Source organism: Triticum aestivum, chromosome 2D, assembly GCF_018294505.1.
Source record: "Triticum aestivum cultivar Chinese Spring chromosome 2D, IWGSC CS RefSeq v2.1, whole genome shotgun sequence".
NCBI classification, from domain to species: Eukaryota; Viridiplantae; Streptophyta; class Magnoliopsida; order Poales; family Poaceae; genus Triticum; species Triticum aestivum.
In genome coordinates this window covers 533,771,115-533,842,786 of record NC_057799.1, presented here as the reverse complement: position 1 = coordinate 533,842,786, position 71,672 = coordinate 533,771,115, and the positions used below count along the sequence as shown (strand labels likewise).

At 46.8% G+C, this 71,672-nt stretch overlaps 3 protein-coding genes and 1 long non-coding RNA gene across 6 annotated transcripts; 3 read left to right on the top strand and 1 right to left on the bottom strand.

Moving 5' to 3' along the window:
• Window positions 1–21,198: 21,198 nt before the first annotated feature.
• LOC123049815 (uncharacterized) lies at window positions 21,199–22,073 on the bottom strand. Its single transcript, XR_006423657.1, has 2 exons — window positions 21,625–22,073; window positions 21,199–21,501 (listed from the first exon to the last, which is right to left on the bottom strand). It is a non-coding gene; the product is annotated as an uncharacterized lncRNA (long non-coding RNA).
• A 24,094-nt stretch (window positions 22,074–46,167) lies between these two features.
• Window positions 46,168–49,373, top strand: LOC123049814 (uncharacterized). 2 transcript variants are annotated; one of them, XM_044472684.1, is made up of 5 exons: window positions 46,168–46,335; window positions 46,966–47,081; window positions 47,361–48,401; window positions 48,516–48,671; window positions 48,819–49,372. In XM_044472684.1, exons 3-5 carry the CDS (start codon window positions 48,246–48,248, stop codon window positions 49,221–49,223), a joined length of 717 nt encoding a protein of 238 aa, XP_044328619.1. In that variant the 5' UTR covers window positions 46,168–46,335; window positions 46,966–47,081; window positions 47,361–48,245; the 3' UTR covers window positions 49,224–49,372. The 2 variants fall into 2 exon arrangements, with proteins under 2 accessions (XP_044328619.1, XP_044328618.1); XM_044472683.1 differs by lacking the exon at window positions 46,966–47,081 and having other exon boundaries at window positions 48,328–48,401; window positions 48,819–49,373.
• A 4,499-nt stretch (window positions 49,374–53,872) lies between these two features.
• Window positions 53,873–57,188, top strand: LOC123054278 (APO protein 1, chloroplastic). Of its 2 annotated transcripts, XR_006426092.1 has the most exons (5): window positions 53,873–54,213; window positions 54,349–54,404; window positions 55,051–55,412; window positions 55,558–56,608; window positions 56,696–57,188. XR_006426092.1 is itself a non-coding variant. In XM_044478008.1 (4 exons), exons 1-4 carry the CDS (start codon window positions 54,192–54,194, stop codon window positions 56,390–56,392), a joined length of 1,275 nt encoding a protein of 424 aa, XP_044333943.1. In that variant the 5' UTR covers window positions 53,873–54,191; the 3' UTR covers window positions 56,393–57,188. The 2 variants fall into 2 exon arrangements, 1 of the variants encoding a protein (XP_044333943.1); XM_044478008.1 differs by having other exon boundaries at window positions 55,558–57,188.
• Window positions 57,189–57,427: 239 nt separating this feature from the next.
• Window positions 57,428–58,996, top strand: LOC123054279 (uncharacterized). The gene is made up of 2 exons (XM_044478010.1): window positions 57,428–57,968; window positions 58,063–58,996. The coding sequence occupies exons 1-2, from the start codon at window positions 57,945–57,947 to the stop codon at window positions 58,855–58,857; spliced, it is 819 nt and encodes a 272-aa protein (XP_044333945.1). The 5' UTR covers window positions 57,428–57,944; the 3' UTR covers window positions 58,858–58,996.
• The last annotated feature ends 12,676 nt before the right edge of the window (window positions 58,997–71,672 follow it).

The following is a 71,672-nucleotide window of genomic DNA, read 5'->3' as shown; positions in this document are numbered from 1 at the left end:
CTTAGCCACGAGCCGAGCCTTGTACTTTTCAATAGTACCATCAGGCCTAAGCTTCCTCTTGAATACCCATTTGCATCCTATAGGTTTGCACCCATAAGGACAATCAGTTATCTCCCAAGTTTCATTCGCCAAGATGGAATCCATCTCGCTACGAACCGCTTCCTTCCAGTAGTCAGCATCTTCACATGCATAGGCCTCTGAAATAGAACTTGGAGTGTCATCTATGAGATACACAAGAAAATCATCACCAAAGGACTTTGCAATCCTCTGTCTCTTGCTCCTAGTAGGAACTTCATTGTTCTCCTCCACAGGACTTTCAAAGTGTTCCATCGAAATGACAGGTTCGGTAATTGTAACTAGTTCCTAATTCGATGAACTAGGCATCTCCTGATTAGATGAGGTAACCATATCCTTCATGGGAAAGATATCTTCGAAGAAAGTTGCATCATTTGACTCCATGATCGTACCGACATGCATGTCAGGTACCTCAGATTTTACAGCCAAGAATCTATAACCAATGCTATGAAAAGCATATCCCAGGAAATCACAATCCACGGTCTTTGGTCCAAGCTTGCGCTTCTTTGGAATTGGCACATTGACTTTCGCCAAACAACCCCAGGTTCGTAGATAAGAGAGTTTTAATCTTTTCTTGTCCCATTCCTCGAATGGAGTTATCTCTTTATTCTTTATGGGAACTCGGTTTAGGACATGACATGCAGTCAATATCGCCTCCCCCCACCATGCCTTGGAGAGACCCGATGTGTCTAACATGGCGTTAACCAAATCAGTTAGAGTACGCTTCTTTCTTTCGGCCACCCCATTTGACTGAGGTGAATAGGGTGGCGTCCTCTCATGGATTATACCATGTTCCGCACAAAAAGCATCAAATTCATTGGAAAATTACTCTCCACCACGGCCGGACCTAAGCCTCTTGATTTTCCGATCAAGTTGGTTTTCCACTTCAGCTTTATAGATCTTAAAAAACCTCAAAGCCTCATCCTTAGATTTCAGAAGATACACACGGCAGTATCTAGTGGAGTCATCAATTAATGTCATGAAATATTTATTTCCACCTTTTGTCAAAACACCATTCATTTCACATAAATTTGAATGTATGAGCTCTAGTGGTGCAAGATTTCTCATTTCCGCAGTCGTGTGAGACTTACGACGTTGCTTAGCTTGCACACAAACTTGACACTTAGATCCCTTGACAGTGGTGAAACTAGGGATTAAGTTCAACTTCGCTAGTCGCGACATGCAACCAAAGTTAGCATGACAAATACGTGAATGCCACACATTTGATTCACTGTTGTTGCAAACATGATTAACAACTTTATTGCAAACGTCTGATAAGGATAAACGAAATAGGCCTCCTGACTCATAGCCTTTACCGACAAAGGTTCCATACTTGGATATTACAAATTTATTCGACTCAAGGACAAGCTTATAGCCATCTCTACACAGAAGAGATCCGCTAACAAGATTTTTATTGACGGAGGGGACATAATGCATGTTCTTCAGCCGCACGATCTTCCCCGAAGTAAATTTCAGATCGACCGTGCCAACACCACGAACAGAAGCACTTGAACTGTTGCCCATCAGCACGGTTGAAGTCCCTGCGGTCTGATAAGACGAAAACATGGAAATATCACCGCATACATGCACATTAGCACCCGTGTCAATCAACCAATCAGGAGAATGACATATTGAAAGAATAGTGGGAAATATACCATACCCAGCATCCTTCATGTCAGTGTCTCCAATGACAACATTAGCGGTCTTGCCGCCTTTCCCAGCGTGATGCTTGTCCCAATGATCAGGATCCCCACACACATGACAAACACCTTTCTTCTTGTCATTCTTCTTCTTGAAGTTCGTGTGTTGCACAGACTTGTTCTTCCCATCAAACTTTGCTTTACCATCAAACTTGCCCTTGTTCTTGAACTTGTGGGGCTGGAAGTTCTTCTTCTGTACCAGAATGGCACTAGATCCTCCCTCAATACCTCGAGCACGTGTGTCCTTTGCTCTCGCCTTTTCTTCCACATCAAGAGTGCCAATGAGATCCGGGACGGAAAACTCATGTCTCTTATGTTTCAGTAAGGTAGCAAAGTTCCTCCACGAAGGAAGAAGCTTAGTGATGATACCTCCGGCAACAAACTTGTCCGGTAGCATACAACTGAAGTGCTCAAGTTCTCTAGCAAATGACTGTATCTCATGAGCTTGCTCAACCACGGAGCGCTCTTCAGTCATCCTGTAATCATAGAATTGCTCCATGATGTACAGCTCAGTGCCAGCATCCGAGACCCCAAACTTGGCCTCGAGTGCATCCCACATATCTTTTCCATTATCAATTGACGCATAAGCATAAACTATGTTCTCACCAAGAACACTCAAGAGAGCAGCCATAAACAGAGTATCCATTTTCTGAAAAGCTTGTGCCTGTTGAGCATCAAGCTCCCATTCAGGTTTGCCAAGAGTGGCGTCATAGCAACTCATGGTTTGAAACCATAAGACTGCTCTCATGCGCCACCTCTTATAGTGGATACCCTCAAACATAGGAGGTCTCATGGAAGCAGCAAAACCACTTGGGGTAAATTGCCTATAATAAGGTTTTTGGATTGTTGGAAATATGAGCAATTTACCAAATGATTTTATTAATAGAAATATTAGATAAAGCATGACTAATCTAACATGGATAAAAGTAGTCATGTGATCTGACAGAGAGAAGTTAAATAACATCTTCATATATGAACTGCAACCAGACATGATATATGGCGTAGAACCTAACATATGTAGGACAGACACTAGAGCAAAGAACTGCGAGAGGACCTCTAACAGAAATAGCAAGAACACATACGGGACAGCAGCAGCAGTAGCGCTGGACTTGGGGTCGGTGTCCTTGCCAGCCATGTCGTTGAGAAGGTTGTCGATGTTGGGGAAGAAGTCGTCGTCGGGGAAGTAGTCGTCGGAGTCCGGGGCGTCCGTGACAAATTAGTCAGTAGTCGCGCTGAGCGCTCCCCAAAAACCTTATCACCCTTCTCCCATACAGGACTCAAAAGGTGCGGTTCCGGAGGCCTACTGTCCCGACCTGCGGTGCACGCCGCAAGCCGGGATGGGGAAGAACGTAGCAGGAGCGCAGTGCTCAGGAACTTGTGGCGAGAGGAAGAAGAGGTTCTGGTGCGTCTCTCTGAGAGGAGCGGCGTCCCTTTTATAGGCGCAAGAGAAGGAGGCGAGAGGCTGCACCGGGAGCTGAAGAGAATGAGGGAGACGAAACGAACAAGCAGCAGGCGAAGAGGTGCGCCGTTCGTATTCAATCTCCACTACAGCAAAAACGTTTCAGCTTCCGCGTGACCTTTCGTATACCCTTCATGCGTGGCAAAAATTTAGACATCGGCTCGGCTCATTCCCGCAACCCGCGGCGCGGTGCGGCATGACGAGGCAGGTGGCGGAGGAGGAGCGCACGTGGATGTCCCTCTTGTTCTCATCCTCATACATGTGGAGAAAGAGCCTCCCTTATAAAGAGGTCCAACTCCCTCTAAACTAGCAATGTGGGACTAAACTTTAGTTCCACCTCTTGACTTGCACAAATGGGCTGCGTGGGCCTCTAGGATTTATTAGGAATTTCTGAAACAGTTATTGGGCTAGGCCCAAAATAGACAAAATTCCAGCACAAAGTACATGCATTTATGCACACACTTGTTGGGTGCAGCGAGGAACGCAAGCAAGCGGGCACGGCAACAACTCTCTGTATGACTCAAGAGCTAGCGGGGAGAGGTTGCTGATGAGGACATGTACCTAGGGTAGGGTCACAGGTCTGTCCTAAATACCCTCCCCAAGGACATCACCCTAGAACCAGAAGCATTCGAAGAAGAATCATCATCCACTCGACCATGAAGCATCCTACTCGACAGACTTAAAGTCACTCGACCATGGAGACTATCACTCGACCGGCAGAAGATCTAAAGCCACTCCGTGCTGCAACGGTCGGTCATTACGTCATAGCTTTAATGATCATTACACTACTAGGAAAAGGGCTATAGATAATATTGACATTAATGGCGCACCACACATGTGGTGCGCCACTACTATATACTAATGGCGCACCATGTGTTGGTGCGCCATTAGTGTCCAAATACTAATGGCGCACCACATCCACGGTGCGCCACTAGTAACAATTTTTTTTCAAAACTAGTAATGGCGCTCCAGGGGATAGTGCGCCATTACTAGTTAAACTAGTAATGGCGCACCACATCCACGGTGCACCACTAGTAAAAAAAATTCAATTTTTTTCAAAACTAGTAATGGCGCACCGTGTGTGTGGTGCGCCATTACTATTACTAGTTGAACTAGTAATGGCGCACCACTCCCACGGTGCGCCATTACTAACTTGGCCCAAAAAATCCACCGAAAGCACCCCCCCCCCCCCGTGGACCGCCTTTTCAGTTTTAAAAAAATAAAAGAAAATGATGGAAATGTCAAAAAAATAAAAGAAAATAAGTTCCCATGCGATATGTGGTCTACTTGTTGGGAAAATTTACAAATATGAATTTCGACTTTATTTGCAAAATCTCTCTGGAATTTGTAAAATGGGCATAACTTTTGCATATGAACTCGGATTAAAAAGTTTTTTATATGAAAAATCATCTACTCGAAAAGTTACATCCGAATTCAACTGGGGGAACCCGTTAAACCTTTTCAAAATCCTCAAAAACCTAACAGAAAAAAGTTATGGGGCTTTTAAGATCTAGAGGGGAAAAATGGAAAAAAATTCAAACTTACTAGTGGCGCACCATTTGCTAGGTGCTCCACTAGTAACAGAAAAAAAAATTGGTTTCGAACTTTTTTTTGGAATGTTTTTTCAAAAAATGATACGTAATATGACCGGGAAGTTTGAAATATTTTTCAAAATTTCATCATACTCATGAACATGAACAAAGTCCTAGACATCAACAAGGTTTAATAGGATTGATATGATAGATATATCAACAAGTGCCTGTTAAGTGAGGTGGTGCTGGGGTTGGATAGAACTGTGAAGTTAAGCGTGCTCGGGCTGGAGTACTGTGAGGATGGGTGACCTTCCGGGAAGTTTGACCGAGATTAAGAAAAAAATAAAAAAAATTGAAAAAAAAATTCTGAAATTCTTTTGAAAAAAAAATGTTAGTAATGGCGCACTTCTATGTGGTGCGCCATTACTAAGTAAGATAGTAATGGCGCACCATGGGATATACTAATGGCGCACCATGGGATATACTAATGGCGCACCGGGGGTGCGCCATTAGTATTAAATTCTAATGGCGTGATGCTAGTGGCGCACCTGTAGTGCGCCATTAATAGCCAAAACAGGTGCGCCACTAGCAGGCCTTTTCCTAGTAGTGTTATGTCTCTTTATTACTAGCGTTACCAGTAACGCCCTATCTTAATGTACCTTAAACCCTGTGTAATTGAGGGCCAGAGGGGTCTAGCAAACTCTATATAAGCCACCCCCTCCTCATTGACAAGGGTTCGCACCCCCTATAACACACACGCATATAATCCAGTCGACCGCCTCCGGGCTCCGAGACGTAGGGCTGTTACTTCCTCCGAGAAGGGCCTGAACTCGTAAAACTCATGCGTACAGCTTCTCCATAGCTAGGATCTTGCCTCTACATCCCAACCCCCTATTCTACTGTCAGACTTAGAACCATGACAGTTGGCGCCCACCGTGGGGCAGGTGTTTTAGCGACTTGTTGGAGAAGTTGCAATTTTTTCCGATCCCCATCAGCATGGTTTCAGGCGGAGGATTGGCCGAGGGCCGCGAGATCCGTTTCGGCACGCTCGTTTTCGTCACCGACGACTCCGCTTGGCTCCAAGAAGCTCCACTCGACGTCGAGGCGCTCCCAGTCCACGAGGCAACGCACTTTCGCGCATGCGTCCGCGGCGTCCTCCTGCAGCAGTCGTCGACCCAGTATCGGTCGGCTTCGGTGGCGTCTTCACTCCTTGCTGCCCGCCGGCACAAGCGTTCCGGTCGGTCGAGGCTCCAGCGGTGGGTGAGGCACGCGGTGGCTCGCCAGTCGGCCACCCCCCAAGTCGCGGCAATCGAGCCCGACGAAACTCTCTACGGCCTGTTCGACCTATCGACTGGCTCCGTTGAGACCGCATCCGAATGCGATAGCAGTGACCCCGCGACGGAAGTCCTGATGGTCAACGGACCGCGCAGTCCTCCTGGCTTCCCCCGCGACGACGGTGGTGATGGCGGAGGCGATCCGTCGCGCGCCCATGAGGAGTACCGCCCCGAGCCCCTCTCTTCGCAACAGAGGGAAGAGCTTCGCCGCCGTAACATGGATGCACTTCACACTCCTATCGTTGGAGAAACCCCCGAGGCCTGGGTCTTGGAGGAGGTGCGCCTGGCCAACTTGGCTGAGCGCACTCGACTGGAGAATCTCCAGCACGCACTCGACGAGCGTGCTCGGTAGCGAGTTCCTGAATCCAGTCGACGACAACTTTTCCCGCCTCCAACCCAGGTATATCGAACTCCGATCCAGAATCTCACAGCTGCTGCCCGAATAGCAGAGTCGATTCAGCCTTCCTAGTCGGAGGCTGGTAGGGGTTTGATGCAGATCCGGGCTTTGCTCCGGGCGGCAGGGGAGCAGAACACAGCAGTGTCACAGTCTCGGAATAGGATCCATAGCAGATCCGTGGTGGCAGACACAGTCCAGTCGGCTCACAGTCCAAGATCGCCCCCGAGGCATGAGGGACGTGGAGACCGACGAGATCAGTACAGAAACCGTGAGCAGTATGATCACCGACTCGACCACGATGATCGTCATCGAGTGCCCACGCCTCCCCCAAGGAGTGGGTCATACGTGCCTCGGCAGCACGATGACAGACGTCCTCACAGTGGTGGGCGAAGGGTTCCAGTCGACCCCCGAGAGCCGAGCTTTGATGCGAGATCTATTCTTGTTCAAGGTCTAGTTGACAGGAACAGAGCACACAGAGAAGGCCACGACAGAGATTACCCAACTGGCAGCAGAGTGCATGTTTCAGGTCCCGAGTGTTTCAGCACAGCCATCAGGGCTGCAGTGATTCCTCCCAACTTCAGGTTGGCGACTGGAGTCAGCAAGTTCACTGGTGAGTCCAAGCCTGACACTTGGCTTGAGGACTACCGAGTGGCTGTTCAGATTGGTGGTGGCAACGATTAAGTGGCCATGAAGCACCTTCCTTTGATGTTGGAAGGCCCGGCCAGGGCGTGGTTGAATCAGTTAGCACCGGGCAGCATATATAGTTGGGAGGAACTCGCCCGAGTGTTTGTTAGGACCTTTGAAGGTACATGCAAACGGCCGGCAGGGTTAACAGAGTTGCAATCCTGTGTGCAGAAACCGAATGAAACCTTGAGAGACTATATCCAGAGATGGATCACGTTGCACCACACGGTGGAGAATGTGTCTGATCACCAAGCAGTTTGTGCCTCAAGGAAGGCGTCAAGTATCGAGAATTGAATCTGAAGTTCGGTCAGACCGGAGATATGTCTCTGAGTCGAATGATGGAAATTGCCACCAAGTATGCTAATGATGAAGAGGAGGATCGGCTCTGGAGTGGCAAGCACAAAACAGTCGCCCACGAAACCGGAGGAGGGAACTCCAGTCGGAAGCAGAAGCGCAAAGCCGAGCCAGCTGCTCCCGGAGAAGCCTTAGCCGTGACTCAAGGAAAGTTCAAGGGGAAGCCCAAAAGGCCATGGAACCCCAAGAAAGTAAAAGATCAAGATGGAAATGACGTGTTGGATTTACCATGCCACATTCACACTAAAAAAGATGAGGAGGGTAATCTCATTTACATGAAACATTCCGCTCGACAATGTCGGCTCCTAATCCAGCAATTCCGAAGAAACAGCCCAAAGAGAAGGAGAAAGAATCAGACAAGGTTGAGGATAAGGAAGAGGACGATGATGGTTACCCCCACGTCAATTCAACTCTGATGATTTTTGCTGATGTTGAGAGCAAATGTGGACTGAAAGTCATCAACAGAGAAGTGAACATGGTCGCTCCGGCGACGCCCAGTTATTTGAAGTGGTCCCAGACTGCCATTACATTCGACCAGTCTGATCACCCGACACACATAGCCACCCCTGGGAGGCAAGCGTTGGTGGTCGACCCGGTCATCGAAGGCACTCGGTTGACTAAGGTTCTGATGGATGGTGGCAGTGGCCTTAATATACTGTATGCGGAGACCTTGAAGGGAATGGCCATTCCGATGTCCAGACTCAGTGAAAGCAATATGAGTTTCCATGGAGTTATTCCTGGCAAGAAGGCTGAGTCACTCGGCCAGATCGCCCTCGATGTGGTTTTTGGTGATTCCAAGAATTACCGCAAAGAAAAGTTGACGTTTGAAGTCGTCGATTTCCAGAGTGCTTATCATGCTATTCTGGGCAGGCCGGCTTATGCACGTTTCATGGCTCGACCATGTTACGTTTACCTCAAATTGAAGATGCCTGGCCCTAAATGAGTGATCACTATCACTGGTAATCGGAAGAAGGCAGAAGAGTGCTTCCAGAAGGGCTCAAAGATCGCCGATGCGCAAATGGCAGTAGTGGAATTGCAGGAGTATCAAAAAATGCAGATCCGAGTGATTTGTTGCGAGCTAAGAAGCCTGCCACGGATTCAGCATTTCAGTCGTCTGGCGAAACGAAGCCGATTCATATTCACCCGACCGATCCCAATGTTGCTCCGACTCACATTTCGACAACACTCGACTCCAAATAGGAAGAAGCGCTCATCCAGTTCCTCCGTGAGAACTGGGACATCTTTGCATGGAAACCTTCTGACATGCCGGGTGTTCCCAGGGGGCTGGCTGAGCACCGTTTGCGAGTCGACCCAAAAGTGAAACCAGTCAAAGAACATCTTCGACGGTCCGACATGCAGAAGAGAAAAGCAATCGGTGAAGAAGTGGCTCGGCTCCTAGCAGCTGAGTTTAGCCGAGAGATTTACCACTCCGAGTGGTTAGCCAATGTTGTCATGGTCCCCAAGAAGGACGACTCACTTCGCATGTGCATTGACTTCAAGCATATCAATCGGGCCTGCCCGAAAGATCACTTTCCTCTCCCCCGCATCGACCAAATAGTCGACTCGACTGCAGGGTGTGAGCGCTTGTCCTTTTTGGACGCTTATTCCGGGTATCATCAGATCCGATTGTATGGACCCGATGAGATAAAAACAGCTTTCATCACTCCATTTGGGTGCTTCTGTTATGTCACCATGCCGTTCGGCCTGAAGAATGCTGGAGCCACATTCATGAGGATGATTCAGAAGTGTTTACTCACGGAAATCAGTCGGAATGTGGAAGCATACATGGATGACATTGTGGTCAAGTCACGTAAAGGTTCCGACCTGTTGGCTGACCTTGCTGAAACTTTTGCCAACCTCAGAAGGTATGATATCAAGCTTAATCCATCAAAGTGCACATTCGGAGTTCCTGGCGGAAAATTACTCGGTTTCCTCGTTTCCGAACGGGGGATCAACGCTACCGGAGAAAGCTGGTGCCATTCTCCGAATGAAACGCCCTGTGCGTGTGCACGATGTCCAGAAGCTTACAGGTTGTTTGGCCGCCTTAAGTCGATTCATTTCTCATCTCGGTGAAAAGGCATTGCCTCTTTACCGACTGATGAAGAAGTCTGATAAGTTCTAGTGGACTCCTGAAGCTTATGCAGCATTTGCAGAGCTCAAAGCCCTGCTTTCCACCCAGCCGGTGCTTGCTGCCCCAATCAGCAAAGAGCCTTTGCTGCTTTACATTGCAGCCACTGGACAAGTCGTCAGTACAGTACTTACGGTCGAGCGGGAAGAAGAAGGAAAAGCTTATAAAGTTCAGCGCCTAGTATATTATGTTTCTGAAGTTTTGACTCCATCAAAGCAAAGATATCCACATTATCAGAAGCTTGTTTATGGGATTTATATGACCACGAAGAAGGTTGCACATTATTTCTCTGACCACTCCATTATAGTCGTCAGCGATGCTCAATTATCAGAAATTCTGAACAACAGAGATGCAACTGGTCGAGTGGCTAAGTGGGCTATTGAACTTCTTCCCTTGGATATTAAGTTTGAGGCAAAGAAAGCTATCAAGTCCCAAGCAATAGCAGATTTCCTCGCCGAGTGGATCGAACAGCGACTGCCGACTCAAGTCCACTCGGAGCACTGGACCATGTTCTTTGATGGTTCCAAGATGTTGAATGGTTCCAGTGCTGGGGTGGTACTGGTATCCCCCCGAGTAGACAAGCTCAGATATGTTCTCCAGATTCACTTTGATTCCTCCAATAACGAAGCGGAATATGAAGCACTCTTATATGGGTTACGTATGGCCATCTCACTTGGCGTTCGTCACCTCATGGTCTACGGGGACTCAGATTTGGTAGTCAATCAAGTGATGAAGGAGTGGGACGTCAGAAGCCCAGCTATGACTGGTTACTGCAATGCGGTGAGGAAGTTGGAAAAGTAGTTTGAGGGGTTAGAGCTCCATCATATACCCCGACTGAAAAATCAAGCAGCCGATGATTTGGCAAAGATAGGTTCCAAGAGGGAAGCCATTCCCAGCAAAGTGTTTTTGGAACACATTCATATACCTTCAGTTCAAGAAGATCCTTTCACTGAAGAGCCCCCGCAGCCTAAGAGTGCCACAGATCCGACTGAAGTCGAAGTCCCAGCTGTGGTCGACCTCATCATGGAGGTTTTGGTCATCACTCCTGACTGGACAGTGCCATACATTGCGTATATCCTTAGGAAGGAACTCCCAGAGGATGAAGAAGAGGCTCGACAGATCGTCCGTCGATGCAAGGCCTTTACTGTGAGAAGTGGACAACTGTTCAAGGAAAGCGTAACCGGAGTCAGCCAGAAATGCATAACACCAGAAGAAGGTCAAGTGATCCTCAACGACATCCACTCGGGGACCTGTGGTCACCATGCGTCCTCTCGGACCATTGTGGCCAAAGCATACCGAGCCGGATTTTATTGGCCACGAGCAAATGAAATGGCGAAAGATATAGTTGACAAATGTGAAGGTTGCCAGTTTTACTCCAATATGTCCCACACGCCTGCGTCAGCCCTGAAGACTATTCCACTCGTCCCGCCCTTTGCTGTTTGGGGATTGGATATGGTTGGACCCTTGAGGACTGGTAGGAGCGGCTTCACTCATGTACTTGTAGCAGTCGACAAGTTTACCAAATGGATTGAAGCCAAACCTATCAAGACCTTTACAGTCTTCCTAAATGGTTGTTGTTACTTTTGTTTGCGTCTGAAATCCCCCAGTGGGTGACTTTGCCGCGAATCCGTTTCGCCTAAAGTTTGAAAAATCCTACCGAGTGGTGAGCAAGCCTCTCACTCGGGGGCTTAGCCGCGAATCCGTTTCGCCTAAGTTTGTAAAATCCTACCGAGTGGTGAGCAAGCCTCTCACTCAGGGGCTTAGCTGCAGTCCAATACTCGCTTAAGTTTGAAAAATCCTACCGAGTGATGAGCAAGCCTCTCACTCGGGGGCTTAGCTGCAGTCCTGTACTCGCCTAAGTTTGTAAAATCCTACCGAGTGGTGAGCAAGCCTCTCACTCGGGGGCTTAGCTGTAGTCCAGTACTCGCCTAAGTTTGAAAAATCCTACCGAGTGATGAGCAAGCCTCTCACTCGGAGGCTTAGCTGCAGTCCAGTACTCGCCTAAGTTTGTAAAATCCTACCGAGTGGTTAGCAAGCCTCTCACTCGGGGGCTTAGCTGCAGTCCAGTACTCGCCTAAGTTTGAAAAATCCTATCGAGTGGTGAGCAACCCTCTCACTCGGGGCTTAGCTGCAGTCCAGTACTCGCCTAAGTTTGAAAAGTCCTATCGAGTGGTGAGCAACCCTCCCACTCGGAGGCTTAGCTACAGTCCAGTACTCGCCTAAGTTTGAAAAATCCTACCGAGTGGTGAGCAACCCTCCCACTCGGGGGCTTAGCTGCAGTCCAGTACTCGCCTAAGTTTGAAAAATCCTACCGAGTGGTGAGCAACCCTCCCACTCGGAGGCTTAGCTGCAGTCCAGTACTCGCCTAAGTTTGAAAAATCCTACCGAGTGGTGAGCAACCCTCCCACTCGGGGGCTTAGCTGCAGTCCAGTACTCGCCTAAGTTTGAAAAATCCTACCGAGTGGTGAGCAACCCTCCCACTCGGGGGCTTAGCTGCAGTACAATACTCGCCTAAGTTTGAAAAATCCTACCGAGTGGTGAGCAGCCCTCCCACTCAGGGGTTTAGCTGCAGTCCAGTACTCGCCTAAGTTTGAAAAATCCTACCGAGTGGGGAGCAACCCTCCCACTCGGGGGCTTAGCTGCAGCCTAGTACTCGCCTAAGTTCAAAGTCCACCCCATTCGCAAGGACGAAGAGGTGCAGGTCGACTGCAACCTTCTCCTTCGGAGCTGCGCCACAAGTACAATGTGTGCTCCATCCCTATCCACAAGGACGACGAGGTGCAGGTCGACTGCAACCTTCTCCTTCGGAGCTGCGCCACAAGTACAATGTGTGCTCCATCCCTATCCGCAAGGACGATGAGGTACAGATTAGCTGTAACCTTCTCCTTCGGAGCTGCGCCACTAGTACAATGTGTGCTCCATCCCTATCCGCAAGGACGACGAGGTACAGGTCGAATGTAACCTTCTCCTTCGGAGCTGATTCCACACCAGAAATGTGAGGGGCCGAGCCTTTCAAGAGGGAGACTTTGTTCTTTGAGTGGATCAGCAGAAACCACACAAGCTCGCCCCCGCTTGGGAAGGTCCCTTCATTGTCACCAGAGTTCTCCACAATGGAGCATACCATCTTTACAATGTCGAGCATCAAAAAGATGAGCCACGGGCTTGGAACGCGGAGCTGCTCCGCCCCTTTTATACTTAAGTACTCATTCGGATGAGATGTAATAAAAAATACCTTTGTAGTTTGTTCAATCAAAGACAAGACCTTTACAGTCTTCCTAAATGGTTGTTGTTACTTTTGTTTGCGTCTGAAATCCTCCAGTGGGTGACTTTGCCGCGAATCCGTTTCGCCTAAAGTTTGAAAAATCCTACCGAGTGGTGAGCAAGCCTCTCACTCGGGGGCTTAGCCCCGAATCCGTATCGCCTAAGTTTGTAAAATCCTACCGAGTGGTGAGCAAGCCTCTCACTCGGGGGCTTAGCTGCAGTCCAGTACTCGCCTAAGTTTGAAAAATCCTACCGAGTGATGAGCAAGCCTCTCACTCGGGGGCTTAGCTGCAGTCCTGTACTCGCCTAAGTTTGTAAAATCCTACCGAGTGGTGAGCAAGCCTCTCACTCGGGGGCTTAGCTGCAGTCCAGTACTCGCCTAAGTTTGAAAAATCCTACCGAGTGATGAGCAAGCCTCTCACTCGGGGGCTTAGCTGCAGTCCAGTACTCGCCTAAGTTTGTAAAATCCTACCGAGTGGTGAGCAAGCCTCTCACTTGGGGGCTTAGCTGCAGTCCAGTACTCGCCTAAGTTTGAAAAATCCTACCGAGTGGTGAGCAACCCTCTCACTCGGGGGCTTAGCTGCAGTCCAGTACTCGCCTAAGTTTGAAAAATCCTACCGAGTGGTGAGCAACCCTCCCACTCAGAGGCTTAGCTGCAGTCCAGTACTCACCTAGGTTTGAAAAATCCTACCGAGTGGTGAGCAACCCTCCCACTCGGGGGCTTAGCTGCAGTCCAGTACTCGCCTAAGTTCGAAAAATCCTACCGAGTGGTGAGCAACCCTCCCACTCGGAGGCTTAGCTGTAGTCCAGTACTCGCCTAAGTTTGAAAAATCCTACCGAGTGGTGAGCAACCCTCCCACTCGGGGGCTTAGCTGCAGTCCAGTACTCGCCTAAGTTTGAAAAATCCTACCGAGTGGTGAGCAACCCTCCCACTCGGGGGCTTAGCTGCAGTCCAATACTCACCTAAGTTTGAAAAATCCTACCGAGTGGTGAGCAACCCTCCCACTCGGGGGCTTAGCTGCGGTCCAGTACTCGCCTAAGTTTGAAAAATCCTACCGAGTGGTGGCAACCCTCCCACTCGGGGGCTTAGCTGCAGCCTAGTACTCGCCTAAGTTCAAAGTCCACCCCATTCGCAAGGACGACGAGGTGCAGGTCGACTGCAACCTTCTCCTTCGGAGCTGCGCCACAAGTACAATGGGCGCTCCATCCCTATCAGCAAGGACGACGAGGTGCAGGTCGACTGCAACCTTCTCCTTCGGAGCTGCGCCACAAGTACAATGTGCGCTCCATCCCTATCCGCAAGGACGACGAGGTACAGATCGGCTGTAACCTTCTCCTTCGGAGCTGCGCCACAAGTACAATGTGTGCTCCATCCCTATCCGCAAGGACGACGAGGTACAGGTTGACTGTAACCTTCTCCTTCGGAGCTGCGCCACAAGTACAATGTGCTCTCCATCCCTATCCGCAAGGACGACGAGGTACAGGTCGACTGTAACCTTCTCCTTCGGAGCTGCGCCACAAGTACAATGTGCGCTCCATCCCTATCCGCAAGGACGACGAGGTACAGGTCGTCTGTAACCTTCTCCTTCGGAGCTGCGCCACAAGTACAACGTGAGCTCCCTCCCTATCCGCAAGGACGACGAGGTGCAGGTCGACTGCGACCTTCTCCTTCGGAGCTGCGCCACAAGTACAACGTGCGCCCCATCGTCGTCTGCAAGGACGGCGTGGTGCAGGTCGACTGCAACCTTCTCCTCGAAGCTGCGCCATAAGTACAATAGCTGCATCTAAAGTACAAAGATTATTCCAATTGAAGAGCAAATTCCACTCGAAGGCAAACACAAGCATATTCAGAGATAAACCAAATTCAGATAAATCCTAAAGTTCCAAACGACGGATCAAAAGTATTCGAGCATCAAGCCCGAAGAAGTTTAACGATTACACAATCACTCGGTATTCTGAGGCAAATAAAGGTGGAGCGTAATATTTCTCGGTCACGCGTCAGGAGAAGGACTGGCTGGGTCGCAGAAACTGTCGAGGTCTATGTTGTCTGCAATGCGAGTGGCGGCGTCAAGGAAAGTGTCCATGAAGGATTGGAAGGTGTGCCTCTTTGTGTTAGCAACCTTGAGCTCCGCCAGCTTGTCTTCTTTGACGTCTTTGCAGTGCACCCGGACCAAGGACAATGCGACATCAGCGCCACATCAAGCAGATGACTTCTTCCACTCTTGCACTCGGTCAGGTATTTGATTCAGTCGAGCCATCAGAGACTCGAGGTCTTGAGATAGTTCCGCCTGAGGCCAGAGTTCAGTATCAACCCGAGTCATCGCTGCTTTCAGGCGAGCAAGATAAGCAATCGCGCTGTCCATGCGAGATTCCAACCACAGCACATTCGTCGCAACATCATCCTTCACTGGACAGTTTATGGGATCGAGACCCGTCTCGACCCGCCCAGTTTCCGCTTCAAAGTCTTGGAAAAGCTCTACACAGTTGAGTAAAAATGAGTCGACGATATAATCAAACTTGACAGTCGACCGAAATAAGTCAGTCAATCATCAGTACCTTCAAGTTTTAGGACCAGCTTTGCAGCAAGCTGGCCCAGATAAGACTCCAACTAGCCCTTCTTGGCCTTGAGGCTCCCAAGCTCGTCAGTCAGTCTGTCCTTGTCTTTCTTCAGTCGCTCAACCTCCCGATTGGCGTCAGAAACAGCAGTCTTCAGTTTGGAGTTCTCCTCTTCTAACTTGCCGACTGAAGCAAGCTTCTTGTCAGCAAGCGCCGTTTTCTCTCGCGCTTCCTTCTGTGCAGCGGCAAGATCCAGATCCTTCTTCTCCAAAGCTTGCTTCATTTTCTCTAAAGAAATAACATTCTTTAGACGGGCTTGGAGTTGACAGTTCTCACTACATACATCTGCTCGAGTCGAGTCACTCGGTTCAAAAAATGGAAAGGAAAAGTGCCAGCAGTGAGATAGACAGTTGACGATTGGTTACCTCCCATGGTGGATACTTCATCACGAGCAGTCTTGAGATTCTTCTTGGCCAATTCCAGATCAAGGTTGAGACTGATTTGCTGCTTGTTCATTGTAGAAAGCTGAGCCCCAAGATCACAAGATTTCTGCAGTATAAGCCATATCAGTTGACTGAGATAAAAAGACATCACAGTGATAGCTACTCTAAGACTACCACCGAATCAAACATTCAACGGCAGTCTCGGGGACTACACCCAGTGGGTGCACTTAGCGTGCCCCCACTGGTTTGAATAAACACTCGACATGGTTTGCCCAGCGCGAGAGTAAAAAAAAGCAGTTCTCAGACCATAGTCGACTGCCCGCAGTCAACCACGGTCTCGGGGACTACACCCAGTGGGTGCACTTAGCGTGCCCCCACTAGTTCGGTTCCACTCGACCTGGCCCGCCCAGGCCGAGTGAGAAAATTCAGATTCTCAGACCACAGTCGACTGCCCACAGTCAACTATGGTCCCGGGGACTACACCCAGTGGGTGCACTCAGCGTGCCCCCCACTCGTTCAAAGACTCAATCCAAATCGATTCAAATAGACTTGTGCAACTTTAAGACAGTCACACCCAAGTGGGTGATCGGATGAGAAATAAGATCAGTCGAAAATCAACTAACCTGGACATTGGTCTGCAGAGCAGCGCCGGCGTTGAAGGCCACCTGACTGGCCTCGTGCACCACTTTCATCTGCCCCATCACAAGATTCAACTGAAGAAGAGCTTCCTTGGCGGCACTCGGTGGGTCGTCTGGAGTTTGATACGCAGTGAAAAGCGATGATGGCAGAGCAGTCGAAACAGCCGATGGGTCTGATGCGTGGAGTTGTAATGGAGCAGCAGGGGTCTGAGCAGCTGATCCTGATGGGCAATCAGTCGACAGCGGAATAGCAAAAGTGACGTTGGTGCGAGCCGGATCTGTCGATCGCTCGACCGTCGTCCCAGGCATCAGTGTCGACTGAGGAACCTGAACCTCAGGCGCTTTCCCGCTCAGTCCCTTGTCCCTCCTCCTCCTTTCCCTCAGGGGCACTTCTTCTTCATTGTCCGGGAGCACAACAACGTCCCGTGGTGCTGCAACAAACAGAGAAAGTCAAAGAGATAGCTGACAAACAATTCAGTCGTCCAAATAAATTCGAGTCGGGCAGACTTACTGGCTTTGGAGGTAGCTGCGTCGTCGGATTCCTCGTCGTCTGGGGTCTTGTTGATATCCATATCAGTCGCAGCCGAGGCAGGGTTGTAAAGGTTCATCACCCACTCGGTCAGTACAAGAGAATCGGTCAGAACAAGAAAATATGGGGAGAACATTTACCCAGAAGCAACAGGAACGTCCATCTTGATTCTAGGCAAGGTCTTCCGAGTCTTCGGCACTACTACCTTGGACTACTTTGGAGCTTTTTCAGTTGGTGCCGGAGAGGACATCCGAGGACGCTTTGACGATTGCCCGGTCTGAACGGTCACCTTGTCACGGGCGCTCGCCGGGTCGTGAGTAAGTTTGGATCGCCTTTCCCTGCGGGGAGGTGAGTCGACCTCTTCTTCGTCACTCGGGTCATCACTCTCCTCATCCCCCTCTCCGTTGGAGTGCCACTCACCGCTTTCACCTCCGCTTGCCTCCCCCTCCGGGTCCTGCTCCTGCTCTCCATTTGGCATCGAATACATTTCAGTAAAGGCCTAGAAGAAAACAAGCAAGACAAAGTCAGTCAATGAAGCATAAACAGTTGCATGTTAAATCAAGACGACACTCGGTGATTCAGAATCGGACCTTGTGTGGTTCGTAGGATTGGTCGAGTGGAGGGATTCTCCTGGCTCCTCTGGGGTTATCCTTGTTGCCAGTGATACACTTCAACCACTTCTCCAACGTATCCTCGTCGACTTCTTCTGGGTGCACCCGAGTGGAATCGTCAATGCCCGAGTACATCCACATCGGGTGGTCGCGAGCTTGAAGTGGTTGAATGCGTCGTCTGAGCAAGACTTCCAGCAGATCCATTCCAGTTACACCCTCACGGATGAGATACACCACTTGCTCAACCAGCACTTTCACCTCCGCTTTCTCCCCTGGAGTCACTTTCAAGGCGGAGGGCTTCTCTACGCGAGCCATAGAAAAAGGAGGAAGTCCGGTCGACTGACCTGGAGTCGGCTGGTCTTTGCAGTAAAACCAGGTCGACTGCCATCCTCGTACTGACTGGGGAAAAGTTATGGCTGGGAAAGAACTTTTACCCCTATCTGAATCCCAAGACCCCCACACATCTGGATCACCTGAGTCCTCTCGTCACTCGGGTTAGCCTTTTTGACCGACTGGGAGCGACACGTGAAAATGTGCTTGAAGAGACCCCAGTGTGGTCGACAACCCAAGAAGTTTTCGCACAGAGACACAAAAGCAGCAAGATATATGATGGTGTTGGGGGAAAAAGTGATGAAGTTGTGCTCCAAAGAAATTCAAGAAGGCTTGGAAAAAAGGATGCGGAGGCAGAGAAAATCCACGGTCAATGTGAGTGGCAAGGAGAACGCACTCACCCTCCCGCGGGCGAGGTTCGGTCTCATCCTCCGGGAGCCGCGCCGACCTGTGAGGAATCAGCCCCTCCTCCGCCAGATCGTCGAGGTCATCCTGACTGATCGTCGACCGGATCCAGTCGCCCTGGATCCAGCCGCGCGGCAAACCAGACCGCGACAAGGATCCGCCCCGGCTGGACTTTCTTCCCTTCGCCTTCGCCGTCGCCTTCTTTGTGCGCTCCAGAGCCACCGTCTTTTCTTTCCCCATCACCGCGGACGGAGCTCGAGCGGGGCGGCGGCGCTGGAGGAGGAGCAGGCGCAGTGGGGAAAACTGAGAAGAGAGAAGAAGAATGAGGACGCACTGTTCAAAAACCCCGGTCCGACGCCTTATATGGGGTTGCTTTCGAGTGACTGACCTGTAGGCCCGGGCAATCTTATCAAATCCCGCAACAGTCGCGCGCGCGATACGTGGCAAAAAAGACGGCGCAGGAAACGAGACGGCCTTGCCTTATCCAGCCCGATTACTGCGGCCTCCTCCGCCCTGCACGCTTCCCGAAATTTGAATCCCGCGAGATCCGCGGGCAGCAGAACAACTTGTCAGACGGAAGATCTCCTCCACATGAGCACTCGGATCTCTTCCAGCAAAAGTTCACTCAACAAAACCAGGAATGGATCAAGGCGACTGAAAAAGAAGTTGGTGTCACCACCTCGGTTCGTGGATCCAAAACAAGACACACCCGAAGCGCGAAAAATGAATCGGAAGTATTTTCAACTGCTTCTCCACTCAAACCCTGATCCATTCGGGGGCTAATGATGAGGACATGTACCTAGGGTAGGGTCACAGGCCTGGCCTAAATACCCTCCCCATGGACATCACCCTAGAACCAGAAGCATTCGAAGAAGAATCATCATCCACTCGACCATGAAGCATTCTACTCGGCAGACTTAAAGTCACTTGACCATGGAGACTATCACTCGACCGGCAGAAGATCTAAAGCCACTCCATGCTGCAACGGTCGGTCATTACGTCATAGCTTTAATGATCATTATGTCTCTTTATTACTAGCGTTACCGGTAACGCCCTGTCTTAATGTACCTTAAACCCTGTGTAATTGAGGGCCGGAGGGGTCTAGCAAACTCTATATAAGCCACCCTCTCCTCAGTGACAAGGGTTCGCACCCCCTGTAACACACACACATATAATCCAGTCGACCGCCTCCGGGCTCCGAGACGTAGGGCTGTTACTTCCTCCGAGAAGGGCCTGAACTCGTAAAACTCGTGCGTACAGCTTCTCCATAGCTAGGATCTTGCCTCTACATCCCAACCCCCTATTCTACTGTCAGACTTAGAACCACGACAGTTGCACAGTAGCAGGGAGAGAGTTGGGATATCCACAGCTTGGGAAGGAAGCAAGGGCACGCGGGATTGCCGAAGGATCACTGGAGATGACTTCCAGCAGAGGCGACATGTGATACTATGCGGACATTGAGCTAGATGCCACGAGGAGGCTCGGGGAGAGGGAAGAAACAACCAGGGGCTCACCTAGAGCACGTATGTGTGCTTGGACGCGGCACGGAAGCACCAAACCAATGTCGTGCGTGGCGGAGCACGGGTTCGCGGCGGGGTAAGCTTGAGGACGAGGGGCTACTTAGGGAGGACGCACGAGGCTTCAGTAGGACCACATGGATTTTAGGAAGCCTACAAGGAGTACCAGAGCTTGCCAAAGGAGGTGATCAAGGCACGGTGATTATCACTGGAGTCAGGGACGACGTTATGTGCGTCAGCGATTTAGGGCCTCGAACGTAGATTATTTCTCCATAGTTTACTATGACGGCAAGGTGGATCGCCTAGACATGGTGGTTTGTTCAGCGAGGTCGTTGGCCACGTGTACGAGAGTTGACACTTGGGGCGGCGTGAAGCAGGCTCCACCCATGTTCTCTCTATACAAGACAAGAGAGTGGTTGAGTCTCGAGAGAGAAGCCGGGTACGCCAAGGAGGACCAAATGGTGCAAGGAGGAGGAGGTGAGGAGGGCTATGCCGGCAGCAAGGTCCAACGTACGAACGGTCTCAATGTGCTCCGAGGACGATTGCGTCGTACTTGTTGCACAAATCACAACGCTAGGGGTAGGATTGAAATGGGGTGACTTGGCGACCACATGGAGTTGGAGGCAAGCATGAGGGCCTCTTCAACACTGACCCTCAAATCAGATACCGCATCCATCCATGAATCGGTGGGAATCAGTTCACGGACACTGATGCGACAACCGGCCATCCAATCGTAGCTGCATACAATTCAAAGCAGATTTTAACAAGCCAAATTCTTTTTTTTTTGCAAACCGGATGATTTTCATATAATAGAAGCACATTTTGTTACATTTTGATATTTTTTATAAAAAAGGCGACCCGACCTAAACCAAGCCTACGGCAGCGCCCGTCCTCCGCGTCCGTGTTGTTCCCTTCCAGCGATCGTCGGGTGCATCTCACCGCCTCGATGAGCGGCGACGATGAGACGCGTGAAGTAAAGGTGTGGTTGCTGACGAGGAAGAATAGGACATGAGAGACGGACCGGCCCACTTTGGACTTGAGACCCCAGTGACTCCCACGCACTACTCCTTCTCGGTACAAAATATTAATATGTAGCAATAAATGTCCATTCTTTGCAACAAATCACCGAGGAAATGGCAATTTTTGCAACATGCAGATCATCAAAAGTAATGCATGTAACCTCACAAAAACACTTTGGAGCATGAATCAAATCAACTGGAACAGACAATCAAAATCGTCGGTATGTCGTCAAGAATTCTCGCATGCTACCGCTACGTGTTATTCATCACCAACAAACTGAAGAGACTAAGACTCTGCCAATAACAATACCGTGATACAGAATGAAGCCAAAACCCAGATGCAAAATTAACTAGTACAACCCATACAAATCTCCACCCGAACAGCACAAATACTACAATAGAAATAACCATGGTCAACTATGAGCAGCTCTGAGTGAGTAGATCATCGTCGGATTGCCTGCTGCTGGCAGTAGGAACTTGTGATCAGAAGCACATGTCGAGCAGACAGCAGCAGCAAATAGCAGCACAACTGCAAATGAAAACGGGCCACGGATTAGAAGAAATCAAAACACAAAGCAATGGGAAGATGGCGCGTAGTCTCGACGATCTAGTGGCTTATATATCACGGCTCAGAATGTAATGACGTACGTACCATCCTTTCCAGAAGCCGTCGCCGCCGCGGTCCTGCGAGTCCTGCGGCGGGGCCTGCTGCTGGTAGTTAGCGGCGACAGGCGGCGGCGCGCCGTACCCTGGAGGCGGGTAGGCCTCCTGGCCCGGCGGCGGGTACGCGGTGCCCGGTGGTGGGTAGCTCATGGTCGACGCCGCGGTCGAGTTCACAGAGACAGCAGAACAACTGAAGCAGGAACCTGGCAAGGAATACTTGCTGATGCTACGAGGCGCTCTCTGCTCTCGACTTTGTGATGTTCTTCTGTCGGAGCATTGCCCTTTATATAGTGACACGAGGAGCCAACGAGGGAGCATACGATACGCTCGTAGTATAGTCCTATTAGTATTAGGATTACTTAGGCGCGTTATCCAAAGTTTTCAAAGGGAACACACTCGTAGTGCACCTGTGCACGGCGACGGCGGATTATTTTTCTGTTCTTCGTCTTGCAAAAACGCGTTGTTGAAGGCGTCACTGAGAAGGAGAAGCATCAGACATCGGTCCACGTTTGCGGGCACGCAGCGACCGTTGATCTGCATGGTGGTGTACGTACTGCTGCACATTGATCTGATGGCTGCTTCCCGTTTTGGATGTCTGCTGGGCCTCGCTTCCATCGGGTTCGTCGCCGCCCTTTCGAACTGCTCCACCGTTGAGATGCGCCGCGCGGAGAAGTTCCAAGCGAATCGGGTTCCGTAGTTGGTGAGGGTTGATATTGCTACGAGATTGTTTGTTTTTCTAATGTGGTGCTATGGTCGTAGTAGTAGGCACTAGTCTTTTCGGAACTGCTCCAATAATTCGGGCACTCACCACCTTTGATGATCGTTTCCCAGCGTCTTTTCTTCTTGTTGCGCTGGTCAAATTTGATGACCGTTGTCATTCGATAGGTTCGGCTCACCTTGTTTCAAGAGAGAAAAAGGTTCGGCTCACCGTGGACCTACGCATCTACCCTACAGGATATTTCAGCACACGTTTTTTAAGTTGAAATTGTTCTCTCTCTTCAGGAAAAAAGATTACTGTCTATAAATATGACTGTGCATCAATTGATGTAGAGTTCCAAGATACTATCCTCCATTTTAAGGGAAAAGAAAGAGATACTCCCTCGCATCCTATTTAGTCTGCGCATAAGGAGCATCACAGATACCAAGAAGGGCCTGACTGGGTGTTTTTTTTTTACCTTTTTACCCCTGTCCATGCATGGAAAGAAGCCTGTTGTGTTAATTGCTGCATGTAGTTCATTGGCCGGTCCCTTGAATCTCCTCTTCTGTACCCCATGCGCACAACATGGAATCACTGCATGGCGCGACTGATTGGTTGGCGCTTCGCTGCCACTGCCAAAGGCATGCTAATTTACTGCAGCCAAAGCGGGGCACTGCTGGAAAGTAGCGAGAAAAGAGCGAAACACGCAGAGTAATAAGGGAAAAACAGGAGAAACTTATGCGCAGAGTAAAAAGAATCGGAGGGAGTACAAGCTCAACGTCACAGTTTGGTGGATGGCGCAACCAACACACAAGTGGTACCCTATAACAACCATGATACGTAATCAACCTTATATTATTTACATGCTATTTACAGAAGGAAGCTTGCCAAAACCTCTTTCGAAATGGGCTTTCACCTCACTTTATAGATAAAGCAGCCATCAAGGCCATACAACAAGTTCATAAGCAGCAAAAGAAAATATATGTCCATTGGAGCAAAAACACACACGTGCCCAAATGTGAAAAGAGAGAGGAAAAAAGACCACCAAGTGACCAATAGATTAGCGGCTAAGAGGCGGGGCAAGGCGGTGAGTAGCCAGAGTCATCGCATCCATCATGTCGTCAAGCCGATCTCGATCCCACTGCCTAGAGAGCGTCTACCAGACTTGCAAAAACACCAGGAATTTGAAGACATGGTCAGTTGCATGCCGTAAGAAGACCCACTCAATCATCATCGTGTTATGCGTCGTCCATAGGGTCCAAGTCATTGTGGTGAACACTAACCAGAAGAGGCATCTCCTCCGCCCGATTTGGTTGGCCCGAGTTTCGAGAAACTTAGCCAGGTCCAAGGCTTCCCACTATGGCCCCTGAACCTCACCGACAAAGTAGAAAAGAAAGCGAGCCGTGAGGCAGGTGGAGAAGAAGTGGGTTCCCGTCTCCGAGCTATCACAAAGCGGGCATATCCCATCGCTAGGATCATGGAGCTTGGACACCTCCATGCTCGATAGGAGGCGGTCACAAAAAAGCTGCCACACAAAGATCTTGATCTTCAAAGGACAGGGCACTTTTCACAAAGGTTTAGTCCATGCAAGTGACACAATCGGCATAGGTTATAATATGCCGAGCGAACAAAGAAGAACACCGACGGGGTTAGGTGCAATATATGGCGTCCAAATATTCCAGGTGTAAAGGGGGGAAGAGTCGTCTGAAGGATGGCCCAAGCAGTGGTTTCCTCGGGTCCAAATGATTGACGGAATGGGATGTTCCAGACCCCATTGTGTGCGGCCAAGGATACCAATAGGATGGGGTCTACGCAGATAGCAAACAAGTCCGAGAAATCCATGTATAACGCAGACCCATCCACCCAAGGGTGAAGCCAAAAGAGGGTCCCATGTCCAATGCCTATGGAGATAGGGTGCCCCAGGCGAATCTCATTCTTGATCGACCGAATCGACTTCCAGAACTGAGATCCCTCCCTACGCTCACACACTAGTAGCGGGCACCCTCCAAGTATTTCGCTTTAATAAGCTACAGCCACAGGCCGTCGTCCTCACTGAGGATCATCCAAACCCATGTCAACATAAGAGTCTGATAACCCCCAAGTGCAGGGAATCATCGTAGCAATTTCCAAAGGTGGAAGTGATAAGTATGGAGTGTCGAACCCACAAGGAGCTAAAGGTAAGATCAATATTCTCTCAAGCCCTATCTGCCACTGATACGACTCTACGTGCACCGAACGTTTGCTTCCAACTAGAAACGAGAAACAAAACTACGTTGTGGGTATGAAGAGAATAACTTTGTATGATATCGAAGAGCTAAAATATAAAAGTAGGCGTTGTTATCATAAAGTTAGAATATATTACTAAATAATATAAATAGCGAGTGTGGAATAATGATGGATCGGTGTGCGGAATTGTCCTAGGCAATAGTTAACAAGACCGGTAATCACTATTGCAGTTTCATATGAGGGAGAGGCATAAGCTAACATACTTTCTCTACTTGGATCATATGCACTTATGATTGGAACTCTAGCAAGCATCCGCAACTACTAAAGATCATTAAGGTAAAACCCAACCATAGCATTAAAGCATCAAGTCATCTTTATTCCCATACGCAACAATCCCTCTTACTCGGGTTTGTGTTTCAGTCACTCACCAACCCACTATAAGCGAATCATGAACGTATTGCAACACCCTACAGCGGGAGTCCCTCACGCTTGCACGACACGGAGGGCACCATAGGGCAGGACCAAAATAAAACATACAACTCATACCAATCTAGATCATCAATCAACCCAAAGACAAAAGATATCTACTCAAAACATCATAGGATGGCAACACATCATTGGATCATAATATGTGGCATAGAGCACCATGTTCAAGTAGGGATTACAGCGGGGTGCGGGAGAGTGGACCGCGTAAAAGAGGTGAGGATGGTGATGTTGATGAAGACGATCACCGTGGCAATGATTCCCCTCCCGATGGCACTCCGGCGCCACCGGAAGAGAGGAGGAGAGGTTCTCCCCCTTGTGCTTCCTCCTCCATGGCCTCCACCCTCTGGTCCTTGGCCTTCATGGTGATGATGGCCCCTCCGGGATACTTCTCCATGGCCACCGGGGATGATGGCCCCCTCCGGCAGGGTGCCGGAGAGGGCCTAGATTGACTTCTCGTGGCTACAGAGGCTTGCGGCGGCAGAACTTCCGATTTAGGTTTCTTTCTGGAAGTTTGGGTATATATAGAAGAGTTTTGCGTTGATTTCACGTCAGGGGGGTCTCCGGGTTGTCCACGAGGCAGGGGCGCGCCCCCCACCCTCGTGGGCAGCCCGAGACTCTTTTGGCCTGCTTTCGGTACTCCGTGGGCTTCTTCTGGTCCAAAAATAATCTCCGTCGAGTGGCACGTCAATTGGACTCCGTTTGGTTTTCCTTTTCTACAATACTCTAAAACAAGGAGAGAAAACACAAACTGGCACTGGGCTCTAGGTTAATAGGTTAGTCCCAAAAATCATATAAAAGTGTATAATAAAGCCCATTAAACATCCAAGATAGATAATATAACAGCATGAATACTTCATAAATTATAGATACGTTGGAGACGTATCAGCATCCCCAAGCTTAATTCCTGCTCGTCCTCGAGTAGGTAAATGATAAAAGGAATAATTTATGAAGTGTGAATGCTAGCAAGTGCATAAGTTTGATCAATGATAATTCCAATCACTTTTTCTAGCATCATTATATGTCATAACAATAGCTCATCTCATAAAACTTTTCATGATCAAGTAACAAGCAATTCACATGTTAAAGTATAGATCATAAACTTTCTTGAAAACTAACAAACAATATTCTCAGTCGTCAAACAATTGCAATTCATCTTATTTTCAGGAAGAGTCTATGTCAGAGCTTTGATTTAGCAAACTCCACATACTCAACTATCATTTAGTCTTTCACAATTGCTAACACTCACGCGATATTTATGGGTTCAAAGTTTTAATCAGACACAGAGAAAGATAGGGGCTTATAGATTCGCCTCCCAATCTTTTACCTCAAGGGTAATGTCAACAATAATAGTTCATGATGCCTTACATCCAATTGGATATATATATATCAGAATCTTTCCAACACAAGGTGCTTGCCAAAGGATAAAATGTAAAAAGGAAAGGTGAAAATCACCATGACTCTTGCATAAGGTTAAGAGATAAAAGTAAAAGATAGGCCCTTTGCAGAGGGAAGCAGAGGTTGCCATGCGCTTTCAGGGTTGGATGCACAAAATCTTAATGCTAAAGAACGTCACTTTATATTGCCACTTGTGATATGGACCTTTATTATGCAGTCCGTCGCTTTTATTTCTTCCACATCACAAGATCGTATAAAGTTTATTTCCTCCACACTAGTCAATCATACATATTTAGAGGGCAATTTTTATTGCTTGCACCGATGACAACTTACTTGAAGGATCTTACTCAATCCATAGGTAGGTATGGTGGACTCTCATGGCAAAACTTGGTTTAAGGATATTTGGAAGCACAAGTACTATCTCTACTTAGTGCAAAGAATTTGGCTAGCATGAGGGGGAAAGGCAAGCTCAACGTGTTGGGCGATCCATGACAATATACTTTATTTCAGATATAAGAAAACATAACCCATTACGTTGTCTTCCTTGTCCAACATCAACCTTTTAGCATGTCATATTTTAATGAGTGCCCACAACTACAAAAGATGTCCAAGATAGTATATTTATATGTGAAATCCCTCTTCCTTCAATATTCTTTCATGAATTGTTCAAGTGACCAATTCTATGTTTGCTAACTTTCAATAAGTTTACTACCTATACTTATTATGTGTGAAGTCATTACTCCCCATGTTATAAGCATATGAAACATATATAAATTCAGATTTATGACATTCAATTTATTCAACCATTTACTCATAGGATATACATGAAGCACATGAGTAAATGACAAACTACTCCAAAAGATATGAGTGAAGAACACTGAGTAGTCAAATAATTAACTAGACATGGGAGGATTCTTTTTCATTTAATATTTCAGATCCAATGATTTTATTCAAACAGCAAGTAAAATTGAAAATACTCTCCAAGCAAAACACATATCATGTGACGAATAAAAATATAGCTCCGAGTAAGGTATACCGATAGTTTTGAAGACGAAAGAGTGGATGCCTTCCGGGGCATCCCCAAGTTTAGGTACTTGAGTCTTCCTTTAATATTTCCTTGGGGTGCCTTAGGCATCCCCAAGCTTAGGGTATTTCCACTCCTTATTCTCCTCATATCGATATCTCACCCAAAACTTGAAAACTTCAATCACACAAAACTTAACCAAACTTCGTGAAATAGGTTAGTATGATAAAGAGCAAACCATTCACTTTGGTACTTTCAAAGACAAGGTTCATAATTATTCTCACACAATTCCTATTGTACCATATCATTTCTACAATTTATATTGAGTAATATAAGTCATAGAAATTAGAAAACAAGCAAACTATGCAATGAAAACAGAATCTGTCAGAAACAGAACAATCTGTAATGATCTGAACATAAACCAAACTTCTGCTACTACAAAAATTATGAGATAAATTGGTGGACGTGAGGAATTTGTCTATTAATCTTCTGCAAAAAGAATCAACTCAAAAGCACTCTTCTGTAAAAAAAAATGACAGCTAATCTCGTGAGCGCAAAGTTTCTGTTTTTTTCAGCAAGATCCCATTAACTTTCTCCCAAGTCTTCCCAAAGGTCTTACTTGGCACCTTATTGAAAAAAAGCTATAAAACATGATCAATACAGTATCTTAATCATGTAAACACACAAAAACAGTAAGAGTAAATATTGGGTTGTCTCCCAACAAGCGCTTTTCTTTAATGCCTTTTAGCTAGGCATGATGATTTCAATGATGCTCACATAATAGATAGGAATTGAAGCACAAGGAGAGCATCTTGACTAGCACATTTAAATATAAACCACTTCCTATGCCTAGGGATTTTGTGAGCACACAATTTATAAGAACAACAATCAATTAGCATAGGAAGGCAAAACAAGTATAACTTCAAAACTTTAAGCACTGAGAGAGGAAACTTGATATTATTGCAACTCCTACAAGCATGTATTCCTTCCTCATAATAATTTTCAGTAGCATCATGGATAGCAACATTGTTCTCATACTCAATTGGAACCTCTTACGAAATAGTGGAATCATTACTAGCTAAAGTTGACACTCTTCCAAATCCACTTTCATAAATATCACATTAAGATTCAACACCCTCCAAAATAGTGGGATCACTAATTCCTAAAGTTGACACTCTTCCAAACCCACTTTAAATGATAGTATTATTCATACTCCAAAAGATATAAGTGAAGTTCATGGAGAATTCTACAATTAATATAGACTAACCAATATCCAAGATCAAAATGTATAAGTGAAGCACATGAAGCATTCTATAAAACCATACTCAAAAGATTTAAGTGAAGCGCAAAGAACAATTCTATAAGATCATACTTAAAAGATTTAAGTGAAGCACATGAAGTATTCTATAAATTGATGAAGGGACATCCCATACTAGCATGGTTCTTAAAGAAAAAGAAAAACACAAAGGACACAAATCATGTGAACAAAACAAAAACCGAGGTATACCGATAATTGTTGAAGAAGAAAGATGGGATGCCAACTGGGGCATCCCCAAGCTTAGATGCTTGAGTATCCTTTGAAATATTTACTTGGGGGTGACTTGGGCATCCCCAAGCTTGAACTCTTTCTTCTCTTTATTCTTCTCACATCGGCAACTCCTCGTTCTTCGAACACTTCATCCACAAAAACTTAACAAAAACTTTGTGAGATCCGTTAGTATAACACAGCAAATCACTACTATAAGTACTGTTGCAAACCAATTCATTTTTGTTTTTGCATTATAGCTACTGTAATATAACTTTTCCATGGCTTAATCCACTGATAGAGACCGATAGTTTCATCAAAACAAGCAAGCAATGCATCAAAAAACAGAATCTGTCTTAAACAGGACAGTCTGTAGTAATCTGGAAGTTTAGCAAACTTCTGTGACTCCTAAAATTATGAACTAAATTTTACAATTTGAACAATTTGTACAGAATTAATGTGCAAAAAGTTTCAGACCCATTTGACTTTCCAGTAAAAAAATGTAAATTCACGCACTACAGCCAAAGTTTCTGTTTTTGTTCTGCACATAGTAAACAAGCAATCTAATCATCCTAAAACCAAAGCTTGGCACCTTATTTTTATAATACAATGAATATATACAAGGGGATAATTATTTACAGAGAAACTTCCATGAAAAATTCTACATTGTTTCCGTGAGCATGAACACAAGTGCTCAAGGTCGACCCTCACTTCTTCAATGCATAACTTTCCAATCGCTTGTCTTTTTGAAAAACTTTTTAGGCATGAAAGGCAAGTGATTTTTTTGTATTTTCAATCTTTTAAAAAAATGTATGTTTCACCCACAACTAAACAGAAACAAAAGGGAAAAACAAAATCTACTTAGTCAAGAAAGCAAACAAGCACACACGAGAATATCAACCTCACGCTATTGCTCTCCGGCAACGGCGCCAGAAAAGAGCTTGATAATCCCCAAGTGCAGGGAATCATCGTAGCAATTTGCAAAGGTGGAAGTGATAAGTATGGAGTGTCGAACCCACAAGGAGCTAAAGGTAAGATCAATATTCTCTCAAGCCCTATCTGCCACTGATACGACTCTACGTGCACCGAACGTTTGCTTCCAACTAGAAACGAGAAACAAAACTATGTTGTGGGTATGAAGAAGATAACTTTGTATGATATCGGAGAGCTAAAATATAAAAGTAGGTGTTGTTATCATAAAGTTAGAATATATTACTAAATAATATAAATAGCAAGTGTGGAATAATGATGGATCGGTGTGCGGAATTGTCCTAGGCAATAGTTAACAAGACCGGTAATCACTATTGCAGTTTCATATGAGGGAGAGGCATAAGCTAACATAATTTCTCTACTTGGATCATATGCACTTATGATTGGAACTCTAGCAAGCATCCGCAACTACTAAAGATCATTAAGGTAAAACCCAACCATAGCATTAAAGCATCAAGTCCTCTTTATTCCCATACGCAACAATCCCACTTACTCGGGTTTGTGTTTCAGTCACTCACCAACCAACTATAAGCGAATCATGAACGTATTGCAACACCCTACAGCGGGAGTCCCTCACGCTTGCGCGACACGGAGGGCACCATAGGGCAGGACCAAAATAAAACATACAACTCATACCAATCTAGATCATCAATCAACCCAAAGACAAAAGATATCTACTCAAAACATCATAGGATGGCAACACATCATTGGATCATAATATGTGGCATAAAGCACCATGTTCAAGTAGGGATTACAGCGGGGTGCGGGAGAGTGGACCGCGTAAAAGAGGTGAGGATGGTGATGATGATGGTGATGTTGATGAAGACGATCACCGTGGCGATGATTCCCCTCCCGATTGCACTCCGGCGCCACCGGAAGAGAGGAGGAGAGGTTCTCCCCCTTGTGCTTCCTCCTCCATGGCCTCCACCCTCTGGTCCTCGGCCTTCATGGTGATGATGGCCCCTCCGGGATACTCCTCCATGGCCACCGGGGATGATGGCCCCCTCCGGCAGGGTGCCGGAGAGGGCCTAGATTGACTTCTCGTGGCTACAGAGGCTTGCGGCGGCGGAACTTCCGATCTAGGTTTCTTTCTGGAAGTTTGGGTATATATAGAAGAGTTTTGTGTTGATTTCACGTCAAGGGGGTCTCCGGGCTGTCTACGGGGCAGGGGGCGCGTCCTAGGGGGTGGGCGCGCCCCCCACCCTCATGGGCATCCCGGGACTCTTCTGGCCTGCTTTCGGTACTCTGTGGGCTTCTTCTGGTCCAAAAATAATCTCCGTCGAGTGGCACGTCAATTGGACTCCGTTTGGTTTTCCTTTTCTATGATACTCTAAAACAAGGAGAAAACAGAAACTCGCACTGGGCTCTAGGTTAATAGGTTAGTCCCAAAAATCATATAAAAGTGTATAATAAAGCCCATTAAACATCCAAGATAGATAATATAACAGCATGAATACTTCATAAATTATAGATACGTTGGAGACGTATCAGAGTTGCATTCACACATCAAGAAGAAAGAATGCCTAGGCCCCCAGGTCCTTGGGAAAGTAGATATTTGCCCACTTGACCATATGGTATTTATGTCGTCCATCAATCTCCTACCAAAAAAGCATGATAAATCCTTGTCAAAGGAGCTACGCACACCTTCCGGCAAAATATACATTCCCATCATATACATGGGTAGACTAGAAAGGCATGAGTCAATGAGCATAGATTGGATGTAAATCGGCCGCACCACGACTCAGACATAGAAGCCATCTTCCCCACAAGCGGGTCAAAATCCCGAATGTCGATTCTCGAGTCAAATAGTGGCATCTGCGGGTAGGCGATGGGGAAGAAGGACAACTTACAATTAAGGTTGTCCGCAATCTACTGCTGGTCATCGGTAGAGAACTTTAACACCATCGCCTTGCTTTGATGAAAATTGATCTTAAGACCAGACAATGGCCTCAAATCAAAGGAGAAGGAACTTGAGTTTGATGATGTGGAGTTATGATCCATCTAGCATGATCATGGTGTCGTTGGTGATATTTCAGTTCTTCTCTGGTGTCAAGTTTGGTCTACCACGACCTCTCTTGACATTATCAGCACGCTTGAGCCGTTCACTATGCACTGGAGCTTCTGGGTCTGTGCTGCATATGCCTAATGAAGGAAATATGCCCTAGAGGCAATAATAAAGTTATTATTATTTTTCCTTATTTCATGATAAATGTTTATTATTCATGCTAGAATTGTATTAACCGGAAACTTAGTACATGTGTGAATACATAGACAAAACAAAGTGTCCCTAGTATGCCTCTACTTGACTAGCTCGTTTATCAAAGATGGTTATGTTTCCTAACCATAGACATGTGTTGTCATTTGATGAACGGGATCACATCATTAGGAGAATGATGTGATGGACAAGACCCATTCATTAGCTTAGCATTATGATCGTTACAGTTTCATTGCTACTGCTTTCTTCATGACTTATACATGTTCCTCAGACTACAAGATTATGCAACTCCCGAATACCGGAGGAACACTCTGTGTGCTATCAAACGTCACAATGTAACTGGGTGATTATAAAGATGCTCTACAGGTGTCTCCAATGGTGTTTGTTGAGTTGGCATAGATCGAGATTAGGATTTGTCAATCCGTGTATCGGAGAGGTATCTCTGGGCCCTCTCGGTAATGCACATCACTATAAGCCTTGCAAGCATTGTGACTAATGAGTTAGTTGCGGGATGATGCATTACGGAACGAGTAAAGAGATTTGGCGGTAACGAGATTGAACTAGGTATGAGGATACCGACGATCGAATCTCGGGCAAGTAACATATTGATGACAAAGGGAACAACGTATGTTGTTATGCGGTTTGACCGATAAAGATCTTCGTAGAATATGTAGGAGCCAATATGAGCATCCAGGTTCCGCTATTGGTTATTGACCGGAGATGTGTCTCGGTCATGTCTACATAGTTCTCGAACCCGTAGGGTCCGCACGCTTAACGTTTGATGACGATTTGTATTATGAGTTATGTGATTTGATGACCGAGTTTGTTCGGAGTCCCGGATGAGATCGGGGACATGACGAGGAGTCTCGAAATGGTCGAGATGTAAAAATTAATATATTGGAAGGCTATATTCGGACATCGAAAAGGTTCCGTGTGATTCGGGTATTTTTCGGAGTGCCGGAGAGTTACGGGAATTCGTATTGGGCCTTAATGGGCCATACGGGAAAGGAGAGAAAGGGCCTCAAGGGTGGTCGCACCCCTCCCCATGGACTGGTCTGAATTGTACTAGGGAGGGGGGCCGCCCCCTTCCTTCCTTCTCCTTCTCCCTTCCCCTTTTCCTACTCCAAGTGGGAGGTGGAATCCTACTAGGACTAGGGAGTCCTAGTAGGACTCCACACTTTGGGCGCGCCCTATGAGGGCCGGCCTCCTCCTCCCTCCCTCCTTTATATACAGGGGCAGGGGGCACCCCATAGACACAAGTTGATCAGTTGATCTTTTAGCCGTGTGCGGTGCCCCCCTCCACCATAATCCACCTCGGTCATATCGTAGCGGTGCTTAGGCGAAGCCCTGCGTCGGCAGCATCATCATCACCGTCATCACGCCGTCGTGCTGACGGAACTCTCCCTCGAAGCTCTGCTGGATCGTGAGTTCGAGGGACGTCATCGAGCTGAACGTGTGTTGAACTCGGAGGTGCTGTGCGTTCAGTACTTGGATCGGTCGGATTGTGAAGACGTACGACTACATCAACCGCGTTGTCATAACGCTTCCGCTTTCGGTCTACGAGGGTACGTGGACAACGCTCTCCCATCTCGTTGCTATGCATCACCATGTTCTTGCGTGCGCATAGGAATTTTTTTGAAATTAGTACGTTCCCCAACAGTAGCATCAGAGCCAGGTTTATGCGTGGATGTTATATGCACGAGTAGAACACAAGTGAATTGTGGGCGATACAAGTCATACTGCTTACCAGTATGTCATACTTTGATTCGGCGGTATTGTTGGATGAAGCGGCCCGGACCGACATTACGCGTACGCTTACGCGAGACTGGTTCTACCGACGTGCTTTGCACACAGGTGGCTGGCGGGTGTCAGTTTCTCCAACTTTAGTCGAACCGAGTGTGACTAAGCCCGGTCCTTGGGAAGGTTAAAACAGCACTAACTTGACGAAATGTCATTGTGGTTTTGATGCGTAGGTAAGAACGGTTCTTGCTCAGCCTGTAGCAGCCACGTAAAACTTGCAACAACAAAGTAGAGGACGTCTAACTTGTTTTTGCAGGGCATGTTGTGATGTGATATGGTCAAGACATGATGCTATATTTTATTGTATGTGATGATCATGTTTTGTAACAGAGTTATTGGCAACTGGCAGGAGCCATATGGTTGTCGCTTTATTGTATGCAATGCAATCGCCCTGTAATTGCTTTACTTTATCACTAAGCGGTAGCGATAGTCGTAGAAGCAATAGTTGGCGAGACGACAACGATGCTACGATGGAGATCAAGGTGTCACGCCGGTGACGATGGTGATCATGACGGTGCTTTGGAGATGGAGATCAAAGGCACAAGATGATGATGGCCATATCATATCACTTATATTGATTGTATGTGATGTTTATCCTTTATGCATCTTATTCTGCTTTGATTGACGGTAGCATTATAAGATGATCTCTCACTAAATTTCAAGGTACAAGTGTTCTCCCTGAGTATGCACCGTTGCCAAAGTTCATCGTGTCGAGACACCACGTGATGATCGGGTGTGATAAGATCAACGTACTTATACAACGGGTGCAAGCCACTTTTGCACACGCAGAATACTTGGGTTAAACTTGACGAGCCTAGCGTATGCAGATATGGCCTCGGAACACTGGAGACCGAAAGGTCGAGCGTGAATCATATAGAAGATATGATCAACATAGTGATGTTCACCATTGAAAACTACTCCATCTCACGTGATGATCGGACATGGTTTAGTTGATATGGATCACGTGATCACTTAGATGATAAGAGAGATGTCTATCTAAGTGGGAGTTCTTAAGTAATATGATTAATTGAACTTTAATTTATCATGAACTTAGTCCTGGTAGTATTAGCATATCTATGTTGTAGATCAATAGCTCGCGTTTAGCTCCCCTGTTTTATTTTTAATATGTTCTAGAGAAAACTAAGTTGAAAGATGTTAGTAGCAATGATGCGGATTGGATCCGTGATCTGAGTATTAACTCATTGCTGCACAGAAGAATTATGTCCTTGATGCACCGCTAGGTGACAGACCGGTTGCAGGAGCAGATGCAGACGTTATGAACATTTGGCAAGCTCGATATGATGACTACTTGATAGTTTAGTGCACCATGCTTTACGGCTTAGAATCGGGGCTTCAAAGACGTTTTTGAAATGCCACGGAGCATATGAGATGTTCCAAGAGTTGAAATTAGTATTTCAGACTCATGCCCATGTCGAAAGGTATGAGACCTTTGACAAGTACTACAATCACTTGAATCAAGTGGGAGTTAATGTTCCAGATAAGATAGTGATTGACAGAGTTCTCTAGTCACTATCACCAAGTTACTAGAACTTCGTGATGAACTATAATATGCAAGGGATAACGGAAACAATTCCCAAGCTCTTCGCGATGCTAAAATCGGCGAAGGTAGAAATCAAGAAAAACATCAAGTGTTTATGGTTGACAAGACCACTAGTTTCAAGAAAAGGGACAAAGGGAAGAAGGGGAACTTCAAGAAGAACGGCAAGCAAGTTGCTGCTCAAGTGAAGAAGCCCAAGTCTGGACCTAAGCCTGAGACTAAGTGCTTCTACTGCAAAGGGACTGGTCACTGGAAGCGGAACTACCCCAAGTAATTGGCGGATAAGAAGGATGGCAAAGTGAACATAGGTATATTTGATATACATGTTATTGATGTGTACTTTACTAGTGCTTATAGCAACCCCTTGGTATTTGATACTGGTTCAGTTGCTAAAAGTAGTAACTCGAAACGGGAGTTGCAAAATGAACAGAAACTAGTTAAGGGCGAGGTGAAGATGTGTGTTGGAAGTAGTTCCAAGATTGATATGATCATCATCGCACACTCCCTATACTTTCGGGATTAATGTTGAACCTAAATAAGTGTTATTTGGTGTTTGCGTTGAGCATAAATATGACTTGATCATGTTTATTGCAATACAATTATTCATTTAAGTTAGAGAATAATTGTTGTTCTGTTTACATGAATAAAACCTTATATGGTCATACACCCAATGAAAACGGTTTGTTGGATCTCGATCGTAGTGATACACATATTCATAATATTGAAGCCAAAAGATGCAAAGTTAATAATGATAGTGCAACTTATTTGTGGCACTGCCGTTTAGGTCATATTGGTGTAAAGCGCATGAAGAAACTCCATGTTGATGGGCTTTTGGAATCACTTGATTATGAATCACTTGTTGCTTGCGAACCATGCCTCATGGGCAAGATGACTAAGACTCCGTTCTCCGGAACAATGGAGCAAGCAACTGACTTATTGGAAATAATACATACTGATGTATGTGATCTGATGAGTGTTGAGGCTCGCGGCGGGTATCGTTATTTTCTGACCTTCACAAATGATTTGAGCAGATATGGGTATATCTACTTGATGAAACATAAGTCTGAAAAATTTGAAAAGTTCATATAATTTCATAGTGAAGTGGAAAATCATCGTAACAAGAAAATAAAGTTTCTACGATCTGATCGTGGAAGAGAATATTTGAGTTACGAGTTTGGTCTTCATTTGAAACAATGCGGAATAGTTTCGCAACTCACGCCACCTGGAACACCACAGCGTAATGGTGTGTCCGAACATCGTAACCATACTTTATTAGATATGGTGCAATCTATGATGTCTCTCACCGATTTACCACTATCGTTTTGGGGTTATGCATTAGAGATAGCTGCATTCACGTTAAATAGGGCACCATCTAAATCCGTTGAGATGACGCCATATGAACTGTGGTTTGGCAGAAAACCAAAGTTGTCGTTTCTTAAAGTTTGGGGTTCCGATGCTTATGTGAAAAAGGTTTCATCCTGATAAGCTCAAACCCAAATCGGAGAAATGTGTCTTCAAAGGATACCCAAAGGCAACAGTTGGGTACACCTTCTATCACGAATCCGAAGGCAAGACATTTATTGCTAAGAATGGATCCTTTCTAAAGAAGGATTTTCTCTCGAAAGAAGTGAGTGGGAGGAAAGTATAACTTCATGAGTAACTGTACCTGCTCCCTTATTGGAAAGTAGTTCATCACAGAAATCTGTTCCTATGACTCCTACACCAATTAGTGAGGAAGCTAATGACGATGATCATGTAACTTCAGACCAAGTTACTACCGAACCTCGTAGGTCAACCAGAGTGAGATCCGCACCAGAGTGGTACGGTAATCCTGTTCTGGAGGTCATGTTACTTGACCATGACGAACCTACGAACTATGAGGAAGCGATGATGAGCCCAGATTCCGCGAAACGGCTTGAGGCCATGAAATCTGAGATGGGATCCATGTATGAGACCAAAGTGTGGACTTTGGTTGACTTGCCCGATGATTGGCAAGCCATAGAAAATAAACGGATCTTCAAGAGGAAGACGGACGCTGATAGTAGTGTTACTATCTACAAAGCTAGACTTGTTGAAAAAGGTTTTGACAACGTTCAAGGTGCTGACTACGATGAGATTTTCTCACTCGTAGCGATGCTCAAGTCTGTCCGAATCATGTTAGCAAATTGCCACATTTTATGAAATCTGGCAAATGGATGTCAAATCTACATTCTTAATGGATTTCTTAAAGAAGAGTTGTATATGATGCAACCAGAAGGTTTTGTCGATCCTAAAGGTGCTAACAAAATGTGCAAGCTCCAGCGATCCATCTATGGACTGGTGCAAGCATCTCGGAGTTGGAATATACGCTTTGATGAGTTGATCAAAGCATATAGTTTTATACAGACTTGCGGTGAAGCCTGTATTTACAAGAAAGTGAGTGGGAGCACTACAGCATTTCTGATAAATATATGTGAATGACATATTGTTGATCGGAAATAATATAGAATTTTCTGGAAAGCATAAAGGAGTATTTGAAAGGAGTTTTTAAAAGAAAGACCTCAGTGGAGCTGCTTACATATTGAGCATCAAGATCTATAGAGATAGATCAAGACGCTTGATAAGTTTTTTCAATGAGTACATACCTTGACAAGATTTTGAAGTAGTTCAAAATGGAACAGTCAAAGAAAGAGTTCTTGCCTGTGTTACAAGGTGTGAAATTGAGTAAGACTCAAAGCCCGACCACGGCAAAAGATAGAAAGAGAATGAAAGTCATTTCCTATGCCTCAGCCAGATCTATTGTATACCCTACACTGAGTACCAGATCTATTGTATACCCTACACTGAGTTTGGCTAGGGAGTACAATAGTGATCTAGGAGTAGATCACTGAACATCGGTCAAAATTATCCTTAGTGGAATAAGGATATGTTTCTCGATTATGGAGGTGACAAAAGGTTCATCGTAAAGGGTTACGTCGATGCAAGTTTTGACACTGATCCAGATACTCTAAGTCTCAATCTGGATACATATTGAAAGTGGGAGCAATTAGCTAAAGTAGCTCCGTGCAGAGCATTGTAGACATAGAAATTTGCAAAATACATACGGATCTGAATTTGGCAGACCGGTTGACTAAACTTCTCTCACAAGCAAAACATAATCACACCTTAGTACTCTTTGGGTGTTAATCACATGGTGATGTGAACTAAGATTACTGACTCTAGTAAACCCTTTGAGTGTTGGTCACATGGCGATGTGAACTATTGTAGCGACCAGACCTCAAATGGCCTGTGCTGCTGTGCACCAGTGTCATCCCTGGATCAGTAATGCTGACACGCACAGTACAAATGGAGGATTTATAACAGAGTAGCAATCACACACTTATTACATCGAATATCTCCAAAGAGATTAAGTATGAAAACATGGCTTAAGGCCATCTAATAACGATAACAGCGGAAGACTTGGAAGATAAGTGAGTCCATCAACTCCAGCGGCATCACTGAGTATAAGACCACGACCTAAGGCACCTTACTCGTCATCTGAAAAAGTCTGCAACATGAAACGTTGCAGCCCGAAAACGGGTCAGCACATAGAATATGCTGGCAATGCAACACATAGAGAACAATGAACAATAATAATGCTATACTATATGCATATATGGCTGGTGGAAAGCTCTATGGTTACAGTTTTGCGAAAAGCCAATTTTATCCTACTTCAAAAGGAATAAATTTTATTTAACTATCATGGTGGTTGAAACATTGAGAAGGTACCTCCAACTCAATCCCAATTAAGTGTCATCATTAACCCAACAAAATTAATTATAAGTATCACGGTGATGAGATTCAAATGACAATCCAGGTACTAGATACTCAAGTTGTCCATAACCGGGGACACGGCTAATCATGATCAGTTTGTACACTCTGCAGAGGTTTGCGCACTTTTCCCCACAAGACTCGATCGCCTCCGCTTGATTCTCGCACTGCATGATGTTTGAGAAACGGATGACCGAGACACAGTCTTTCAGAAACAATCACTCTTTACTCTGGATGGACCGGTACACCTACTTTCCCCTACATCTGCTAGTCCACCTCTTCAAGAGATCCTGTAACCTACTCAGCTATGCTAGAGCCCATAATAGCTTGTGGCTGCACACGGAAGTTTCTAGCATGAATAATCTTATGATCCCTTTGAGCCTGGGTGGCGGACCTTATACATACAGACAACACTGGGTTCTCCAGGTGCCTCAATCCACCCAGATGTGAGTTTTAGTTGCCACCTTAAGTTGAACCATTATTAGACATCTCACATCTGTCATGAATATCACTCAAACCCAATCCACGTCTACGAGCATAGCATGGCAATAATAAAAGCAACGTAGAAGTAACTCCCAAGGGTTTGAATAGAAAACAGGTAATAGGTACTACTTCAACTACTTCCCAGATACCCACAATTTAATTAGATCCTAATCATGCAATGTTTGAGGAAATAGATCTAATGCAATAAAACTGGGTATGAACGGGATATGATCAAAGTGTTACTTGCCTTGCTGATGATCCGCAAAACCTAACGAGTCGAAGTAACAAGCGGCACACTCCGGGTACTCTATCGCAAACAAACAAGCATACAATCAGTACTCAACTAATGCACAGGTAAAACTCGAATGGAAGATCCAACCAGAAAGTTCAACTTAAGAACTCCGGTTTGCAAAAAGAATCAACTCGAAAGAAACAACGAAAGTCAAACGGCGAAAGAAAGAAACTTCGTTTGCTAATCTGGATCTAGGTCAAATTTTACTGTAGCAAAAACTTGTTTGAGTAGGTTAAACGGAAAGAGAATTTCGAGACGAAACTCTAGGCGCTTGAATCACCTGATTCCGATAAACGAGCGAAAAGTTAAACAGAATCGAAAATTCGATCAGAAATCGAATCTGAGAAAATAACGAGAAAATCCGACAAAAAGAAAAACGGACGAACGGTTAAATAACGGACGTTCGTTAACAGAGAAAAACCGACGAACGGTTCGGTGAACGCTCGCAAAATAAGAAAACCGAAAAAAAACCGATCTAGGGTTTTTTTAACAAAAAGGGGTTTTTTTACAGAAAACCGGTCAATGACGGAAAACGGCCGGCGGCAGTACCTTGACGGCGGGCTCCGGCGAGGGGCTCCGGCGGGGCAGGGCTCGGCGGCGGGGTGCGGGGCTCGGGGAGGCGGCGAGGGGCGGCGGCTCCGGGGCTCCCGGCGGCGGCGGCGGGCGAGATGCGGGCGGGCGGCGGCGGCGATGTCGACGGCGGCGGCTCGGGGTGAGGAGAGAAACGAGGGGGGGTATTTAAGGAGGGGGGCGTCGGTGCTTGGGGAAGGGGTCGGCCGGCGGCGTCGTGCGGCGGCCGGACTCGGGCGGCGATCCCGTGCGGGAGGAGGAGAGAGCGCGGGCGGGCCGTCGGCTGGGCCTTTGTCCCAGTCGGCGCGGGCGCGTTTTTTTTAAATAAGTTCCGCGGAAAATATTGCGTAGAAAAATAAATAAAAATCAGAAAAATATGAAATAAATTTTCCCCGTCTAGTTAGAAAATCTAGAATAGGGTGAACATTTTTAAAATCAAAAATAAATATTTTGAAAACATGCAATATTGTTAATGCAATAAAAATTGCAAATAAATTCCAAATAATGTTTTTAACATTTTTCCTCCAGTATTTCAATTGTTTTGGAGAAGTCATATTTTCTCCTCTCGTTTATTTAAAAATGAAATATTTTTCCGGAGAGAAAAATAATTAAAACCAAAATCCTCGTTTTATTATTTGATGGAAATCAAATATGAAAATTCGAGAAAATCCCCAACTCTCTCCGAGGGTCCTTGAGTTGCTTAGGATTTATCGAGGATTCGTCAAAATGCAATAAAATATGATATGCAAAATGATGATCTATGTATAACATACCAAATTGAAAATTTGGGATGTTACAACTATGGGTGTTAATCACATGGCGACGTGAACTATGGGTGTTAATCACATGGTGATGTGAACTATTGGTGTTAAATCACATGGCGATGTGAACTAGATTATTGACTCTAGTGCAAGTGGGAGACTGAAGGAAATATGCCCTAGAGGCAATAATAAAGTTATTATTTATTTCCTTATTTCATGATAAATATTTATTATTCATGCTAGAATTGTATTAACCGGAAACTTAGTACATGTATGAATACATAGACAAAACAAAGTGTCCCTAGTATGCCTCTACTTGACTAGCTCGTTTATCAAAGATGGTTATGTTTCCTAACCATAGACATGTGTTGTCATTTGATGAACGGGATCACATCATTAGGAGAATGATGTGATGGACAAGACCCATTCATTAGCGTAGCATTATGATCGTTACAGTTTCATTGCTACTGCTTTCTTCATGACTTATACATGTTCCTCAGACTATGAGTTTATGCAACTCCCGAATACCGGAGGAACACTTTATGTGCTATCAAACGTCACAACGTAACTGGGTGATTATAAAGATGCTCTACAGGTGTCTCCGATGGTGTTTGTTGAGTTGGCATAGATCGAGATTAGGATTTGTCACTCCGTGTATCAGAGAGGTATCTCGTATCTCTGGGCCCTCTCGGTAATGCACATCACTATAAGCCTTGCAAGCATTGTGACTAATGAGTTAGTTACGGGATGATGCATTACGGAACGAGTAAAGAGACTTTCCGGTAACGAGATTGAACTAGGTATGAAGATACCGACGATCGAATCTCGGGCAAGTAACATATCGATGACAAAGGGAACAACGTATGTTGTTATGCGGTTTGACCGATAAAGATCATCGTAGAATATGTAGGAGCCAATATGAGCATCCAGGTTCCGCTATTGGTTATTGATCGGAGATGTGTCTCGGTCATGTCTACATAGTTCTCGAACCCGTAGGGTCTGCACGCTTAACGTTCGATGACGATTTGTATTATGAGTTATGTGATTTGATGACCGAAGTTTGTTCGGAGTCCCAGATGAGATCGGGGACATGACGAGGAGTCTCGAAATGGTCGAGACGTAAAGATCAATATATTGGAAAGCTATATTCGGACATCGGAAAGGTTCCGAGTGATTCGGGTATTTTTCGGAGTACCAGAGAGTTACGGGAATTCGTATTGGGCCATACGGGAAAGGAGAGAAAAGGCCTCAAGGGTGGCTGCACCCCTCCCCATGGACTGGTCCGAATTGGACTAGGGAGGGGGGGCGCCCCCTTCCTTCCTTCTCCTTCTTCCTTCCCCATTTCCTACTCCAAGTGGGAGGTGGAATCCTACTAGGACTAGGGAGTCCTAGTAGGACTCCACACTTTGGGCGCGCCCTATGAGGGCCGGCCTCCTCTTCCCTCCCTCCTTTATATACAGGGGCAGGGGGGCACCCCATAGACACAAGTTAATCAGTTGATCTTTTAGCCGTGTGCGGTGCCCCACTCCATCATAATCCACCTCGGCATATCGTAGCGGCGCTTAGGCGAAGCCCTGCATCGGTAGCATCATCATCACCGTCATCATGCCATCGTGCTGACGGAACTCTCCCTCGAAGCTCTGCTGGATCGCGAGTTCGAGGGACGTCATCGAGCTGAACGTGTGCTGAACTCGGAGGTGCCGTGCATTCGGTACTTGGATCGGTCGGGTCGTGAAGACGTACGACTACATCAACTGCGTTGTCATAACGCTTCCTCTTTCGGTCTACGAGGGTACGTGGACAACACTCTCCCATCTCGTTGCTATGCATCACCATGTTCTTGCGTGCGCGTAGAATTTTTTTTGAAATTACTACGTTCCCCAACACCTAAACCATCTTAGACGATGTTGGACAATCTTCTCTTGAATCTGTGCTAGAGCCACCCCATAACGTCCCCAGCCATATCCCCCACAAGTTAGCATGTGACAACCTCATTGGTTCAATTTTTACCATGGGAAAAAGTAAAAAAATTAGAAAAAAGAATCGTAGCTAGGTTTAGTATACTAGCAAAAAAGCTCGTGCGTTGCATCAGAAGAAAAAATAACACACGATATTAACCCAATAACCATCACTCAAGACCACAAGGTCCACGTCCATTATATTAGTGAGGCATCACATTTGTGTTGCCACCTATCCTCCTTCTCACCCTCGCTGTCGGTGGCCTTAGTGTTCACACAAAACCAAAACGTGTTTGAATGTGGTTACTCCTAAGGCGTCTTTCTCACTCTCCCTCTCCTTCCCTCCTCTCTCTCTCTCTCTCTCTCTCTCCCGGGATGAGAAATCTGTTGTTTTTCCCCTGTGAGATTTTTTAGAGGTGTGCACGTGTGGTTATTGATGTTTTCTTTCGTCACTATATGGTTTTACGGGTGTTTATTTACAATCCGGATATAGTGGGTGTTTATTTACAATCCGGATCACCGCCGGTATGAAAGAAAAATGAACCGTGCGCTATAGATTATAAGTTCGCTTGAAAATATATTTTAAATATATTTAACAGGTAAAAATAATATCATATTCATATTCTACACAGTTTTCTAATCAAATTTCATATATAAAATGTTAAAATCGGAGTTACAATTTAAAAGATATTGATAATTTAGAAAAGGCATTTGTTTGACTTCAATATCTTCCAAAATAATATTTAAAAATATTTAATAGGTAAAAATATCATCACATTCAGATTGTACACATTTTTCTTATCAAATTTCATATGCAACATGTTCAAATCGGAGTTATGATTAAAAATATTTGTTTTACTTAAATATGATCGGCTGATGAATTACCTAGAAAGTCAGGGGGTTTTCGAAAACATATAAAATAACGGTTCGACTGTGACTTAAATGTGTACTGCAGGTTAATTAACAAAAAATACATAGAGTTTTCTGCAAAATTACGTGACGGACCCAAAGCTGGCCATACGGGCCGTGCTAACTAGGTCGGCCCAGTAGCACGCATGCACGGCACGACCCGAACTAGACAGGCCAGGCCTGGCACGCGGCACGCCATTGGCCATGCCTAGACCTAAAGGCTGGGCACGCGGGCCGACACGACACGGTCCATTTTTTTGAAATATATATATATATATATATATATATATATATATATATATGTCCTATATAAATACCTAATACTCTAATATGCTCAATATTTTTGTAGTGCTTCGATTTTTTCCCATGGTAATATGTGTCTCATTCATATCGTAGAGATCAAAGTACAAATCACGTAAAGGCCGACATGACAAAACTGAAAAGATAGCCGAACATCTTTGAGCTTGACACCAACGCCCGTCACCTGCCTCCGGCACCACCACAACATCCACCAAAGAAAAGAATGACGAATCACCTCCTCGCCCGAGCTCGACGCAGCTCCATCGCTGATATGCAGCTTTGCGGACCTCCAAGGTGGCTCACCAAAAGTGAAGACCTTACCGTTGAACGAATCAGACCGGGGCAACACCCCGGACACGCCATCGAACTCCAGATCTGGCACCCCACCACGACTAAGACGCCGAAGGAGGAAACCATACCTGCCTTCCATGAACCACGAGCCCAGCACACGTTCCGTCTTCCAGATGTCATCGGTGCAGACCACAATCTGCATCTGCTCCTGGACTATCTCCCGAGCTCCGCGCCGGCGTTGGAGCAAACGTCGTCGCAACGACAGAGCCCGAAGACACATGTCCACCGCGAGGATGCCGCTACCGCCACGCCATCCTTACTTGAACAGACTGGTTTTCAAATTCATCCCCAACCATAGAACCAATGACCTCGTTAGGGAAGGATTCAAAGAATCTTTATCCAGCGCCGTCATCGTCGCCGCCGAAGCAAAGACGATGAACAACCTAAAAATCTAGACTACGAAAGAGTAGAAATGATTCACATGAGTGAATCCGGCGACCCCCCTCATCATTGACGACCGAGGTCGCCGACGGAGGGGAGCCGCCGGAGGACGGTGTTGGAAGACCGGCCTCTCCTGGCGGCGGCTAGGGTTACAGCCGCCAGGAAACGAGAGGAAAACAAGTTTGCACGCCCTTGTGCGGCTCGCTTTTCTTAGGGGATTCTAAAAGAAACACTTATGTAGTGCTTGGATCTGAGTAGTTGTGCTATTATTCTGTAGTCTTTGTATGTTTTTTTATCTTTTTGTAATTCTAGAGCACGTCTTGTATTCTTTTATTTCTTCGAGATGGAAGGTTTTAATGATGTAGGTACTAAGAAAACTCTAAATTTATCCCACATAATACTTCACCGATTTAAAAAAAAATTATATTTTTGACTTTCCTCCTGTTTTTAAGGTATTTCACATAAAAAATAAATCAAGCCGACACGGGCTGGCGTGCCACGGGCCGGCCCACTTACTTCCCGTGCCGTGCTTGGGTTGCTGCCTGCAGCATGTGGGCCGGCACGGCACGGCTCGACTATTAATCGTGCCTTGGTGGGCCGTGTCGTGCCAGGCACGTTTACAACGGGATGGGCCGTGCCGGCTCGTTTGACCGGGGGGATCGTCCGTCATGTTTGGTTAGGCCATCCTGGAGATTTTTGCTTCGTGCCAACTGTGTGACGGATGAATAAAAGCTTCGTGAGTTTGTCTAAAAAAACTAGGAGCATTCCTATATGGTAGAGACCTTCACCTATATATAAAAAAAAATTATGGTAGAGACCTCGGCGTATTGCCCTGTCCGCCTTAACTCGCCGCCTGGCACGGTGAGATCGCCATGTCCACCCCTCACCTACGTCAGCACCTAGGGTTTCACCAGAGCGCGCCCATGGAGATCCAGAGCGTCGTGCGCACGACACAGCAGCTCCTGCCGGAACTCGACGCTCCTCCTGCAAGTACGTATCCCTCTCCGCATCTCTGTTTTAGGCGAAAAATCATCTCATAGCAATCTCTCTCCCGCAGTAGCGCTCCGTTAAACTGATGCATCTTTAATCTTTTCAATTTCCCTCTACCTCTACCAGTTTCATCCGTCATAAATCCGGTTCAGCCGTCAGTTGGCGTTGGTTTGGTGTATGGCAATTTGGGCCAATCCCTCCCGGCAATTCTTTATATATGTGGTTATGTGCCACCATACCTGATGGTTCTGATAAACTGCAGAAAATTGGCTGTGGGGAAAAAAGATTTTTTGGATAGTGGGCGATACTATCGAGTTAGATTATGCAAGGAACTAAGATGCCAGATAGGAAATACTATCAATTCAGCGTGGAATTTCGAAAAAAAAACACTGAAAGTACATCTAAGTTAGCGCTTTAGATTGAATAAACAATTCCAACAAAACCCCAACTTATTACTCCCTCCGTAAACAAATATAAGAGCGTTTAGATCTCTAAAATAGTGATCTGAACGCTCTTATATTTCTTTACAGAGGGAGTACTGCTTACCGTTCCTACTTTTGTAATCACGTGAAATGTTAATGGCATGCTGGATGAACAAAATTGATATCAATGAGACCAAATGCACTGAAGGCAGGGGATGGAGGGATTCATCAGCTGAAAGAGAGGCTCAAACTTGCCGAGAAAGCGACATTCTTCAAGGTGCCCCCAAAAGGAGACAAGGCATTGAGCTTGACAAACTTCCTGAGGTGGGTTGCAAATAACTGCATGTTTATTTTAACTTCTCGTGGTAGATGCATTTGGACGCAGCACTCATATGTACACCTCTTGTTATCGATCAACAATCTTGCATGGTAGATTCGCTAACAACATTTAAACAAGTTTAGTCCAGTGTGTTGTTTTTATCTTTAATGTAGGTCTTGATGCAACACGCATGTGCCAGTTATAACAATATAATTTTTTGTATGTTCTAAGTGAAATCACTAACTATAATCTAATCATTAAACTTGTCAACAATGTTTCTGCAGGATATGCTACATCATATACATTCACTTATGCCAGTAAAAGACGCTGGCCGTGCCGCCTGTGTATCTAAACGATTTCTGCATTCATGGAGATGTTATTCAAATCTCAAACTCAATAAACGAACACTTGGGTTGATTGGCGACAAATTTGAGGGAAATGAAATATATCACATCAACAAAGTTGACCAAATTCTTAATAGTTATTCTAAAAATGGGATGAAGGTGAAGTCACTTAAACTTGATCTTTTCCATTGTAGCAGTGCGAGTGCCTTCCATCTGGACCGGTGGCTCAGAATTGCTCTCAAATCTGGTATCAAAGAACTAAGCTTTTCGTTGTCTCGTTCCATGAAAGAAGAATACTGTTTTCCATGTTCGGTTTTATAACATTGTTTTAAATAGCCCGCTATAGCTCCCCGCTATAGCACGCTATAGCATTTACAGAAGGTCTTGCACTAAGAGACTTTGATCCAAACAAATGAACAAACATTTTAAATAGCTTCGCTATAGCACGCTATAGCATTTAGAAAAGGTCCGCCGCTAAGAGGCTTAGCGCGCTATTTAAAACTATGGTTTTATTTGACGAGCAAGCTGCGAGTTCGATTGAGCACCTTAATATCTCCAAGTGCACTTTTCAACCTATGGAAACACTTGGCTATTTTGAAAGATTGAAAAGTTTAGACCTATTCCGTGTTCGCATTACTGAGGAAGGATTATGGAAGTTGCTCTCAAAATCTTTCAGCTTAGAACGGTTGGATATATTTTCATGCAATGAAATAATTTGTTTGAAGATACCGTGTACACTGCAGAAACTTAATTTGCTCATAGTTACAAGTTGTCAAAAGATTCAGGTGATAGATATCAGCGCTCCGAATCTCTTCACTTTTCACTATGTTGGGTTCCCGCCAGAGATCTATATCGGAGATTCTTCCCAACTTACAGAAGTACATTTGTCATCTTTATATCCGTCCAGAATCATCTCTTACGGTCGTGCCAAGCTTCCATCTATCGCTAGCAATGTCGAGAGGCTTACCCTGTTGTCCTATGGTGAGATATGTTTTGGGTTTACATTTCAATCAGATTATATTTATAAGCATCATCAGACTAGCTTATAGTGGCTATATTGAACTACATAATCACTCTCGGGACTTTGTTCTTCAGAATGTGAACACTCCAATGCTTCCTGACAAGCTCCTCCACCTCAAGAGTTTGAAGATTGTCCTTAACGGATCAGGGCCCTGTTCCCCTGTCTATGACACCTTTTCTCTGGCTTCTTTTCTTGATGCTTCTCCTGCCTTGGAATCTTTCATCTTGCGTGTAAGTCACTATTCATGTCTTCTTGATATCTATGGAAAAACCAGTGAGCATATATCTTATAAACGATTGTGGTCTTATTTATCTTCTAAACTACTGCTTATCAAGGAACAGTGATATTAATGTTTGATGCTACATCATTATTTGCAGATAGAACGAAATGCCATAATACATTATTATGATGCTGGGGGCGATGCATACCCAAGGGGGAAACCGGCATACCAGCATGACCACCTCAAACGGGTGATGATCGCTGGCTTCCGTTCAGCCAAGAGCCTTATTAAGCTTGTAATCCACATCCTTGAGAGCGCTCCTTCGCTGGAGTGTCTCACGCTGGATACGACCCCTGGTGGCCATGGTAGGAAGCTTGGTGATACAAGCATATGCAGTGCTGCAAGAATGTGGGGTAAATGTTGTTATATGAGTGAGAGAGCTCTTGAAGAGGCTAACAGAGCTGTTGAGGCTGCGAGTAGATACATCATTGGGAGAGTTCCATCAACTGTTGAATTTGAGGTCCTTGAGCCCTGTAGGCAATGCCGTACTGGCAACCAGTAGATGGATGCTTGTGTGGTTTGTCCTAGTTAACATGCAAGTTTGGGCCAGTGGTCCGGTTCAAGCGGCTCATTAGATATTTGCATATAGTTAAATAAAAGTAAATTCACTTTAACCCTCAAGTCTGAAAGCTTGGCTGATTGATCCTCAACTATGAAACCATACACCTGACCCTCCAAAGTTTTAGTTTAAAAACAATGCACATAACTCCAAGGTGGTTTTGGAAGGCAGATCTGCCACGGTGGCAATGTTTGGCATATGTTAAGCTGCAGCGATGATAAAATACCAGCTTCATTGCCATGTCACAAGGTTTCTTCTCCCTCTTTATATAGTACATGTAATGCCATATGGACTGCCTTTATGGCAAAACCATTGTGCAAATTCGTCCTGGGGGATTATGCGCAGTGGTTTTGAAAGATTTGGAGGGTCACATGTCCAATTTATAGTTGAGAATGTTGGTGAGCCATATCCCGAACTTGAGAGGGTTAAGTGAATTTTTTTTGATAAATTTTTTCATTACAAATATGAAGTCATACATCATCTGCACTGGCTATATTACAATCTCATAATGCATCACCGAAGCAATAAAGCAACTGATTAAAAAAGGACGATGATAACTGCCACACGTGTGGGCGTTAAGGGGGTCTGCCCACACGTTTTGTGTGGTGTCTAAGAGGACCAGTCCACATGCCTATGTGTGGGCAAAACAACTAGCGCCCACACGCCTTTTTTTCCTTGCGGTCCCTCTCATATGCCTACGTGTGGGCAAAATGCATAACGCCCACACGACCTCTCTCAGCCACCTACCTCACGGTCCCGCACGCCCCGCGTGACAGTCACCATGCGTCCCCGCAGTTGCCATGGCCCGGACCCTCTTGAATGTCCGTTTAACTGCAGTTGCCATGTCGCTAAACTACAGTTGCCATGGTTGCTCAACTGCAGTTGCCATCTCAGATCAAGTGCCAGATGCCATTTTGGACAACTGAAGCTGTTGCCATGTATGGTCTGGTTTATCATAGTTGCCATGATTTGAAAACTTTAGAGGTTGCCACCTACTAACACTAAGCAGTTGCCATGTATGGTCCGGTTTACTATAGTTGCCATGATTTGAAAACCTTAGGAGTTGCCACCTACTAACACTAGGCAGTTACCGTGTAGCGCTACAAAGAGGACATGGCAAAACAACATGTTCGGGTAAAAAGAGAGTTGCCATCTGCTTACAAGCACACTAGGGCAATTGCCGTGTACCCTGCAAAACACATGGCAACTGACATGTTCGGGTAAAAAAAAGAGTTGCCATCTGCTACACTAGGGCAGTTGCCATGTACACTGCAAAACGCATGGCAACTGGCAGCTTGGGTGTGGGAGAGGAGACGGGCGTGTGAGCGAGATGGCAAATGCCCACACACCAGCCCTTGTGCGTGAGTGAAAACTGACGTGTGGGCGAACTGCTAAACGCCGACACACCGGCCCCTCCGTGTGGTGAAACGGACGTGTGGGCGACCGGGTGAATGCCCACACACCAGCCCAGTCTTACGTGACACCACAATCATGCCAAGATTCGTGCACCCCAAACAGACGCGGATCCACGCGTGTGGACAAGATGCAAACGCCCACACGTCTGTTAAAAAAGAAAACAACATGCACCCCCTCGTATCTAAAAGCATCTACAGCCGGGCGCCTCATACGTCCGGGCGGACTGACCGGTCACGAAATTTCGCTAGACAACCTCCTTAAACGGGCCTCAAATGTCTAGGCTAACTGACACCCCTCACATCCAGCCCAAATATGGGGCGGATATGGGTGGCGCCCGGACACGCCGGCCACGTCGGACCCGATAGTCCGACTCCATCGCAAATTGCACCAAATCCCCCCTTCCCCCGCGAGAGCTGCTAGATCCATTTGCTCTCTCCTCTCTTCTTCCTCCTCTGTGTCGTCCGTCTCGCAGCTCCGCTGCTGTGCCCGTTCCATAGGTGTTCCTAGCCACTGCGCCCCTAGCTCCGGCAGAGCAGTCCTCTCTCCCATCCTCGTCGTGGGGGACGTCGTCGCCGGCCCGGACGCCACCGCGGCGACAACTCTCTGGCTCCGCATTGCGCTTGATATGTTCGACACATTGTCTGACCGGATTTTTTGTGATTTTATTAGGGAAATCGATGGATTCTGATGCTTCGTCCGACGAGGAGTATGGACCGACAGAGCTTGATCAAATGATTCAAGATGAGTTCTTCGATTCCTCGGATTCAGATAAAGAAGTGGACATGATCATGCTCATGAGCATGCAAGAGGAAACGGACCGGCAAGTGGAGCATATTCTCAAGTTCAAGGGCACAATCAAAGGGAGAAGAGTGGTAAAGGGAGAAGAGTTGTCCGGAGCAAAGCTACTGCACAGGGACTACTTTGCTCCCAAGCCTATTTTCCTGGATGATCCATGATTTCGTCGCCGTTTTCGCATGCGAAAACCATTGTTTTTGCGCATTGTGGAGCGAGTGGAGGCACACGATGACTACTTCAAACTCACAAGGGATTGTTGCGGACAACTGTCTTTCTCTGCCAAGCAGAAGTGCACGTCTGCTCTGAGGATGCTTGCACTTGGTACTGCTGCAAATGTCATTGGTGAGATGGTCAGGATGAGGGAGAGCACATGCCTGAAGACTACGGTCAAGTTTGCCGCGCCGTGGCGGAGGTGTTTGGACCTGAGTATCTTATAGAACCAAATGCGCAGGACAAGAAGTTGTTGGCTATTGGAGATGCCAGGGGTTTCCAGGAATGATCGGATCAATTGATTGCATGCATTTGGCAATGAAAGAACTGCCCCAAAGTTTTGTGGGGAATGTATCAAGGTCACACCAAAGAGGCCACCATCATACTAGAAGCGGTGGCATCGCATGACTTATGGCTTTAGCATGCTTTCTTTGAAATATCGGGTTCTCACAACGACGTCAACGTGCTTCAGCAATCTCCGATGTTCAGGAGGCTTTGCAATTGGGAATCACCGCCGTGCAACTACGCTGTCAACGGCCGATACTGCAACATGGGATACTATCTTGTCGATGACATCTATTCTCAGTGGGCGGCGTTTGTGCTATGGAGGTTACCTCTCGCTAGGGACCTTCAGGGGTCACTTTTAGTGGCTTGGGAGCATGCCAAGTGGTGTGTCCAACCACCACCACATGTGGCGTGCTGGGCGCTCCCTCTTGATTTTTTTAAAATTTTTCAATACGCGTTTTCGGATTTAAGATCGGTTTTTCTAGGCTTTTTGGGCTTTTTGGTTTTCACCTGGTTTTTCCTAGGGCTTGGAGAAAACAATTGCGTGAACTTTTTTTGCGCGGGTAAAAATATGCCTCCACGAGAAACACATATTTGCTTCTTATGGAAGCACAGAGTTGTGCTTCTTGAAAAAGGGAACAAAAATTATACTTCCACAAGAAGTATAGATTTGCTTCCGCGAGAAGCACAACTGTGCTTCTCGAAAAGAAAAAAAAAGTGCTTTTCCGAGAAGCACATAGAGGCACGGATTTACTTCCACGAGAAGCGACACTGTACTTCTCGGAAATGAAAAATATGTGTGTCCACGAGAAGCGACACTGTACTTCTCGGAAATGAAAAATATGTGTGTCCACGAGAAGCACAAATTTGCTTCTAGTGGAGACATAGATCTGTACTTCTCAAAAACAAAAACAAAAATTGTGCTTCTCGAAAATGATATTTTTTGAAAAAACACAACTGTATTTCTGCCTTCGTTTTTTTGTCATTCATTTTTTGGTTGCCGGTTTATTTGTTTTCGTTTTTTATCGGATTTTTTGGTATTTGTCTTTTTCCTTTTATAAGAAATTTAGTTAAAACCTATTATCATGTGATCTACTCCCCCGTTTCTAAATATTTGTCTTTTTAGAGATTGCAAATGGACTACAGCATACGGATGTATATAGATATATTTTAGAGTGTAGATTCACTCATTTTGCTCCGTATGTACTCATTTGTTGAAATCTCTAAAAAGACAAATAGGGTCTTTCTAGAGATTTCAACAAATGACTACATACGGAGCAAAATAAATGAATCTACATTCTAATATGTCTATATACATCCATATGTGATAGTCCATTTGAAATCTCTAGGAAAACAAATATTTAGGAACGGAGGGAGTATTTAGGAACGGAGTGATTTCGTGTAAATAGGGAATTCCCTTTCTTTAACCGAGTGGAACAGCCATGCTCTTTCTTTAGACTAGTCACAATGGGTAGTAACATAGAGTAGTAACATGGGCATGTTACTGTTCTATGTTACTACCTCTATAGTGGGAAGTAACATATGTGTGGTAACATGCAACACTTCATTTATTAGGCTATAGACTCATCTTGCCTTGATATGTGTGATGTTTACTCATACTAGTAATAACTAGCTATGTTACCACATGCCTCTCTTTCTTCATTTATTACTTGCCACATCATTTATTTTATCTAAATATATGTGATGTTACTAACTATGTTACTCCATCATGGGTAGTCTAACCGAGTGTTCAGGCCCAATACATGTGCACTCTCATGCACATTACAGCCCATTTTCCCAAATTGCTGAGCCTGTGTATCAGGCAGACCTACGGGGCCCACGTGTGAATAACAACCCGAGATATTTTCACCCTTGCTGTTCTTATCTCTCTCCGCCACTCGTGCAACGCTCGTCGCCGCCCGTCAGCTCCGGCCACTGCCACCCTCCTCCGTGCCCGCGACCTACCCAATAGTTTCTCCGCTGGGCTCGGCAGTAGCGCTCCCTGCGTACGGACGGGCGCGAGGAGACGGCGGCTCGGTCTCTCCCTGCGCACTTCCGCCCCGGCCCTTCTCTTCTTCCTTTGCCGGCGCCGCTGCCGCCCTTCCTCCGCCACCGGCATCGTCTGCTCCTCCTCCCTATCCGGGTAACCGAAGCAGCAGTATCTGCTGAATTTAGCAGCGCTCTTTTTGGGTGCTGGTTTGTATCATGGAGATACTTAACTGTAAGGGTAGGTTCTCATTGCCAAGCAATAATCCTCATTGCCTTCCACAGCTCCACTGCCTTTTCAATATCCTAACTCTTACATTATTGTCAGAATTGTGTATAATTGAGTCTAAAGTTCACCTTTGAATCTTCAATTCAGGCGTTCGTTTTAGCTTGACAGGCATCAATGGAACCAGGGCCAACCAGTTAGTAAAGGTATCGATTCCTTGCTCTCGCTGTACAATCATTTCCCAGTCAATCACAGGACAGCCAAGAGGCTTGAATGGATTCTTATGTCATCTGGAGGTTAGCCAATTGAGTATATGAAGTGCCCTCCAACCATTCTAGGTAGTCAAAATGGATGTTTATGATGCTGCGTTGCTCGTATGAATGGTAATCATTAGAAGTGGGGTTGCTGTTCCATAGCAAAACTTTTTCAGTACCCGTGCTGCGCTTTAACTCCCATGCCTTTCTCTAGCTTATTGATTGGCAAATTGCTGTAACATTAAAGACAAATACAAGTATATCATCTCTATACACCCAGCTAGGAACAAAAATTATTCAGATTCGTAGGGCCTATCATTTTTCAGTTGTGGATATCTTATGCAGCCAGGCCTGCTGCAGTGCCATTTTACATTGAATTTGAGATCCCCTTTCAGTCTACACCATTATTCCTGTGATTACATTCTGGCAGATAACTACTATTGACGGCCCGTTGGTTTGTTTTACTGTCATTTTGGTTTCGGTAGAATGCTTGAAAAGAATTTGTGATGGAGTGCTGCCGCAGTGGAAGAATTTTACGCTCACTCTCTGTTTGCAAACACTGTTTATGCTTATCCCTTTTGTTTACAACTTGTCACAGATAGGATCCCAACCTCAACGGGTTGGCCAGGCAAGGTCAGTAACATGCTGTGAGTACTCTCCTGATCCTGCTAGCAAGAGGCATGAGAGGTATCAGCAACAACCGCAAAATGTTGATCTCCCAGAATTACACCCGAAGAACAAAAAGAAGCCCTTTCCTGTCCCAATTAAAAAGATGCTTCAAGCTTCCCGCAAAGATAAGAGGCTTGCACAGATGAGGATAGAGAAGCCTCTTGAGCCCCCAAAGAACGGTTTGCTTTTACCAGAGCTTGTGCCTGTTGCCTACGAAGTCCTTGATACCTGGAAAGTGCTCATCAGAGGCATCTCTCAACTTCTGAATGTTGTTACAGTTTATGGTTGCAGGTAAACACTAAATTCTGATCTGTGCCATAAGCTGTTTATACATGCATTAATGTTTCAAGACCCTTGTATAGGCACTTCGATCACTATCATGTGACATGATTCGGCAAATATCTTGTATATTAATATCCGTCTTGTTATTTTGTAGAAAATGCCCTCAAGTCCATGTTGGCCCAGTTGGCCACCAGATACAAGATTGCTATGGTTCAGGAAGCCAGCGTCGAAATAGTCACCACTCTTGGGTCAGAGGATCCATCAACGATGTGCTGCTCCCGATCGAATCTTACCATCTTTTTGACCCATTTGGGCGGAGGGTCAAGCATGACACCAGGTTTGACTTCGACAGGATTCCAGCAATTCTTGAGCTATGCATTCAGGCTGGTGTCGACCTACCACAATATCCCACAAGGAGACGGACTGCTCCAGTGCGGATGATTGGCAAGAAGGTTATTGACCGTGGCGGAGTTGTCGATGAGCCTAAGCCACACCGATCGGAGGACTGTATATCTCTTCTTGCTGAGCTTGACACATTTAGCAACCAACAGGGACAGTCACCCGTGCCAGCCAATGTGAAAGAGCATGCAGAGAGGACACTGAAAGCATACTGCGATGTCCGGCAGGGTGTTGCACAGCTGATGAGCAAGTATACGGTAAAAGCATGCGGGTACTGCTCTGAGGTCCACGTTGGTCCATGGGGACACAATGTGAAGCTCTGTGGGGCTTTCAAGCACCAGTGGCGAGACGGCAAGCACGGGTGGCAGGATGCTGTTGTGGATGAGGTCATACCGCCGAACTATGTGTGGCATGTCCCTGACCCCACTGGCCCTCCTCTCAGATCCTCTCTAAGGAGTTTCTATGGCAAAGCTCCGGCCGTTGTCGAGCTATGTGTGCAGGCGGGAGCTGAAATACCTGCAGAGTACCGGCCAATGATGAGGACTGATATCATCATCCCAGACCCTGATGAAGCTCGGATGGCTGCATGAAAACAATGTTCTGCCCCTGCACTTCTGAAGATGCCCGGAGTCCAAATTCCAGCCAAAGGTGCTTGTTACCCGGATGCCTCATGGTTGGGCCCTGTCATATTGCCTGAGGCAGCAGCAAATGCATAGGTTGTCTTATAATACTAATACAATGCTGAACCATGACCAGACATACTCTCAAAATTGATTCATAGATCTGCTAAAAGTATTCATCAAAAGGTGATCCCCGAATATCCTGCCTCCGCTCGCCTGTCTTCCTAGTGATACTATGCATCTTGTGACCATTTGATCACTGCTTTGCGGCAGATGCACAACTTGAAGAAAGGAAGTGGAAAAGGATGTCCTCTGCTATGGTGTGTATAATCTTGTTTAATGGCGTGAGATGCTATATGCTTCCCTATGCTAGACTGTGAGGCACTTACGATGGCTCGATACAGATGGCTTCCCCCTTTCCACTGCTGGTACCATGCTTAATGGCGAGCTGATTCTTGGGATTAAACTAATCACCGGGATTTGTTCGGGTATTTGTGCGTCTGGCTGTGATTAATCATGGACTAAAAGCTGTGCAACTTGTACCTGCCCCCAGAATCCCAGATCATCGCTCCCGGTGCGGCTACATGTATACCATCAGATTTATCGGTATAATGTACTCTCTCCTCTACTCTTTTGTGCTGTATACTCTGTAACATGGCTGCAAAAGCTATATCAAATGGATGGTTAGAGAGCCATGAAGTAGACTTAGTATATTTGTTTCTGAAGGATGTATGCCAGGCTATTCAGCCAGCCTGATCAATGCTTACATGCTCTTCTCAGCAGTGAACTGCAGATATCATAAACCATTTGCAGTTACTCCCTCCGTCCGGAAATACTTGTCGGAGAAATGGATGTATCTAGATGTATTTTAGTTTTAGATACATCTATTTTTATCCATTTCTTCGATAAATATTTTCGGACGGAGGGAGTACAACTTTGTATAAACCATGTCCCAGCAAGTCAACAACATAATCTCAAATTAAGGGCCCCCAGCTCGCACAATTTTTTTTTAATAGCATATATGCACTAGGAAAAGAACCTTCAGTTGAAGTAATATTGTAGTACTAGCTAAAGATGTGGGGTCATCACATATATTATTACAGTAGCCAGTGAAGATGCCACAGCATAATATCTCTGCCCTGCTCTGATGCTGGCGCAAGAACAGAGCAAACATGGTGAGCGGCTGCAATGCAACTGCAAGTACATAAAAAAAAATGAACTGCAAGTACACATGATTGAGTTGTCCCCGTATATACCCTCTCCTCCCTTATGCTAGGATGATTACAATAGCAGGCGTAAATACAGCTAGGAATCAACAGACGGACCGTGTACGTATGGCCGGGTATCTAAACTGCTCCCGTTGCAAGAGCTCTCTGCACTGCACATGTGTGTTCGGTGTTCGTTCACTGGTGTATAAATACGGGGCGGCAACGGTCTAGCCAACCCACCTCATCATTCACTCACTCAGCTCCAGAGCGATCGGTCGCCTCTCTTGAGCTCCCGCGCCGTAGTCATCATCACCATGGCTAAGGAAGAAGAGCTCAAGGTATGGTTAACATCCAGAGCTCAGTCGTCCATGGTGTTTGCTGTGAATTAATGGACACCTCTGACCGGGTTTTTGTTGGTGGTGGTGTGTGCAGAGAGTCGATTTGAAGGTGAACGTGAGCTGCTGCGACGGCTGCAGGAGGAAGGTGATGAAGGCCATGAACCTCAAGGGCGTGCTGAGGACGGAGATCCACCCATCGCTCGACCGGGTCACCGTCGTCGGCAACGTCGACACCAAGGTGCTCGTCAAGAAGCTCGCCAAGGTCGGCAAGATCGCCGAGGTGGTGGAGGCGGCGCCGGAGCAGCCGAAGAAGCGCGAGGGTGATGGCGGGAAGGATCGCGACGGCGGCGACTGGACGGCGCCGGCGCCGGCGATGGCGGGCGAGAAGAGCAAGCGCAAGGAGGACGGCATGGACAACAGCGGCGATAAGCCGCCGGCGGCGTCGTCCAAGAAAGAATGCACCAAGTGCGCGCACCAGAAACAGCAGTCCCCGCGCGGCGACGGCGGTGACGCCGATGATCACGGCAAGAAGGTCAAAGGCACCACCGGTGACGAAAGGAGCGCCTTCAAACAAGAAGCCGACGGCTTTGCCGCCGAGGCCAAGGCCTCCGCTCCCGACCAAGCTCCGGCGGCGGTGCATCACCAGTACTACCGCGCCGAGCCGCCCAGCATGGCCGTGCCCATGCAGTACATGCCGACGATGCCGTACTACGCGGCGGCGAACGTGACTGCGCCGTCCTACTACAACGGCGGCGGGTACTACGCGATGCCGCCGGCGCCGATGCCGTGGCAGCCTCCCCATCACCAGCAACTGGTCCGGCCCCAGCCGTCCCGCTTCGATGCGGACTACTTCAACGAGGACAACGCCGTTGGCTGCCACGTCATGTGAACCTTGCATGATCGATGGAGCCACATCCCATGGATCGGGGACAACGCTAATCCACCATTTCTCCCCTTCTCCCACCATTCCCTCGTTCATGTACAACATCCACCTGATCGATCGCCATGAATTATTCAGTTTATTTCTTGGAATCCTCTGTTGAACTGTTGATCGAGCAAAATCACATCGGGATGCATTTCTCGCGACGCAACATCTCACAGAAATTTATCAGGCCGCAACCCACAAAAATCCTCGCGTATTCGTCCATGGACGAGGCATCAATTGGTGGACACGGATGCGAGAAGACGCCATTCAACTGTAGCCACATTCTGTTCACCAGTAAACTTAAATTCAAATCTACGCCGATCCACACAATGCGCCGGATGCCGGATCGTATCCATGATCACAACCAAAAGGAGGCAAATATGCTTAGTTTTTACATGCCCGAATCCAAAATAATATCAGTCCATGCATTTCTGCCTTGCTAGACCGGTCATCCTAGCAAGATGCTTCTCGATCAAGGAGGTGCCGTCGCTGCTGCGTAGGCAGCCTTCGCGTCCGCGTCCTCATCTTCCGCCGTCGGCAAATGATCTTTCTACCACTCCAGCATCTGATAGCGGATGGCTTGCACGATAATACTAGCGTCGGCATCCAAAGAGTCGATATTCAAGGTCAACATTTTGACGTCCTCCGCATTGGCGGCGATCTTCACCCTGTTTTCCTCGAGCGCGACCTTCTTCTCCCCGAGCACTGCCTTCCTGTCCTCGATCATGGTCCTCCTCTCTTCGAGCTTGATCTTCTTCTTTGCCGCATCCATCAACTGCTTGAACCTCCGCCTTCCGCTCCTCCTTGATGTCCGAGCACCTCACACATGCCTCTTCCTTCTTCGCCAAGATCTCCTCAAACCTCTCCGCTAGCTTGGCCGCCGCACCTTCTCGCTTCGCCCTCTCCTCCTCCCACTTCTTGCCCCGCAGATTTCTTCTAACCTTTTTCGGCGGTTCTTGGGTTGGGTCAGTACGGTCACTGGTTTCTTCCTTGTTGTCTTGGGCGGCGGTCTTGGCAATGAAAAGGTTCCACTTTGGCTTCCCATTCAACTTCAACCAACAATGCATGACGGTGAAGGACTTCTTCTCCAACTTCTTGTACACCACACAAGCACGAGTAGGCTACAAAAGTGAAACAATGCATATCCGTCTAGTGAGCAGCAAAACAATACATGTCCGGCTAGTGATAACAAAACTAGAGCATATCCGAGTCTTCCACTTGCGCGTCCTCATAGCCCCCTCCTCCCCCTCCCTCGCCTTCGTCGTGGATGATATCGAGCATCTCCCTGTTTGCGTCGTACACCGGCTCCCCGGCTCTCGGCATTGCAGCAAACAGCGCGTGGGCACCCATCTCCTCTCCGCCCGCCGTCCTCGCCCGGACGAGCGCCGACGAAGAATACTCGGAGAAGAGCCGCGCCGCGTTAACATCGACGACGTAAGGAACCGTACTGGCGGGGTTTGCGAGCTGCTTGGCTGCATAGTAGTACGAAGGCTTGTAAGGCTCTGGCCACGACGTCGTCTGTACTGTGGGCGCTCCCTTCTGGTGGCGTCCGCCACGGCCTCGCCTACCGTCCCATCCGCCATGCCCATCGCCACCACCAGGCCCACCGGCAGCCAGACACTTCCTCATTTTCTCCTCCATTGCGGCCTTCGCTTTGATGCGGCGATTTTGCCACGTCTCCGAGTTGGTCTTCCGGGCGAGCGTGATGCTCGGATCCTACGGCACCTCCGCCGCATCCATCTTCGACAGGTTCTCCGACGATTCCATGTGTCGGCGGCAGAGGGAAGGAGAGAGTGAGAGAAAAAAGCGGGAATTGGGCAGAGAGCGATGGGGAGTGAAAGAAGAGACTGGGGGATTTTGAAGCAAAAACAGTGCAGATGCTACAAAAGCGCGGGCTCGTCCTTGCTACAAAAGCACGGGCTCGTCCTTCCTATTGGGTGGGCCAGGGCAGAGAGCGACGTTTCGCTTGTCTGGACTCCCGCAAACCTCCACCCACATTTGTCTCCGGTTTGCGGAAGAAATCGCGTCCCGACCGCTCCGCATACCGATATAGGTTGGTGTTGGATGGCTTTCGCGGTCGAGACGATTGCAAAAGGTTTACGGGTCGGCCTTGTAGATGCCCTTGGCCCGGTCAAATTAAGCGTGAAGTAATTACTTTTTTCTTGCGTTCAAACCCATTTACAATGGAACAGCGGCCATCGAATCTTCTTTACTCTAAGGCAACACAAGATCGATGGCAATTGATCAACGGCCCTCGAATCTTTTTTTGTTCTGAACCAACGGCATATCGGCCGTCTTCTCCGAAGGAGAAATCGTACGGTACGCGCGTGTGTGAGGGCGACCCGGCGGGCCGGGGGCTGCTGTTCGGCGGTTCATTCTGTTGCCGTGGGCGGTGGGGACGGGCGGGCGCGCGCGTGCGCCAGTCTCCGATTCGCAGTACACGGCGACGGCGACGGGGTACTCGGCCGAAGTCTCAAAGAAGAAAATAAAGCGAAGAGAGCACCGGAGGGGGTAGAGAATATAGGGTGAGACCCGTTGGTCGCCGGCCCAGCCGGCTTTTATTTGTGCGCGGCGCATCCAATCCATCGGACGACGGAGCGGGCTGGGTAGAGGCATCTCTAATGCCGTGCATCAAAATGCCATCAAACGTTTGGATAGCATGATTTAGACACTTTTTTACCGCCGAATGACGTGAATCAAACATCCGTGGATCAGTTCTTAATCTGATTTTTTTTAAATCGGAATAAACTTGAGGGAGAGGTTTGGGGGAGTTCGGATGCCCACCAGTCGAACTCCTACACATACAACCCATCAGAAACCCTTCCGGAGCCATTTCCCCCCTGCTCCGCACTCCCCCCGCCGCCCCCTCCCCATTGGTCTGTATCAGCACCCACTAGACCGTCGTCGCCTAGTTCTTGCTGAACCTCCGCTGCTCCATCCAAGCGCCTTGTACTTTTCCGCCATTGCACCCGAGATCTGTCCACAACAATGTATCGTCCGCACACTGGCGACGTTGGCAAATGTGCACCCAAATGCCATTGAGAATCTTTTTTTTAACTTTTCCCTTGATGAACATGAAGCAAGCACGATGGCGGGGGACTTGATGAGGGAGGATGTATTGTTGTGTGGCGCGTGTTTGGCCATAGCTTCACTCATGTTACAACTTGATGATCACGTCATTGTATAGCACACACATGCTGCCACGATGTACCAAACAACGGACGGCAAACCCTTCACTTTGACGCGTTGTTGGATGATGCTCAGGAGGAGCCCATCTGGGTGAACAACATGTGTCGATTAAGAAGTTCAAGCTCGAGGAGATAAACCTTCTGATGAAGGCCGCTTTCGAGGAGTATGGCCGAATTTCCTATCGATAAATTTTTAAAACTTGTTGACATCCGATGCTTTTTGTATTTAAATGTATGCTAGAACTACTATTTATATATGATTCAAAGTGAGATTGCATGGCCAACATTTGATTTAGTTTTAGTGTAGTTTATAAATAGACAAATATTTGATGCATCGAGTTCTCCTTTATCCGTGAGCATGTACGAATGTGTTCACGGACGCTTTAGTGTTTTCGTTTTGATGCATGGAGTTGAAGATGCCCTGGATTTGTCTTCGGCGGATCTCGCGGGATTACGGTGGGTTTGTTTTTGGTGGATCCTGTATTTGTTCGTCTGTGTTCGTAAGTCTACAGGGTGGATCTTTTCGATCTACGATTCTCTTTATCGACGGTGATTGCTGTTCTAGTGCGCTGGTCCTATAGGGTCTTAGCATGACAACTTTTCGACTGTCTACTACAACAAGGTATGTCCGGCTCCGATGAGGGAGGGGCGAAGACGGCGGATCGCTTCAGTACTAGTAGTCGTTGCTAGATGGTCTAAGGACCTAGATGTATCTTTTATTTTTAATGTTCTTTATACTACCTTGACAGTTGAGAATAGATCGGAAATTATCTTGAAAAAAAATTGGCATGGCTTGTGGCTCAACGCCGCGGGAATGGCCGGGACGAAGGGGTAGGTAGGGATGATGTTGCGGCTGCTTTGCCCGGCTGGTCGTTGTTGGTGGATGGCGGATTCCATATTGAACTAGACCTCCCGTTGTCGTGAGGCAGCCGCGGTGCCTCTGAAGAAGCCACGGCTGGTTGCGCTGGCTAAAATTGACCCGCTGTTACCGTCCAACAACGGATCGAATAATCTGATGGGAGAGGGCAACGGACGGGACCGCACGCGCCTACATTCTAAGTCTAGTCTAGAGCTAAGTTGAACTGGTTTTTAGGCCTTGAAAACATGCATTGGTTCGTACCACTGCCTTTTTGAACAAGTAGGCGTTCTAACTGTCGGCTTACATACGCTAGTGGCGCAGTATTATATACTCCCTCCATTCCCTTTTGTAGTGTGCATAGTTTTTTTGCTCACATTCCGAAATGTAGTGCGTGCAAAATATATAAATGTAGTGCTCAATTATTGTTAGTGGCCTTATATAAATGCAAAATATATTTTTCACAGTGGTCTGATATAAGAAAATGGAAGGAGTATTGGAGTTAGAAAAACTCAAGCTGCATGCTGTTTAGCCGGAGACTGGATGCATCAACATCGTTATATGGCCAAAATGGGGCCGAATGCTTATGCTTTTTGTGTGACGGGAATGGCAAACAGAGCTCATGTACCCTCCTTTGCTTTATACGCATTTTGGAAGCGTGTAGAAGGTTGGTTCGAAGGAGATATGTGTACGGAAGATGCATGGACGGCATCCAGTAGGGTGGTGCTGCCCGTATCCCGCTCTAGCATACAAAACGTAGACAACTCACCTAACGGAGAGAAATGGCTTGTAAAGGTTTCCTGGGTCTACCGGCCTATGGCTATTCCGTACAAACGAGCTGGGGCATCGCAAGGACACTGGCACGCCAGTGTGTACAAGGTGCACAGACAACATTCGGTAGGGTGGTGCTACTCGTATCCAGCTCTACTGCTCTAGGGACACAAACGTAGACAACTCAACTCACCAACCCGACCGGCTTCGCGAGGCCACGGCTACGCAGTGACGAATCAAATGCGTCGCCCTCACACGAACTGCATGCGTCGAGCGTCGTCGTCGTCTCTCCTTCGACAATCTCAGCCTCTATTATTAGCGCCAAAAAAAGAAATATGGACAGGCCGGCCTGCCGTAGTAGCTACCTATCCACAGTTCCAAACCTTGCCATTGCTGAGCACAAGGCCGACTGAGGCCCAACATGTAAACATCACAAATGCGGGTGTATGTTGTAGGAATTGCACGATGTATTGCTCATGTGCAAAGGCACGTATATATGATGTACAAGAGGTGAGCCATGACCTCAACTATATAAGGAACTAGGAGGTGGGCCCAATACACAGATATGCACAACACATATACTCAACACCCCCCCCCCCCCCAAGTCGAAGCGGCACCGCTGCTGACGCAAAGACTGGACCGGAACTCCTCAAATGACGCCGTAGGCAAGCCCTTGGTCATGATATCTGCAAATTGTTGGGAAGTAGGGACGTGTAGAACACGAATATGGCCGAGGGCCACCTGTTCCCGAACAAAATGAATATCCAACTCAATATACTTGGTCCGACGATAATGTAGCGGGTTGGCGGAGAGGTAGACCGCCGAAAGTTGTCACAGTGGACCACCGTAGCACGATCCACAGGACAAGAGAGCTCCTGAAGAAGCTGGCGAAGCCACTAACACTCGGCGACGACGTTGGCCACCGCACGATACTCAGCCTCAGCACTGGAGCGAGAGACCGTAGGCTGCCGCTTGGACGGCCACGAGATGAGTGAGGGTCCAAGGAAGACACAATAGCCCGAGGTGGAGCGACGAGTGTCAGGGCAGCCCGTCCAGTCTGCATCGGAGTAGGCGGTGAGGGCGGTGTCAGCGGAGGCGGAGAGCGTGACGCCAAAATCTATAGTGCCACAGACATAGCGAAGAATCCGCTTGACAGCGGCCCAGTGAACATCCCGAGGAGCGTGCATGTGGAGACACACCTGCTGCACGACATACTGGATCTCTGGTCGAGTCAGAGTGAGGTACTGGAGAGCACCAACAATAGACCAATAGAATGCAGCATCCGAAGCTGGAAACCCATCCGTGGCAGAGAGCTTCGCCTTCGTATCAACAGGCGTAGCGGCGGGCTTGCAGTTAAGCATGCCAGCACGATCATGAAGGAAATATGCCCCAGAGACAATAATAAAGTTGTTATTTATATTTCCTTATATCATGATAAATGTTTATTATTCATGCTAGAATTGCATTAACCGGAAACTTAATACATGTGTGAATACATAGACAAAACTGAGTGTCCCTAGTATGCCTCTACTTGACTAGCTTGTTAATCAAAGATGGTTAAGTTTTCTGACCATAGACATGTGTTGTCATTTGACGAACGGGATCACATCATTAGAGAATGATGTGATGGACAAGACCCATCCGTTAGCTTAGCATAATGACAGTTTAGTTTTATTGCTATTGCTTTCATCATGACTTATACATGTTCCTCTCACTATGAGATTATGCAACTCCCGAATACCGGAGGAACACCTTCTGTGCTATCAAATGTCACAACGTAACTGGGTGATATGGCTCTCTCCCACCCCGCCCACCTCTCCTCTCCACCTCTCCCCACCACCGCACCACCACCATCGTAGCCGCCGGAGTTCATGGAGATTGCTAGCTCTCTGATCTATGGAGGGGCTCCTACATTGGGACTTTGGCCCTGGCCTTGCCTTGGCCGACCAGGTGAGAAGAAATTTGGCTCTACGGTTCATTTCTCTCCCTCTCGAGACCGCAAAGAGTTCTTCTTGGTGGTTTCCTTCTCCTCCACATCCTTCCCACTCTCTCCCGATTCTGTGGGCATTGCTTTACAATGTTGCATTGGTGGAATTAGTTCCGGCTTCAATGTGATCCAAATTCAACCTCGGTCCTTTCGGTTTTCGGTTGCCAATAACAAAGTGGGACATTTCATATATGGCCTTCGGGATCGTATTTGGCCGGATTTCATTTGCCACTTTCATTTGTTCAATGGTCGTTATCGACCGATCAACACTTCCACCAAAAAGTGGCATGCAGGTGAAACCTTGCAGGAGCTGTCAAGTCGGAGACCTATTGCTGTTAATACATCCCTGCAATTTTTACATGATAATGCTCTCAGTGTTCGTCCCTCAGCCTCCCCGTTATGCAAATTTGGACTTATTCCTCTGGATCATATGGATTTTTCGGACAAAAATGCTGCTGAGGCCTCATCATCTCAAGTTCAAAATTCAAATACTCATTCTCTTGATGGAACGAAGAAATTGGCCAATCAGCATTTATTATCTGGCATTGATGGTGCCTCTAATTTGTCGGATTCTTCCTTCTGTGAGGCTGATTTAGCGGACTCCCATGATGATATTTATCTTTTATTGGGATCATTTAAATGTGTGGTGAATGTACCTTATCCATCACCTCCGCAATGCTACATGACTTCGGCCTACAAATACGCTCCTCCTCATTCCAGCTGGCCGCCGATTCTCACGTCCAAACACAAGGCCGACCTGGCCCAGGCCAAATATAGCCCACAAGAGATCTCTGATTTATCCGCCAATTGGGCTGTTTTATGTGCAAAATGTTTGCAATGGGGCCACTCAAGGATTTCTTGCCCAGCTCGTATTATTTGCATCAATTGTTCAGCTCCTGGGCATAAATCAATAGCTTGCCCGCAGAAGACTGCTACGGCAGTCAAATCAATTAATACTATACCGTGCCCCGGATTATCTGCGTCTGCTGATTCCATGCCCAAATCTATGCCAAACATGAAGGCTCGCTCTACCATCAGATGCATTGGCTGTGGTTTCTATGGACACGTGTTCGCATCTTGTTTCAAATCATACACAAAGATGGAAATGGATTCCGAAACGCCGCGCTGATTCCATTCCTTCCCCTCACGGTTCAGCTTCTGCCTCGGCCTCCTCACCGCCTCCACCTATCGTTGTCACTCCACCGCCTCCTACCACCGCTGCTCTGACCACTGCAACAATGGCGAACTATCCCCTCAACCCGGTGCCGTTCCTCCCGCCGGGCTGGGCGGTCGAACCTGGGCCGGCCAACAGGGTGGTTCGCAGCGGCATGGTCGTCAGCCCCATTCCGCCGCTCAACCACGACTTCCTCGCCATCGCCGAAGCCAGCCATTCCATCCCACTCCACCGCCGGGCTGAGATCCGCGACATCGTTGAGGGTATGCTGCATGAATCTCAACTGTTCACCATAGAGGCAAGTGACCATCCTTTTGGTATTGGCATATTTGGTTTTGTGGATGCCTTCGCTAGAGATACTGCTGTGGCAACCCCGCTAGAACTTGAAGAGGAAGATTTGCTGATTACCTTTGTGCCGCACAATGCCGCGCTCAATAGGCGTTCCACTACCTTTGGTCCACAGCTGTGGTTACTGTACTTTGGCTTCCCCTATGACTATCAGACTGAATTTTACATCAATAAGTCAGTTGGGGATTTTGGTGGTCTGATTTCCTGGTACAATCCCCGGCAAGACAGAAGATATGTTATGGTGTAAGTGCAGGTGATTCACATGCGATTAAGCCCCAAGAGTTTTGTTGTTCGTCAGTTGGGAGGAGCATGTGACTGCTGGACTGTTCAAGTCACTATTCTCCACAGCAGTGATTGGAATGCAATGCTGCCTGAGGTGCCGCCTGCTGGAGAAGAACCACCGCCGCCCAACGGCGACCCGCACCCCCTTTTTGGGCCCGACATGATGGCGGAACAGCTGTACCAACAGCAAGTTCACAATTGGTTTTCCCAGAATGGGGCTCCACCACCAGCAGCTCCTGCAGATCACCAGGCTCCTGACGATGATGAAGTTCAGATCGACGCTGCTTGGGGGGAATGGCCTGCGCCTGCTCCACCTGCAACACAGCTGCCACCATATATGATGACTTTCCAGGCTTGGCTTGCGGCCCAGGGCTTATCAGTGCAGGATGGCATCGTCCCGGAGAACAATGTTGTTGATAGTGCCTTTCAAGCTTGGAATGATTCTATCACCGTTTCTGACAGCTCCAGCTCTAGCCAGGAAGAGTTGCCTCTTGATGATGCTGTTCCCAATCCCTCGACCCATGAAGCTCCTGCTCCTGTAACTGTTATGGTGACAGTTCACAATACTGGACTGAATTTCAGCCTGTCAGCTCAAGGGAATGAGGTAATGAACTTCCTGCTTGCCGCTCCTGCCCCCCGCAGGCAACTGAATACTTTCCTCCTTGCTGCCATCCGCCCTATTTTGGCAACGTTCGGACCTTGGAGTAATGGTTATGGCATCAGAAGGGACAACTCCCAAGTTGCAGTTCAGAGTTCTCTGCTGGGTAATGATATACATCTTAGGCAGCCTATAAACACATCATCTGCTCCTCAGCTTATCAGCCACTCCAATGTGGTGATTGAAGAGATTACTGAAGATCCTGCGCCACCTGCTTCATCTGATGATCCTATTGTAACTGCTGGAGATCATGGGATGGATTCTGCTGCCACTATGGAAGCTGGCATACCCCCGCATGGCCTGACTGTTGCCAGAATGCACTCCTCGCCTATTGTCAATTCTGCTTCAGTGATTCGCTCACCACCTTCCCTCCTGAATGCCATTGAACCTATCCACATGAGCTCTGATTTTTATGAAGACTGCAATGCTGCAGAACACACCTTGTCAGAGAATGCAGTTTCAGAGAACAACTCTACTGACAGTATCTCTTCAGAGAACACTTTACCTGAGCTGGGACTGGTTAGAAAGGAAAGGAAGAAGAAGCCCATGGAAGTCGATGCATCTACTCTGCGCCGAAGTACTCGTACGAATAAGTACGATGGCTTCAAAGCTCCCTCCATGGCGGAAACACGTGTGAACAAGAGCAAAGTGAAGGCGCGCCTGGTCCCTGCAGCCTCAAATACCACCAACACAACTTCTGCTCACCAGGATGAGGTGCCTCCTCCAACTCCTATCGCCATGCTCTAGGCTGTGGGCACGACTCGCTGCGGCATCCCGCCTGAGGAACTCTCCACGGACAAGCTTATGGCTGACCAGGAGGGATCTTCTTCTTCATCTTCTACCTGAAGCTTTTCTTCATGCTGCCCAAGCAGCAGTGGAACGTGCTCGTCTGGAACGTGCGCGGAATAAATTCAGACAAAAAACTCCTTGCTCTTAGAAATGCTATTGTCACTAGTGGGTGCAATGTGATTTGCTTGCAAGAAACCAAACGCATGCATTTTGATTTGCCTTTTATTAAAACCTTCTGTCCTAAAAGATTTGATAAGTTCTGTTATGTGCCCTCTCGAGGTGCCTCTGGTGGTCTTCTTACCATTTGGGTCGGTTCTGCTTTTGATGGTGTTGTATGCTTCTCTGATTTCTTTGCCTTGGGCATAATCTTCACTTCCAAATTGTCTGGCAATGTTTGGCATTTATATAACATTTATGGGCCTTGCCAGAGAGATGATCGTCTGACCTTCACAAACTGGCTATATGACCTAGTGATCCCTGACTCTGAAGACTGGCTACTTGTGGGGGATTACAACTTCATTAGATCATCTGATAACCGAAACAAACCAGGGGCAAATGTAAATGATATTCTTCTATTCAATGACATCATTAGAGCACAGGCCCTTATTGAGCTACCCCTGAAAGGTCGCTTATACACATGGAGTAATATGCAGGAAGATCCCCTCCTAGAACAACTGGACTGGTTTTTCTCTTCAAGCCATTGGACCCATACCTTCCCTAATACTATTGTCATGGCTCTAGGCAAGCCCACCTTTATCACTCTCCCTGTGTTGTCCAAATTGAAACAACAATACCCAAGAGTAGGATTTTTAGGTTTGGAAACTTTTGGACCAACCATTCCAACTTCCTCGAGGTGGTTGCATCTTCTTGGGAGAAACCTAGCCATGCTAAAAATGCAGCTGCTGTCATCTGCAAAAAACTGAAAACCCTACGTTATGATCTTAAGTCCTGGAGCAAAGGAATCTCTAAAATGTCCATCCTTATTCAAAATTGTAACCAGGCACTACAAGAGCTCGATGGACTGGAGGATATGCGGCCTCTCACACGGCCAGAATCCAACTTCAGACACATTGTCAAAGGCCACCTTCTTAAACTGTTGCAGTTTCAGAATCAGTACTGGCGGAAGAGGTGCACCATTAGGTACATCAAGTTTGGATCGGAGAATACCAAACTATTCCATGCGCTTGCTACTGAGAGATATCGTAAAAACTCCATTGCCACCCTCAAACTTTCAGATGGATCTATAGTTAGTGATCACAACGCCAAAGAAGCAGCATTGTTTCAGGAATATAAGCACAGACTGGGTCAGACAAAGCCATCTCTAATGAAATTTGATCTTGCCGCAATCATCAAACGAGTGGATGGTTTGGAAGTTCTGTCTGCCCCCTTCACACATTCTGAGATTCTTGCAGTCGTCCGAACCATGCCCAATGACAGAGCACCTGGCCCTGATGGCTTCAACGGGCAATTTTTAAAATCTTGCTGGCATATCATTAGATATGATTTTTACAAACTATGTGATGAGTTCTACAATGGCAATCTTGACTTGGCGAGCATCAATTCAGGATACATTACTCTCATTCCAAAAAACAACTCCCCCGAGACAGTGAATGACTTTCGGCCAATCACTTTGCTCAACTACTGCCTAAAACTCATAACAAAATTTTTGGCGAACAGGTTACAGAAACTCATACTGAAAATAATCCACAGGAATCAGTATGGCTTCATTCGTACCAGAACCATTCAAGACTGCCTCGCATGGGCATTTGAGTATATCTTTCAATGTCAGTAGTCCAATGAGCCGATCATCTTGCTTAAGCTCGACTTTGTGAAGGCGTTTGACACGGTTGATCACGCTGCTATGCTTGAAATCATGCAACACATGGGTTTCGATGACCATTGGCTTAGCTGGGTCCGATGCATTTTTGGCTCTGGCAGCTCCTCCGTCTTGCTTAATGGTGTCCCGGGCCGTCAGTTTGCCTGCCGCACGGGTGTCAGACAAGGTGACCCCTTTTCCCCGCTGATATTTGTGCTCGCAGCTGATCTTCTGCAAGCTGCTGTTAATGATGCATACCACCAGCAGAAAATCCAGTTACCCATTCCGGCAAGGGGCTCCACTGACTATCCTGTCATCCAATACGCCGATGACACCATACTCCTAATGCCAGCTTGCCCCCAACAGGTCAAGAACATGAAACTTCTCCTCACGGACTATGCTGAATCCATTGGGCTTAATCTGAACTTTAGTAAATCTCTGCTGATTCCCATTAATGTGGACGAGACCTTGGCAACCTACCTTGCTCAGCTTTGGCAATGCAACATTGGCACTATGCCTTTTACTTACTTAGGCTTGCCAATGGGGACTACGAAGCCTTCCATGGTTGACCTGATGCCTTTTGTGGAACGTACTGAACGCAAATTATCGTCCACCCTTTATATGCTGGACCAAGGAAGCAAGTTGACTCTTCTGAACTCCCTGATCACATCCATGATGATATACCCCATGTGCACGTTGAAGTTTCCACCCAAGCTAGTTGAGCACCTGGACAAGATACGTAGAAGATGCTTGTGGCGCAAGCAAACTGACCAGGGAGAGACTGTCAACTCACTGGCTGCTTGGGACCTAGTTTGTCGACCAAAAACCCATGGAGGACTTGGCATCATTAACATCAAGACACAGAACACTGCTCTCTTGCTGAAGTTTCTACACAACTTCTACAACAAAA

Bases quoted from the DNA above. Each gene is read 5' to 3' on its own strand.
- LOC123054279 (XM_044478010.1), top strand. From the start codon at position 57,945: ATGGCTAAGGAAGAAGAGCTCAAG. The intron at 57,969-58,062 runs GTATGGTTAACA...TGGTGTGTGCAG, and splicing joins CTAAGGAAGAAGAGCTCAAG to AGAGTCGATTTGAAGGTGAA.
- LOC123049814 (XM_044472683.1), top strand. From the start codon at position 46,218: ATGTCCACCCCTCACCTACGTCAGCACCTAGGGTTTCACCAGAGCGCG. The intron at 46,336-48,327 runs GTACGTATCCCT...ATATCCGTCCAG, and splicing joins ACTCGACGCTCCTCCTGCAA to AATCATCTCTTACGGTCGTG. The intron at 48,672-48,818 runs GTAAGTCACTAT...CATTATTTGCAG, and splicing joins TGGAATCTTTCATCTTGCGT to ATAGAACGAAATGCCATAAT.
- LOC123054278 (XM_044478008.1), top strand. From the start codon at position 54,192: ATGGAGATACTTAACTGTAAGG. The intron at 54,214-54,348 runs GTAGGTTCTCAT...TCTTCAATTCAG, and splicing joins GGAGATACTTAACTGTAAGG to GCGTTCGTTTTAGCTTGACA. The intron at 55,413-55,557 runs GTAAACACTAAA...GTTATTTTGTAG, and splicing joins GTTACAGTTTATGGTTGCAG to AAAATGCCCTCAAGTCCATG.